At 29.1% G+C, this 58,002-nt stretch overlaps 6 protein-coding genes across 6 annotated transcripts; all 6 read left to right on the forward strand.

The window, feature by feature from the left end:
• Positions 1-14,119: 14,119 nt before the first annotated feature.
• On the forward strand, positions 14,120-15,399 carry LOC149518217 (germin-like protein subfamily 1 member 13). Its single transcript, XM_089764370.1, has 2 exons — positions 14,120-14,488; positions 14,656-15,399. The coding sequence occupies exons 1-2, from the start codon at positions 14,365-14,367 to the stop codon at positions 15,207-15,209; spliced, it is 678 nt and encodes a 225-aa protein (XP_089620496.1). The 5' UTR covers positions 14,120-14,364; the 3' UTR covers positions 15,210-15,399.
• Positions 15,400-18,643: 3,244 nt separating this feature from the next.
• LOC149518218 (germin-like protein subfamily 1 member 14) lies at positions 18,644-20,321 on the forward strand. Its single transcript, XM_089764371.1, has 2 exons — positions 18,644-18,849; positions 19,019-20,321. The coding sequence occupies exons 1-2, from the start codon at positions 18,723-18,725 to the stop codon at positions 19,555-19,557; spliced, it is 666 nt and encodes a 221-aa protein (XP_089620497.1). The 5' UTR covers positions 18,644-18,722; the 3' UTR covers positions 19,558-20,321.
• Positions 20,322-30,009: 9,688 nt separating this feature from the next.
• On the forward strand, positions 30,010-31,099 carry LOC149518219 (germin-like protein subfamily 1 member 13). The gene is made up of 2 exons (XM_089764372.1): positions 30,010-30,181; positions 30,371-31,099. The coding sequence occupies exons 1-2, from the start codon at positions 30,058-30,060 to the stop codon at positions 30,922-30,924; spliced, it is 678 nt and encodes a 225-aa protein (XP_089620498.1). The 5' UTR covers positions 30,010-30,057; the 3' UTR covers positions 30,925-31,099.
• A 2,157-nt stretch (positions 31,100-33,256) lies between these two features.
• LOC111277528 (germin-like protein subfamily 1 member 13) lies at positions 33,257-34,083 on the forward strand. Its single transcript, XM_089764373.1, has 2 exons — positions 33,257-33,402; positions 33,545-34,083. Exons 1-2 carry the CDS (start codon positions 33,276-33,278, stop codon positions 34,081-34,083), a joined length of 666 nt encoding a protein of 221 aa, XP_089620499.1. The 5' UTR covers positions 33,257-33,275.
• A 16,285-nt stretch (positions 34,084-50,368) lies between these two features.
• Positions 50,369-51,584, forward strand: LOC149518220 (germin-like protein subfamily 1 member 13). The gene is made up of 2 exons (XM_089764374.1): positions 50,369-50,673; positions 50,841-51,584. Exons 1-2 carry the CDS (start codon positions 50,550-50,552, stop codon positions 51,392-51,394), a joined length of 678 nt encoding a protein of 225 aa, XP_089620500.1. The 5' UTR covers positions 50,369-50,549; the 3' UTR covers positions 51,395-51,584.
• Positions 51,585-54,842: 3,258 nt separating this feature from the next.
• On the forward strand, positions 54,843-55,969 carry LOC149518221 (germin-like protein subfamily 1 member 14). Its single transcript, XM_089764375.1, has 2 exons — positions 54,843-55,043; positions 55,220-55,969. The coding sequence occupies exons 1-2, from the start codon at positions 54,917-54,919 to the stop codon at positions 55,756-55,758; spliced, it is 666 nt and encodes a 221-aa protein (XP_089620501.1). The 5' UTR covers positions 54,843-54,916; the 3' UTR covers positions 55,759-55,969.
• The last annotated feature ends 2,033 nt before the right edge of the window (positions 55,970-58,002 follow it).

A 58,002-nucleotide genomic window follows, 5' to 3' on the forward strand; every position in this document is an offset into this window, starting at 1 on the left:
ATGTGTGTCATAACGTGTAGATCCAAGGATCTATCGCTATACATTGACTTAAGAAGTCACCACCAATCTTTTTTTATCTAGGTGCGATTGGCCACCTAAAGAATCTATCATTTCAAGGAACACATAAGTTTAAGGGCCCCTAAAAGAATAGGTTCAGGTCTACTAACCAGAACAGGATTCAAGAGTTTGGTTATGTGTGAGAAAGGTTATAGCACCCTCACAATGCCCATCGAAAAATGGTACCAACCTAATTTTGTGTTATCCAATAAGCCTTAAAAATTTACCAAATAATTAATTATTAAAAATTATTCTCAATTGACTTTAATACTTTTAGCAAAAAATTGAGAAAATTCCCTCACCTCAAGAGTATGCAAGAAACTACAGTTTCACTTGCAATTGCTCCATCGTCGGATTATTTAACATTAAAAAAATTCAGGAAAATAAAAAAGAAGAAAAAAATGATTGCTTTTGTACAGGAAAAATTGATACTTTTAACTTTTCCCCAAAAATGTTTTTGTTGAAACTTTAATTTCGAGAAAAATTGATACTTTCAACTTTTCCATAAATAAAAACCTTTTTTTGAAAATTTATTTTTAAGGAAAATTGATACTTTTAACTTTTCCCAAAAAATATTTATTTTAGAAACTTTAATTTCGAGAAAAATTGATACTTTCAACTTTTCCCCAAAAATATTTTTTTTGAAACTTTAATTTCGAGGAAAATTGATACTTTCAACTTTTCTTTAAAAAAAAACTTTTTTTTAAATTTATTTTTAAGGAAAATTGATACTTTCAACTTTTCCCCAAAAATATTTTTTGGAAACTTTAATTTCGAGAAAAATTGATACTTTTAACTTTTCCTCAAAAAAACCTTTTTTGAAAATTTATTTTTAAGAAAAATTGATACTTTCAACTTTTTCCCAAAAATATTTTTTTTTTAGAAAGCTTATCTAAAGAAAATAAAATAATAAAAAATACAATAAAAATGAAAATAAACAATAAATAAAAATAAAAATATTAAACAATTCTAATCTAATAATAATAATAAATAAATAAATAACAAAAAAGAAAAAAAAAACCTGGGAACAGCTCGGCTTGAGGGCTCAGCTCGGAGACGCGGGTCGGTTTTTGGAAATCCTTGCCAAAAATTGGGCAGCTGGTCGAAAAGTTCAAACTTGGCTGGAAAAGTCGTCGAAAAATTCAACCAGAATCTGAAAATTTTTCAGAAATTTCCAGAAAAAAAAAATCACAAAAAATTCTTCAAAACTTCCCCACCGATTCCTAGAGCTATTCTAACCCACAAAAACCCTTTTTTAGCTTCCCTTTCTTCTCTGTGTCTACCTTTTTTCTGTGTGTGTTTTTCTGTTCTTCCAGCACCTACTTATAGGGATTGATCAAAAGAGTTTTTGATCAATCCCAACTCTTTCTAAAATTTGGATTCAATCTTTGAATCCAATCCCAACTTTGTCAATTCTCAAATCATAGCCAAATTCATTCCAATTTTTTTATCCTAATCTTAACTGAAAATTAATCAAAATAAAAAGATAAATATATTAATAGATAACAAAAAAAAATAGATAAATAAAAGAAATAGATAAATAATAATAAAAAATAAAAGCAGATAAATAATAAAAATATTAATAGATAAAAAAATATAATATATATTAAATAATGAAAATAAAAAAAAACCCATTGGGGCCAGCTAATTGGATCCTAAACCGGGTCCAATGGGCTTATACCCAAATCCTATTGGACCAAGCCCAATGGGTTTGGGTCTGGACTAAATAGGGTGTCTACAGCTACCCATCTTTGCACATTTTCTACGAAGCAAGAATTGTGCAAAGACGTAGATACCCATTCAAGACTCAACTTGACATTTTTTTTTTGTTTTTGTTTTTTTTCTTTCTTTTGTTTTGTTTTTTTTTTTTTAATTTTGATCAAAGCTCTTCTAAGCAGAGGCTTAACGACTTTAAGAAACATTAACAAAGCTCTTCTAATCAGAGGCTCAATGACTTTTGAAAAATAAACGACTCCTCTAATCAAAGGCTCAATGACTTTGAAAAAATAAACGGCTCCTCTAATCAGAGGCTTAACAACTTTGAAAAGTAAATGGCTCCTCTAATCAGAGGCTCAACAACTTTGAAAAGTAAATGGCTCCTCTAATCAGAGGCTTAACGACTTTGAAAAAATAAATGGCTCCTTTAATCAGAGGCTCAATATCTTTGAAAAGTAAATGGCTCCTCTAATTAGAGGCTCAACGACTTTGGAAAAATAAATAGCTCCTCTAATCAGAGGCACAACAACTATGAAAAAATAAATGGCTCCTCTAATCAGACGCTCAACAACTTTGAAAAGTAAATGGCTCTCCTAATTAGAAGCTTAACTTTTGAAAAGTAAATTACTTCTCTAAATAGAGGCACCACAACTTTGAAAAGTAAATTGCTCCTCTAAACAGAGGCACCTTAACTTTTGGAAAGTAAATTGCTCCTCTAAATAGAGGCACCACAACTTTGGAAAATAAATTGCTCCTTTAAACAGAGGCACCACAACTTTGAAAAGTAAATTACTCCTTGACAATCATGTCTAAAAGAGTTATAGATCGTGATTAAAGAAATTTTGTAATGGAAAATCAAAGATTCACAATTTGAGTTCAACATTCATAGGTTCAGATTTGTAAGAACCTTCCAACTTCGTAAGAATTTACTGAAATTTGATTCTCAAAATTTTAGTTTTGTTCAAATTTGCAAGATCTCAAGATTTGCATTTGTAACTTGCAAGACTCGCATCAAAGATCCTCATTTGAATTTTAGAGGCTCACATCCAAAAGTTCAAGGCTTTTTAAAGGTTCGCATTTGGTAAGCTTGGGATTCACATCCAAAAATTCAAAGCTTCTCATTTCAGTTCAAAGGCTCAGTAATAAAACTTAGAGTTTCACATCTAAGTTCAAAGGTTCTCATTTAAAAAATTTAGAGATCCATATCCAAAAAGTTGAAGCTTTGTATTTTGGAAATTCACATCCAAAAGTTTAAAACTTTTCGTTCTAGTTCGAAGATTCACATTCGACGAACTTTAGGGTTTCATTCCTCAAAGATTCTCATTTTGAAACTCAAAGATTCTCATTTGAGTTCTCAAAAATTCTCATCAAAATATTCATAATTTTTTTCAGGTGACTCAAAAATTTACGTGAATGAATGTTATGATCAAAGATGCAAATGCCTTCTTAATGATGCAAGTACGGTAATCTATATTCTCATAGTGCCATGCATGTCCAAACAAAGTTTAATTCGTCAAATTATGTGCATGTATTATTCAAGTAATGATGCTTCCATGATGCATGTAATGCAGACGTCTATGTCACAAAATTCTAAATAATTGTGGTAATATGGCTTTCAAAACTCCACCATTTTGCATGTCTTTCTTGTTCAGTTTCTCAATACTTTGGAATAAGTTTCATCAATCGATCATCACTTGATCACCATTCATGGACTTCTTAGCACTAACAAATTTCAAAACAAGTTTCATCCACCATCACTGGTCATTACTCATAGGTGTTTCAGCATTAACCATTCCAAAACAAACTTTATCCATAGATTATTTTCATCATTCAATCATAACTTGTAAGTCATATCGATCAATTTATCCTTGTACTCATCACTTAGTTATACCACTTTTCAAGATTTGCCCCATCCTCATTTTATTATCCAATCCATCATCATATTCTCCATTTCGTCACATCATATATCCTTCTAAATCATCTCTTTTAGGTTTCTATCATTTCTTCATTTTGTTACCACCATCATCTTAGATTTCTCTTTAAAGGAATGCAAGACTTTTTTATGCACATTGTCATTCATTCATCATTATTTCAATTCTTGACAATTATAATGCACTCATACATTTTTTTGATTTATTCTAGGGATGTAACAATAAGAGAACACAAGGTGAATTATGGTAAAAATAATCAATGAAGATCTATTTTGGTACAAAACAAATGGAAAAAGAAATAAATTAGATACATGTCATTGGGATGAATGGTATATCCAAACGATGAAGATTCAGATAATTCTCAACATTAATCTAGGATTCTTTTTTAAAAACTCATTCCATTTACTATTGAAGTCATTTTGAGTTTGGCAAATTTTACCCCATCTTTGAGGGATCTTCAGATATCTTTGATCTTCCATATATGTGAATCATTTGACCTGGATCTTTTTCTACCAAAATCACCCTTTCAAGTTTTCAATTTGAATCTCTTTTTTTCATTGTCTCATTTTTTTCTTCTTTCTTTCTTTTTTTCTCTATTTTTTTTCATCATCTTTTTTTCTTTTTTCTCATTTTTCATCCATTGTTGATATCTTTCACACATCAAACTTTAGAGCAATGTAGCATGATTCCATTATTTCATCATGAACATGCCTTCGCTCAACATATGATCATTCAAGTTGAGCATTCATACTTGATCCAAATGAGCTTTTCAAGGTTGTAATGTAGGTCAAGGTGGGGGTCATAAAAGAAATGGATATAATAGGCTCAAAACATATACTAAAAAGGTTCAAGACCAAAGGATCATTTGATGCAACTTGACATTTTGCCCTCACATTATTTCATTATTTTTCTTTCCTCACACAAAGGATTCTCATTACTTTGCCTCAAATCATATGTGGCATTTTTTTTTCTTTTTCTTTTCTTTCTCTTTCCATCTTTGAGACCTTTTGTGATTTGTTTTTTCAAAAATTACCCTCCAATGTAGAGGGTGATCCTTGGTTGGGGTTCTTTAGAAAAAAAATCATAATAGGCTCAAAGGGGTAGCAATGAATGGTTTCGAGTCGTAAAAGAAAGATGGCCATTTTTCATCTCAATTGTGAATACTTTTCTTGAACATCATTTATTGAACAAAGCTTATGAACCTGTATAAAAGATTACACATCTTCAAGACATATCTATTTCACCTTTGTTAACAGCTTACTTTTTTGCTCAAATCATCTCTTCATATTAATGTGGATAAGTTCTCAAAATTAAATCTCAGAATTATTGTTATTATTGTCTAAATATTTATCATCTGAAATTTAAGAATAGAAATATAAATTTATGAAAGGTAACAGAGCACAGAGTAATGGTCGAGTGAAAGAGAAAATGTAATGAAATGCATTAACTTGCCTTTATTAAAATGATAACAAGTAGAATCATATTGCAAAAAAGAAACCTAACATTACTCTAAAAGAATCCTAAAATGACAAGTAGCATTCAACCAGTTTTAACATCCTTCTTTAAAATCATGCCCTTGTGCGATCAGGTGAAAGATTTTTATCTCGCCCCATTGATTCATTGCGACTCTTCAGGCCTTTTTGAATTAACATATTCTTGATTCTCATTCAGAGCATTGACATTGTGATTAGGCAATGGATTACCATTAAAATTAGGTGTTGTTGCTCTTCTTTGATCAAAACTTACCATTTCATCCTTGATTAATCGTTGTACCTTATGCTTTAAAGCAGTGCAATTTTTAGTAGAATGGCCAGCAATTCCATAGTGGTAATCGCAGTGGGCTATAGGATCATACCACTTAGGGTAAGGTGGCTTAAGTGGCTCCACATGGCTAGGGGCAATCAAATGGCTATTATAGAGTTCTTGATATAACTCCGTATAAGTCATGGGGATTTCATCAAATATAAGTTTTTCTCGAGTAATCCGTTGCTCTCGTGAATCACTTGGTGGGTTAGTAGGATAAATTTGGGCTACTGCAAGAGTTTGAATGTTAAGGCTATATGTAAGATCTTGAGGGCTAAAAATTGATCGGTATGTGGATGAATAAGGTGGTTGTGGAACTAGCTGGTATGGGTAGGATGAGGCATTATTCACAGCAGGATAGTATGGAGAATAACCTTGGGGTGGATAGGGTTGATAACCCCTGAATTGTTGCCTATCAAAGCTCACAACTTGAGCTTCAGTTTCTTTTTTTTTTTGATGCCTTATTGGTTTCTCCTCCTTTCAACTTATCATTCTTAATGACACTTTCAATAATTTCTCCAAGATCACCATGTCAGTGAAATTTTTTGTTGCATTACCAATCATCCTTTCATAATAGAGAGATTTCAAAGTGCTGATAAATAGCACTGTAATTTCTTTCTCAGTCAGAGCAGGCTGTACTTGAGAAGCAATATCCCTCCACCTTTGGGCATACTCTTTAAAAGTCTCATTGACCTTTTTCTCCAAGTTTTGTAAAGACAAACGATCAGGGGGCCAAATCCATGATATGTCGATATTGACTGATAAAATCATGGGCCATGTCACTCCAAGAACGGATGCAAGCTCTGTCTAACTGGATGTACCACCTAACAGCAGAACCAGTAAGACTATCTTGGAAAATATGCATTAGTAGGTTTTCGTCATGAGCATAGGCTGCCATTTTTCGACAATACATGGTAATATGAGTTTTTGGGCACTTTGTGCCATCATATTTTTCACATTCTGGTACTTTGAACTTAGGAGGAAGACCACATCAGAGACTAAGCAAAGCCCAGCAGCATCAACTGAACCATAGAAACCAATTTCTTCCACAGCCCGTAGCCTTTGTTCTAGCATATTAATTTTGGAGTTTTCCTGAGTTTTCACTTTTATCTTTTCCTTATCTTTTCCTTTCAGTTCATCCAGATCAGGGATTTGAAATGGTTCAACTACCTTTTTAATAAAGACAGGATTCACATAGATATGGTAATACCCTGGATTAGAAACTGATGGCATTCCAGGATATGTAGGATATGTGAGGTGTTATGGTGGAACCTCTTGTGTAGACTGGGCTTAAGGTGGACCAAAACCAGGTGGATATAGAGGGTCAATCATTTCTTATGATGCAGGGTCTTATTAGCTTGTGTTCTCTTCTACTCCTTTCCCCTCATTTAATTTGTTGAGAGCATCCAAAATTTTACTTAACTCATTCTCAATCTTTTCTTGAGCTTTTTTCAGTTTTTCAAATCGATGAGAATTTTTTTGCTCCATTTGTCTGGCTCTGGATCTTGTGTTGTATTGATGGACAGGGTTCTCGTTAGATGGAGCTATCCCTGAACCTTTAGCACCACAATTATGATTAAAAATGCTATGCTATGCTTTATGTATGATACGTTGATGCACGAATGAAATGTACATTTTCATGGATGAAATCTAATATGAAATGGATGCAAATGATAATGTTAAAACATGATCATAAAAATAATACAAAAGCATAAAATCAAACAAACAACATATTTAGTTTCACAGATGAACTGAAAGTGATGTTGATGTATAATGTTACATATAATAATGAAAATGATGCATAAAGTCAAACAATTAAAATGATTAGATAAACATTCTTCTTATGTCCTAGTTTCAAGGTATACCTATCATTGGGTAGAAAAGGGCTCTATCTTAGGTTTAGGCACTTTTAAGGTTCACTATATGTGGTTTAAGGTTAAAGTCTAAAGGTTTTCAAATTGCTCCTTACATCATTGTCCATTATAGACTAATAAGGCATCCTAATCCTCACCCATTACAGGCTATAAGTGAAAAAGGTTCAATTTGAATGGGAGTATTTCGCTAGCCACTACGGAGGCATTAAACCTCACGAAAGTAATAGGTACTTTACTCCTTCTTAACGGCACGGAGCTCGGGTATAGAGCTCATTTTATGCATATGCATATGAATGACATAATTAATAAAGTAAATAAACATGAATGAATAAAAAAATCTATACAAAAGGTTCAATTTTATTAGGCTTTTGGATAACACAAAATTATTTATTGGCCTGACTCTTGGAGCTCCCCAGCGGAGTCACCAAGCTATCATAACATCTAGATCCGGGGATCTATCGCTAGACATTGACTTAAGGAGTCGCCACCAATCTTTTTTTATCTAGGTGCGATTGGCCACCTAAAGAATCTATCATTTCAGGGAACATCTAAGTTTAAGGGCCCCTAAAAGAATAGGTTCAGGTTTACTAATCAGAACAAAGTTCGAGAGTTCGGTTACGTGTGAGGAAGGTTATAGGACCCTCACAACGCCCATCGAAAGATGGTACCAGCCTAATTTTGTGTTATCCAATAAGCCTTGAAAATTTATCAAGTAATTAATTATTAGAAATTATTCTCAATTAACTGTAATACTTTTAGTAAAATATTGAAAAAATTTCCTCACCTCAAGAGTATGCAAGAAAACTACTGTTTCACATGCAGAGGCTCCGTCGTCGGATTATTTAACATTAAAGAAAATTTAAGAAAATAAAAAAGAAGAAAAAAATTGATTGCTTTTGTACAAAAAAAATTGATACTTTCAACTTTTCCCCAAAATTATTTTTAGAAACTTTAATTTCGAGGAAAATTGATACTTTCAACTTTTTCTCAAAAAGCCATTTTTGAAAATTTATTTTTAAGGAAAATTGATACTTTCAATTTTTCCTCAGAAAAAACCTTTTTTGAAAATTTATTTTTAAGGAAAATTGATACTTTCAACTTTTCTTCAAAAAAAAAAACCTTTTTTTGAAAATTTATTTTTAAGAAAAATTGATACTTTCAACTTTTCTCCAAAAATATTTTTTGAAAACTTTAATTTCGAGGAAAATTGATATTTTCAACTTTTCCTCAAAAAAACCTTTTTTGAAAATTTATTTTTAAGAAAAATTGATACTTTCAACTTTTTTCCAAAAATATTTTTTTTGAAACTTTAATTTCGAGAAAAATTGATACTTTCAATTTTTCCTAAAAAAAAACCTTTTTTAAAAAATTTATTTTTAAGGAAAATTGATACTTTCAACTTTTCCCCAAAAATATTTTTTTTAGAAAGCTTATCTAAAGAAAATAAAATAATAAAATAAAATACAATAAAAATGAAAATGAAAATGAAAATAAATAATAAATAAATAAATAAATATAAAAATAAAAATATTAAACAATTTTAATCTAATAATAATAATAATAAATAAATAACGAAAAAAAAAAACCTGGGAACGGCTCGGCTTGAGGGTTCAGCTCGGAGACGCGGGTCGGTTTCTAGAAATCCTTGTCGAAAACTGGGCAACTGGTTGGAAAGTTCAAACTTGGCTGAAAAAGTCACCGAAAAATTCAACTTTCGTCGAAAAATTCAACCAGAATCTGAAAATTTTCCAGAAATTTTCAGAAAAAAAATCAGAAAAAATTCTTCAAAAATTCCCCATCGATTTCTAGAGCTATTCTAACCCACAAAAACCTTTTTTTAGCTTCCCTTTCTTCTTTGTGTCTGCTTTTTTTCTGTTAGTCTTCTTCTGTTCTTCCAACACCTATTTATAGGGATTGATCAGAAGAGTTTCTGATTAATCCCAACTCTTTCTGGGATTTGGATTCAATCTTTGAATCTAATCCCAACTCTGCCAATTCCCAAATCACAGCCAAATTCATTCCAATTTTTTTATCATAATCTTAACCGAAAATTAATCAAAATAAAAAGATAAATATATTAATAGATATAAAAAAAATAATTAGATAAATAAAAAAAATAGATAAATAATAATAAAAAATAAAAGCAGATAAATAATAAAAAATATTAATAGATAAAAAATATATAAAAAATATATTAAATAATAAAAATAAAAATAAAAATAAAAAACCCATTGGGGCCAGCTAATTGGATCCTAAATCGAGTCCAATGGGCTTAGAACCAAATCCTATTGGACTAGGCCTAATGGGTTTGGGTCCGGACTAAATAAGGTGTCTACAATGTGCACCTTTTCAACACAAACAAATACATGTCCATATGTACTCATTCATCATACCTATGTGGACCCTCTCAGTTTTCTCTAATCCACTCCCATGCATCATACAAACATACATATCTATAAGACGTAAATCTCCAATACTCCTATTAGATATCTATCTCATAAAACTTTATAACTTTTTTACATCTTTTTCTTATACCTAACCCTACAGAGACTTCACATATTTATAACCATTCAAACTTACCTATTAAGAATCCCTTTCCTCTTAGAATTATTCTTCTGTAAGTCAAATTTACCTTTTAAAAATCTTTTTTCTATTGGAATTCTTTTTCTACAAGTTTTCTTGTCTATCAAGCAATATCTAACCAATCTCAAACAAATCTGTTATGGGATTTGAGTTGCTATTCCTAACATTGGTAGCATCATAATGATATTATTAAGAGAACAAAAGTGAACAAAGACAAAAAAAAGTAAAAGTTTTGGTCATAAAGGTTTCTTGTAATTGGCAGTCAAGGAAAAAGATTAGGAGAAAGAATTTGACAGCCACAAAACCTAACAAATTCAAACAATTAAGGAACTAAACAACAATCCTAGCAAATCTAGATAAAACAAATGGAGTCACAAACACATAATTGTCTAGTCGTAAGTACAAATAGCAATTGCACATAAGCAAATAACACAAGAAGAATCAAAATAAGACAATCACAATAATACAAAAAAAAAATCATACTTAGAAAGCATTCAAAGCAAAAAAAGAAAAAAAAAGAAAAAAACTGCCTAGTGAGTTTTTGTTGAGGGTTTGGAGCTTAAATTGATTTTTTTTAGGGTAAAGAGAAGTTAGAGAATTCTATTTTAGATAGAGAAAAAAAAATAAATGAGGTCTTAAAGAATTCCTTTACCAAATGGTGAGTTTTGAATATTTTTGGATTTGATTGTTCTTAAAACTTTTTAAAAAACATTGATAAATTGTAATTTTTTAATTAAAAAAATAAAGTAAAAATAATATAAAATATCTCTTAGATGTTCAATAAAAAGAAATAGATATAATTTTGTAATGGCTAAAAAAAAGGAACGAAAAAATATCTAAAAAAAAGGATAATAGCATTTTCCTTTAAAGTTATGGAAGGCAAGGAAAATCTTATATTCCCCGTATAAAAGGTTAATGAATCTTGAACTATGGGTTTGAGAAAAAAAAGCAAAGTCATTAAAACAATATTTGCTTTCTTGATTAGTCCCCCTAATGGTTAACCCAAGGTTCTTTTATATATCAAACAAGAAGCATTGTATATATGCAGGTCTCCTTCACACATGCAAAATCATTGTTATGCAACTATTTATAATTGGATAGATTTTTATTCTTTTGTACCATTCTAATAATTAATATATATACCTACATATAATTTGCCATTTTTTATCCAATTCTAAATTCATTTTATTCCATTTCTAAAAGTTTTATTGGAAAATAAGCATATATACATATATATATATATATAAAGGGTTTATTTTTAATGCATTGATAATGAATTAAATAATTCCTATGTATATATATAAATTCACGTGGACATATATCTTCTGTTAGGGGAAGAATTTACTAATCTAACCACTTTGATTTCTTCAATATTTATTGACCTATCTTTGACGTATAAAATATTAAAAATTGCACATTAATAAATTTTCTATAATGACTGGATTTTATGACTTGGTTAAGTCAATTGCGTGTTTTATAAAGACTCAATTTTGGACATTAATGTTGCATAACCCTACTGCAAACACTAATATTTTTACATGAGATGCCTTCCTATTGTTGCAACATGTATTATATCAAATAATTTACTCAAAGCAGTTGGTTTGAGACCTTCAACGTGGTTCCAAACTCATCATTCATTGACTCATGACAATTCTTCAATCAATTTTCTTCATTTTTTAACAAAGAAAACAGTTTTTTGGTTAAAAAATACTTCTTTTCCTCACTTCTTTTGGCATGCAATAATAATTAAACCAGTTTCTTTTCACCATACTTGCCCATAGCTCTTCTTAGAACAAATTATGAAAAAACCTGTGTAAAGTAGAAACTGCAGGCACATTGGAATGGAGATTAATTTCATATTAGAAACCTAATATCAGAACCAAACTTGTCTTAAACAATTTCTGGTGACCATTTAAAACAAAGGGAGGTAATGGTCTTAGAAGTAGCAGTTTTATGTACCTTTACTTGCCACGGGAAAGATTTGTTGTGCTTTATCTGGATTGTTGGTGGCTTAATGTCTATATTGTCACCTACCAATCTTTTAACAACTCTTGTTTATTTTTCTTTGATCCTTACTTGCCACGGGAAAGATTTGTTGTGCTTTATCTGGATTGTTGGTGGCATAATGTCAATATTGTCTCCTACCAATCTTTTAACAACTCTTGTTTATTTTTCTTTGATCAAGTAGTGCAAGAAATCTGGCAATTTTCTTTTACCAATGTGCTTGACTGATTAGTTCAATGAACACAGACAGCACCAAGTTTCCTTTTAAAGTTCTCAGTGTAAGTCTGAGTAATGATATTCAATACTTCTGTTCAATTTAGAAGAGTTAAGTTCCAACAGATTCATCCCCAATTCTCAGACTATATTGCTTCTAGAATCTTTTCTAAACTACTGCGGTCATGCTAACTAAACGGTGGAAATGATCAAAGAAACGTTTCCAGCAACGCAGGATTAAGTAATCTTACAAAAAAGTCAATGCTTTCAATGTAATAAGCACTAATGTCATATCTTAAATATCTATGAACAAGTCTGAATAGACTTTTGAAACGGAGATTTTTCAGAGATAAAACAGAAGCTCCAAGCCCAACATAAATTTATTGTATTTGTGCTCCGTGAAGCATGCTATTTGGACATCAATTGATCATTAAGTTTTACATAAAATTTGTTGGCCTGTTGCACCAAAATAATAACAAATAAATTAACATGTATTACCTTAATTGAATTAGAGAGAAATAGGTCACCAAGAGAAACAACAAGTCTTTCCCTCATTATAAAATTAGTACTATATTATGAAATTAGCATGATAAGATGGAAACGCATATTCAATTTTAAGATCTTGAACTGTTAAATAACTAACAATATTCAACTTGGATGGTGAAAAGTCAGGAATATGATATATGTTTTTAGACTGAATCATGACTACTTCCAAGACCATTTTTCAATAATTTAAGCATATAATAACTGCGTAGAATGAGAAAAATAAAGAAGGATAAACGATTCGAACTGTTTGAAAATAATTCTTCCTGAAAAGTCTTTACCTGCTAGTTAAGGAAAATAGTGACCAGGTCATTGGTTTCCATCTATAAGTAGGTCTGTCTGTCATGCAAAGTTTCTCACTCTTCTCCAAAAGAATATCAAACAACGAGCTAATTTTGGAGTAAACATTGCTATTTTGCTTGTATATCATAATGACACGAGCAACGACTATTGTCAACTTTATTTTTAAGGTTAAATATAAAAATGGCATCTAAACTATGCATTTTTTTGTTACTTTTATATGTAAAAAATAAAATTTTTAATTTGATATTTTAATTTTTATTTCATCATCCATTTTCATACTTAAAATTAATGTCGTTAGTCAACTTGATTACGTAGCATGAGTATTTAATATATAAAATGCTGACACATATTAAAAAGTCCAGTTAACATTACATCATCAATTACCACATCAATGTTTAAAGAAATTTTCTAAAAATTTCACAAGAAACTTTTACATTTTTGTGATTTTTTTTTTAATTTTAAGGAATTTTTAATTTTAGTAAAAGTTTTATTTTTTGAAAAATTTTTAGATTTTTTTTAGATTTTTTTTGGATGTTTCATTAAAATTTTGAGATTTTTTTAATTTCTTAAGTTTTAAAAAATTTTTAATTTTTATAATTTCTAAAACTGTTTGATATTTTTAATTTTTTACAATTTTTTAAAATATTCCAAAATTTTTAAAATGTTTTTTAAATTTTTTTAAATTTTTTATTAGTGTGGATGTAACAATTGATAACTTGACATTATCTAGGTTTTTTGACAAGTATCGGTATTTTATTGGTTGTTTATGTCAAGTTAATAAATTAAATAACGGTTTTAGTTTAAAATAATAAAATGGATAATAGAATTAAAAATTAAATACCAATTAATAATTTTATTTTTTTAAGCACCAACCAACAAAAATATATAATACATAGGTTAATTTTATATTTAACCTTAATTTTTAATTGTATCTTATATGACCAGGAGTTGCGTCGGCAGGTTTAGTTAGCAACTTGGATTTATGCCAAAGTCAACAAGATGGTTTCATGCTGTTTTTTAGTACTACGACAGACATAATATAATGACAGAAATGACTACTTCCACGACAAAACTATGTGTTGATGTAAGCATAGGGACAGGGAATTCGATGGGTAGACATGGGTAGTGGTTGAAGAACAATTCATCAGAAATTTAGAAGAAAAAAAAAAATCGAAGCGGACTAGGTAAATCTTTCTTTGCTTCTTGAAATCAGAAATTATAGACTTGTTCAAAGACTCCAATTAATCTATAAATAGGCATGTTCTCAGGCAAAGTTTCTTATCCCTTCCAAAGCAATCAAACTTACAAGATCTTAAGCTAGAAACAACATTATCACAATGAAAGGTGCTTATTTCCTCCTAGCAATTTCTCTCTTGGCTCTAGCTACCTCATTTGCCTATGCATCTGATCCTAGCCCTCTCCAGGATTTCTGCGTCGCCATCAATGACACCAAGGATGGTGGTATGTTCTATTTTTCTCTGTTATTCTTAAACTTACTTCAAATATGTGCCTAAAACAAAGCAACTTAGCAGGAAGCAAAATTCCTGGGCAAGAAAACTATCTAAAACAATTTAAAAGATTTGCATGGAATAATGAAAATAACATATTTTTTCTCATCATATATGCAGTGTTTGTTAATGGGAAGTTCTGCAAGGATCCAAAGCTTGCCAAAGCAGAAGACTTCTTCTTTTCAGGGCTCAACATCCCAAGAAACACATCAAATCCAGTGGGATCAACTGTGACTCCAGTCAATGTTGCCCAGATACTAGGACTTAACACTCTTGGAGTCTCATTGGCTCGACTTGACTTTGCACCCGATGGTGGCCTAAACCCCCCTCACACTCACCCTCGTGCCACGGAAATTCTAGTCGTTGTGGAGGGCACACTCTACGTTGGCTTTGTTACATCCAACCCAGATAATCGTCTAATCACCAAGGTCCTATACCCTGGAGATGTGTTTGTTTTCCCTGTTGGCCTCATTCACTTCCAGTTCAATGTGGGGAAAACCAGTGCCGTTGCCTTTGCTGGTTTTAGCAGCCAGAATCCTGGTGTCATTACAATAGCCAATGCAGTGTTTGGATCAAACCCACCCATTAATCCTGATGTTCTTGTCAAGGCCTTCCAATTGGACAAGAATGTGGTGAAAAATCTTCAGTCCAAATTCTGGTGGCCTAACAATTAAGGAAAGCATTTATTTAATCATACTTGAATTGATGTTGTAATTTGTTCAGGATAATGTTTGCCTAATTATAGTAACGATTTATATTTTGCAAAAGAAAAAAAAAATGCTTATGTACCCATGCTTATGTAAGCCTCTTTGTCAAGTATTGGATATTAATATTATTAATTATTATTATATTACTTTTACTAAATGATTTGTTTTTCAAATTTTTAATATATTTAAAGTTTTTCGAGTGCAAAATAATTAAAAATTAAAGATTGAAATGACAATAAAAAAAAATTAATTGTAATAAATATTTGAAATTATTGGATGCCGTTGTCTTAAATAGTTGAAAACTTTGACTTTTTTTATTCAAAATATATGGTGGTGTTTTTTTTTTATTTAAGTCAAATAGTCATTTTCAGAAGTAATGTTACTTGTCTCTCTTCTTTTATGACGTCACAAAAATATATTTGTATGAATTTAACGAGATCTACTAATTATTCATACATGGAGTAAAGCTTTTTGGAGCAACTCATATAAGCCAACTATTGAATCCAATGACATTCATGGATTGGTCAATCAATTTATAAATAAAATTTTTTTATTTGAACCAATAAATTATTTGAATATTAGGAGAAAAAAAAAGTAAAATGACAGTGGAGTCTAGTTGGTTTTTGGGTTGAGATAATTGAGGTTCTTCATTTTTTTAGGTTAAAGAGAAGTTAGAGAATTTCATTTTAGAGAGAGAAAAATATAAAAATGAGGTTTTAAAGAATTTTTTTTAGCTTGTATATTTCTTACCAAAGGGTGAGTTTGGAATGTATCATAGTCATTATTTAAATCACGAAATAACACCCGCAACGCATGCCACAAAGCCATTATTTGAATCCTTATTAACAAATAAGTAGAGCATATTATTTCATTACACTTGAATTGAAGTTGTAATTTGGTTGAGACTTGAGATACTGTTTGACGTACACTTTCCCATTTTATAACAACAATTCATATTGGAAAAGAAAAAAAAAATTAAAGTGAAGGGTAATTTGCTTTATGTACCAATACAAGAATATTGCTATGCAAACTTTTCTGTTAAGTACTGACTCTTATATCTTTCTTTTTCTTAAACTTTTTTTTATGTATTCTCTTCATTTGACACATAATCTCTTATGACTAATTTGGATTTGATTGTTCTTAATACTTTTAAAAAACATTGATAAATTATAATTTTTTAATTCAAAAAATAAAGTAAAAATTAATATAAAATATCTCTTAGATGTTCAATAAAGGGAAATAGTTATAATTTTGTAATGGGTCAAAAAAAATGAATGAAAAAATGTCTAAAAGGATAATAGCATTTTCCTTTAATTTTTGGAAGGGCAAGAAAAATCTTATATTCCCCATATAAAAGGTTAATGATCTTGAATTATGGGTTTGAGGAAAAAAAAGCAAAGTCATTAAAGCAATATTTGCTTTCTTATGAGTCACCTTAATGGTTAACACAAAGTTCATTTATATATCATAACAAGAAGCATTGTTTATGCATGTCTCCTTCACACTTGCAAAATCAATGTTCTGCAACTATTTATAATTGGATGGATTTTTTTTTTTTTTGGTACCATTCTAATAATTAATATATATACCTACATATAATTTGCCAATTTTTTTATGCAATTCTAAATTTATTTATTCCGTATCTAAAAGTTTTGTTGGAAAATAAATAAATAAATATATATAAAGTGTTTATTTTTAATACATTGATAAAGAATTAAATAATTTCTTTGTATACATATAAATCCGCATGGACATATATCTTCTGTTGGGGGAAGAATTTACGAACCTAACCACTTTGATTTCTTCAATATTTATTGACCTATCTTTTACATATAAAATTAAAAGTGCACATTAATAAATTTTCTATAATGACCGGATTTTATTATGACTTGGTTCAGTCAATACCGTGTTCTATAAGGACTCAATTTTGGACAATGTTGCATAACCCTGCTTCAAACACTAATCCTTTTACATGAGAGATGCCTTCCTGTTGTTGCAACATGTATTATATCAAATAATTTACTCAAAGCAGTTAGTTTCAGAGCTTCAACGTGGTTCCAAACTCATCATTCATGACTCATGAGAATTCTTGAATCAATTTTCTTCATTTTTTAACAACCAAAATATTTTTTGGGTAAAGAAAAATGCTTCTTTTCCCCACATCTTTTTGCATACAATCGTAATTTAACCAGTTTCCTTTCCCCCGTGCTTGCCCATAGCTCTTCTAGAACAAATTCATGAATAAACCCGTGTAAAGTAGAAACTACAGGCATCTTGGAATGGAGATTAATTTCATATTAGGAACCTAATATCAGTACCAAACTTGTCTTAAACAATTTCTGGTGACCATTTAAAAGAAAGGGAGGAAACGGTCTTAGAAGTAGCAGTCTTATGTACCTTTACTTGCCACGGGAAAGATTTGTCGTGCTTTATCTGGATTGTTGGTGGCTTACTGTCAATATTGTCACCTACCAATCTTTTAACAACTTTTCTTTATTTTTCTTTGATCAAGTAGTGCAAGAAATCTGACGATTTTCTTTTACCAATGTGCTTTGCGGATTAGTTCATTGAACACTTAAAGAACGAAGTTTCCTTTCGAAGTTCTCAAGCCTGTGTTTAATATTCAATATTTATGTTCAATTTAGAAGAGTTCCAACAGATTCATCCACAATTCTCAGACTATATTGCTTCCAGAATCTTTTCTAAACTATTCCGGTCATGCTAACTAAACGGTGGAAATGATCAAAGAAACGTTTCAGTTAAGCAAGATTAAGTAATCTTACAAAAAAATCAATGCTTTCAATGTAATAAGCATTAATATCATATCTTAAGTATCTGTGAACATGTCAGAATAGACTTTTCAAACTGAGAATTTTCAGAGATAAAACAGAAGTTCCAAGCCTAACATAAATTTATCGTATTTGTACTCCGTGAAAAATACTTTTTGGACATCAATTGATCAAGTTCTATGTAAAATTAGTTGGCCTGTTGCACCAAAATAATAAAGAATAAGTGAACATGTAGAGAAAAAATTCGCCACCAAGAGAAACAAGCCTTTCCATGATCATTAATTAGTATTATATTGAGAAATTAGCATGATGAGATGAAAATAATATGCAATTTTAAGATGTTTTACGGTTAAATAATTAACAATATTCAACTTGGATGGTGAAAAGTCAGGAATATGATATATGTTTTTAGACTGAATCATGACTACTTCCAGGACCAATTCAGTGCTTTAAGCATATAATAACTGCGTAGAAAGAGTAAAACAAAGAAGGATAAAAGAGTGGAATTATTTGAAAATAATTCTTCTTGAAAAGTCTTTACCTGCTAGTTAAGAAAAATAGTGACCAGGTCATTGGTTTCCATCTATAAATAGGTCTGTCTGTCATGCAAAGTTTCTCACTCTTCACAGAAGAAATATTAAACAACCAGCTAACTTTGGAGTAAACATTGCTATTTTGCTGGTATATCATAATGAAAGGAAGTAACTCTTTCCTTGTTGCTTTTGCCCTCTTGGGCTTTGCTTGCTCATTAGCCTCAGCCTTTGACCCTGATCCTCTCCAGGACTTTTGTGTGGCTCTCAAGGACACCGAAAATGGTGGTACGTGGGCATTCAGTTTATGTTTTCAGGATTTTTTTTTCATGATCATGATGCTAATAATGCCTGCGCTGAAGAACATTCAGCTTGGGATTTAACATAATAACATTACTAAAAGTTACTCTACTTTTGCACGGGATGATATATATCAACTAACATTTCTTTCGTGCAGTGTTTGTAAATGGGAAGTTCTGTAAGGACCCAAAGCTCGCAGAAGCAGATGATTTCTTCTTTTCAGGCCTCAGCAAGCCAGGAAACACATCAAATCTAGTTGGATCAAATGTCACCACTGTCAATGTTGACCAAATACCAGGACTTAACACTCTTGGCATATCTTTGGCAAGACTTGACTTTGCACCTTATGGTGGCCTTAACCCTCCTCACATTCACCCTCGAGGAACTGAGATCCTAGTTGTTGTGGAGGGCACACTTTATGTTGGCTTTGTTACATCCAACCCAGATAACCGTCTCTTCACTAAAATCCTTAATCCTGGAGATGTTTTTGTTTTCCCAATTGGGTTGATTCACTTCCAGTTCAATATAGGGCAAACTAAGGCAGTTGCCTTTGCTGGTCTCGGCAGCCAAAATGCTGGGGTTATCACTATTGCTAATGCAGTCTTTGGCTCAAACCCACCAATCAATCCGGATGTTCTCACAAAGGCCTTCCAGTTGGACAAGAATGTGGTTACCTATCTTCAGTCCCGGTTCTAGTCAGATTAACAAGTTACTTAAGAGCCAAAATAAAACCCCATAAGTTTGTTGTTTGTTTTAAATAATGTTTCCATACATTTTCCTCATTAAAGTCATACTATTATTCTTAGTATCATGCAATAAACAGGTTGGTTGATAATGTACCTCCCCAGAGTCCAGTCTCCTCTCTCCTTGTGATCATTCTGTGTGTGGAAATTGGAATATATAGTGCAATTTTCACTCTCTCTCCTGCTCTTGTGCGAACATGTATGCTTATATGTGTATGCGAGGTCCAAAGCAGGACATAATTCTCACTCAAATGTGCAGAAATTGTACACAACTGCTTCATTTATGTTGCTTTTAGAAAACAGATCAAGTAACTTTCAAGCATTAAACCTTTTGTTCATTTGCAAGTCTCAACACATATAACAAAAATAAGAGGTTAATTATCAAATGGTGTCTAAGGTAAGCAATGAATAGTGACAAACAATGTCCAAGAGGTGGAGATTTGGACAACTTGATTGTTTATGATTGTAATCTCACAAATCAGTTTATTACAGCATAAAAAGACTTGAGATGAATTTACTGATTTTTGGAGTTAGGTCAATTTCATATTCAATACTCCAGACACTGCCTTCCCCTGCAAGATACACACAAAAGCTACAATGATAATTCTGAAGGTGGAATTCTGTTTAATAAGTTTGCATGGCTTTGATTGAATTTAATCATGTCCAATATAAATAGCCCTCACATTATAATGTAAGTTGGAAGACATGTAAAAAAGGGTTGTTGAGGAGCAGAACTTTCTCTCAGTTGCTTATAGATGGAATTAGATATCGAAAAGCGTTGTATAAGACTACACCAAATCTGTCACTGTCTTGATATATTAAGTGCAAATGTATTCTCTTTGCTGCTACATCATATAATATCTATCTACTTCATCTGTTACTTCGTGAGGTCCTTCCAGGTGATCAAGATGGTGGTTACTTGATCCTTTAACGCTTTTTTTATTTTAGTAATTATGTTGCTTTTACAATAAAATGATTTTACAATAACTCATGAGTAACGACAAGCCTAGAATGAACTTTCAGGTATGAGACAAGTCCCGATAAACGTCAAGAGAAATGTTTCTGTTCTTTCTCATGGCATCTAACTGTACATGTTCTGAAGATTTGCAACCATAAAGTATTGTCTGTCTTGATTCAAATGTCTCATAGTTTTATCTTATGAAAAGGATTTATAAGTTTGGATTTAAATATCAATTTATATACCATAATAGATCATTAAAATTTCTTGATGTGAGAGTGAAATGTCATAAACCCCTTCCATTAAATTTTAACATTCTTCTCTTGTTACCTCCCATTAAAATTTAACGTTCTTTTTGTGTTAAAATTTAATGCTCTCGTCAAGCTCAACACAAAACACGCTTAGAAACTCGGCATCATAGAACCAAGATTATACCAAATGTTAGAGATTCTAGAGATGGCTCACACCGTACAACACTCTCACAAGTATCTAGACTCAAAAACTCAATAGCACTTCTCCTGTTAAAACTTAATGCCCTCATCTAATTGATACCATGTAGCATTCCCATAGGATTCCAAAGTGAGCTCTTACAGTGAAACACTTAATTCTCATCTAACTGATACCATTTGTGATTTGTGAATACCCACACCCAACTTGCGAGATATTATCTGCTTTAATCCAAAAGTTTTTAAATTTTATCCTATAAAAAATACCTCTGATTTCGGATCCTCAACTTGATTCTTCATACTCTCTAACACAAAGGAAGATGAGAAAGAAAAACTCTCAATTTTTTTTGTTTCACAATTGCTAAGTTTTCTCTCATAAAATACATCAACCACTTTTTTTTAGTAATTAATTTCTCAATTGATATGACATATATGCAAAGTTATCTCATAAAATACCTCAACCACATCTTTTTTAGCAATTAATTTCTTAATTAATATGATATCATCTATATATAAAAATGTGAACTCTAAAATTATTAAAAATGAACGACATAAATACTCTTACAAATTTTAAGAAATAACAAATTTACCTTTAAATTTCTAGCATTTTTTATTTATGTATTAAAGATTATATTTCATTAAATATAGCATTTATTATTTAATTATTTAAATTAATCCAAAAGTGTTAAAAATTAATAGCATAAATACTCTTATGAATTTTAAAAAATAAAAAATTTACCTTTTAAATTTCTAGCATTTATTTATTTATTTAATAAAGATTATTTGCCATTAAATATATAGCTTTTTATTTGTTAGTTGTTTAAATTTAAATCAATTAAAAATTTATTAATAGAATTTATATCAAATTAAACTATATTAAAAATTTATTTGTGGGATATGGTGGATGTATTGTTGAAAATTAACCCAAATTTACTCCTTTTTTTGTAGGATTTTTTTTTGTTCAATATCATAAGCAATAATTCAATTAAATTCATAAAAAAACACATTTCTCATCCTATGAGTTATAGCATACTATGAATCCATAATATTAAACAAAGCATAGACAAAATCTTTCCTCTGTTGCTCAATTGTTATTATTTTAGTCTCAATTATTATATCATAAAATTTATGCCCCAAAAACATTTAATTTTATCTTAAATAAAACATATAATTTTTCATTTTCAAAATACAACCTAATTTACTCTTTATCTTCTTTAATAATACATATCCTAAGTCCTTAAATATAATTATAATTTTTATTTATTTAATTTAGATCAATTAAAATTAAAGTTCATACAAAATTATTAATTAAATTATCAAAAAATTATTGAAAAAGAGTAATACATGTCTTGTGGTAAGTTCGTATGTTTGATATTTTTTAATTTTTTATGATAAATATACATTTATATGTTTAATGATTGTAATGGTTGATTTATTTTACTATAATATTTCTAATCACTTTATACAATCACGTTTCAACGTTACGATGCCTAAATAAATCTTTGCTTTATGAACATAATCTCCCGTATATGTGAATTGTTACTAAACTTAGATTTTATTTTGTCTTCTATAGATTGATTCTATATTACATCCAATTTAATTTCAGTCAATCCTTATTTTTTTTATTTTTAATTAAAAATATTTTGTATTTAAGATATTTTTATAAAACCATAGTCAATATTGTTAAGAAACATTAATCTTGAAGAAGAGAAATTATTTGATATAATATTAGTTGAGGTTTTTTTTTAATTCCATAAGTGAGTTAAAAAATTAACACATCACTCACTCACATTTTCAATTAGGGTTTTTTTTTTTAATATCACTCACTTATTTTTTCAATTAGCATTTTTTAATATACTCTGAAGTTTAAAACGTATGTGTGTTACACTACTAATTTCAATTGTGAAATTTAAAAACTCTACTATAAATATATTTTATAATTTTTCCTTGAATAATATAAATTTATTTTTTCAATTAAGAATGCTCTAGAATATTTTTGTATTTTGATAGTGAAAAATATTTTAATCATGTGATTAATTGTGCGCGTTTTGTTGATTGATCAAAGCTTTGTTAGTTTTATAACCAATTATTATATTCTTTGAATCAATAATGTTATAGTTTATTTTCTGTTATTTATTTATATTCTTTAAGTATATGATTATTAATTTGTACTCTTATCATGAAAGCATCTATTTAATAATTATTTGTACTTTATGAGTGTATTTATTATAGATAAATACATGTATCATCTATGATATATACATATAAAAGTGTAAACTGTAAATATTATTAAAAGTGATTTTTTAATTTGGTATATTCCTATTAATACATTACATGCCAATCATGCATATCCAACGAGCTCTTCATTTCATAAAGAAAGAGAGACATACAATTAAACTCATTAGTTACATAATAAAAAATTTGAAGTATGAGGATGTGAAATAAAATATGTTTATTTATATACTCATACAATTAAGATCAGAAATTAATTCAATTGATAATGTTAAATTATATATATAAATTAAACAAATGAATTAATTAATATTTCATATAGATTGTAAAATTATTAAATTAATCTTTTTATTACTCAATGAGTCAATGTATCATAATATATATGAAAATGATTTAAAAAAATAAAGGTGTTGGATGACAAATGATAACATGACCTTTAATTTTTTTTTTCTCTTAATGTGTAAAAAGTGCTCCATTTGGAATTTTGCCAACTTTACTATAAAAAAAAATTATTTAAATTTTAGCTAAATATTTAGAATACTCACAAACATATATACTTTAGATTTTATAGCCTACCTTGAATAAGACATTCTATAATTAAGAAAATGTTTAATATATATCTATAATATATATAAAATGTGGTAATTTATTAAATTCTCTCTATTCATTTTTATTTAATATTTTTTAGTAAATTAAAATATTATCTACTTTTTATTTATTTTCTTATTAAAATAGTTTTTCTTTGGTTAAGTTATTCATGCCCCCAATGAACGCAAGAAATATGGCTAGAAGGTTTAAAATAATTTTTCTACAAATGAATAATTTAGTGTTTATAATATATTACACCTATTAATATGATTTACACAATTAAATTAATTATAGAAGATTTAATGATAAATTAATTATAACTTAATAGTAAATGTATAATAATATAGTAGCAAATTATTGATAATTTCGTTATAAATTAATGATAATTTAGACAAAATCAATAATAACTTTATACTAAATTAATGATAACTGTATAGTAAATTATGAATAACTTAATAGTAAAATAATAATAACTTAATAGTGTAGGATAACATAATAATAAATACATAATAACATAGTAAGAAATAACAAATAACTTAACAATAAATCATTTATACATAATTGTAAATGTATAACATATATTAGTAAATTAAGGATAACTTAATAAAAAATAAGTGATAACTTAGTAGTTAATTATTGATAACTTAGTAACAAATCAATGATAAGTTAATAGCAAATAAGATTCAGTTTAATACTCCTTCCATCTCAATAAAATTGTCACATTTTTATTTTTGTTAGTCAATTTTTTTTAATTTTAATTACCTATTATTTTTATTTATTATTGATAAAAATATGAAAAAATATATTTTAAAAACTTTAAAGGAAGGGGTTTCTAAATTTATATTTTGTAAAATTTAATTTATTAAAATATTTAAAATAATAGATGTCAAAGTTAGAAAAATTTAACAAAAACAAAAAAATTGTGACAATTTAATTGGGACAAATAAAGGGAGTAGTAATTAATTGACAAATTTAGTAATAAATCATAAATAGTTTAGTAATAAATCAATGATAATTTAATAGTAAATAATTTATAACTAAGTAGTAATTAATAATTGGAAATTAAAAGTAAGTCAATATAACTTAATAGTAATTATTAGTAAATTAATAGTTAATTAATAATAATTTAGTATAATAAATAAGAGATATAACTTAATAGTATATCAATTATAATTTAATAGTAAATTAGTAATAATATAATAGTCAAAGCATAATAATTTAATAATAAATCAATTATAACGTAACTGTAAATACATAATAACATAGTTGTAAATTAATAATAACTTCATAAAAAAAGATAACTTAATAGTTAATCATTGATAATTTAGTTGTAAATCAATGAAAATTAGTAGTAAATTAGTGATAGCATAATAGTAAATTTATTTTAGTTTAATTGTAATTAAATTATAATTTTAATAGTAAATCATAAATAACTTAACGATAAATCAATGATAATTTAATAGCAAATCACTAGAACTCAGTAATAAATCAATGATAACAAAGTGACAAATGCATAACAGCAAAGTAATAAATCACTAATAATTTAGTAGTAAATTATCGATAACTTAGTAGTAAATCACTAATAATGTAATAGTAAAACATTGATAATTTAGTTATAATTCATTGATAATTTATTTATAAATTAATGATAATTTAGTTATAAATTACTTAATTATTAATAACTTTATAGTAAATCATCAATAACTTATAGTAAATCAATAATAACATTATAATAAATTATTAATACCTTAATAGTAAATTATCAATAACTTAGTAATAAATCATTTATAACTTAGTAATAAATCATTTATAACTTAGTGATAAATCATAATAATTTAATAGTAAATCAGTAATAAGGTAGTAGTAAGTGAGTAGTAACTTATTTGTTAATTGGTGATAACATTTTTTTTATAATTAAAGTTATTAATGATTGAACCTTGGTTACTAGAAAGAGAAAAGGATTAGGATAAACTTACCATGAACTTTTTCATTAAAAAAATTTAGTGAAAAATTATAAATTTGAACAAAACAATAATGTTATATTATATAAAAAGAAAATTATCTCATATATTGTAATTAATTGATAAAATTAATAGTATATCATAAATAACTTAGTAGTAATTCAATGATAATTTAGTAGTAAATAATTGATAACTTAATAGCTAACTGTTGAAAACTTAGTAATAAATCAATGGTAATTAGTAAATGCATAATAATATAATAGTAAATCACTAAATTAGCAATAAATCACTAATAATGTAATAATAAGTCACTTATAACTTAGTTATATATTAATAATAATTTTATAGTAAATCATCGATAACTTTATAGTAAATTAGTTACAATTTTATAATAAATTATTAACAACTTAATATTAATCATTTATAACGTAGTAGTAAATCATTATAACTTAATAATAAATCATTAATAATTTAATAATAAATCACTGATAACATAGTAATAAATTAGTAATAACTTAATTATCATCGAAGATAAGTTTTTTATATTTAAAGTTTTAGGGATTGAACTCCAGTTACTAGCAAGAGTGAAGTAAAACTTAGTAATAAATCAATTATAATAATAAATCAGAGTTAACTTAGTCGTAATTTATTGATAATTAAATGCTAAATCACTTATAATTTAGTTATAAATTAGTGATAATAAAAAATTAATGATAACCTATTAGTAAATCAATTTTAGCTTAATAGTAAAGTGTGGATAACTTAATAGTAAATTATTCATATTTTGATAATAAATTAGTGACATAACTTAGCAACAAATCATCAATAACATATAATAGTAAAGCATTACTAACTTAGTATTTTTTTTTTGGTTAAATATTGATATAGAGCTGTATTTTTTAATATGTCTAACATATTTAATTCATTTAAAAATTTTATTAATTGCCATTTAATACTAAGGTATTGAGTTACAATATTTATGGATATTGTACACATATATAAGTAATTAAAACAATATTCATGTACCAATTACTATAACAACATATTTTTATTTAAAAAAATTAAATTTTGAAGTGAAAATTTGCAATAACTTTATCTATATTTGCATGTCATTGATTGTCTATTTGATAATATGTTAATAGTAACTAGATTAATGCTATATCTTTACTAAAATAAATTGTTGTGTTTTATGGTATCATTTATAACATTGATAGCAATCATACAAAAAAATTTTGTCATCAAAAATATTTTAAAATGAAAGAGAAAATAATGAGTCTAAATTTATTGAAAAACACCATAGAAAAATTACCTATTAGTTATTTTTTCAGGTTAATAATATTTTAAATTAAAGCATATGATCTAATAATATTAACAATAGTATGAATTCTATAAATTATAATTTTATAACAATATCGTTTAAATAATAAATTTTTTGTATGACTTATACTTGATATCTAATTAAGTGTTCATCGAAATTATTCCATTTTAATTAAAAAAGAGTTCAACTATTAAAAATATATTCACTATCAATTTTAAAGTCTAAGATTTAAAACGTAGTTTACCTTCAAAATATATCTTTTGATATTTGTCTAAAATAGATCATATCTTATTATTTTTCAAATTATGATATTTTATTATTTAACAAACAATAATAATATTAAACCAAAGTTAATTGAAAAAAGTATTTGAACATTTAAGAACAACATAAAAAGCTATTTGATTAGGATAAGGTATACCTTTAAGTAAAATTTTATTTAAACTCTTAGTATAACATATTTTAGTAAGTTATGTATATTTAATTGCTTTTTAAGAAAGCAGTATTTGATACTAAAAGTAGTTTTAGTCAATATCTCATATAAATACATAAATAAACATCATTGATTATTATATCGAGATACTAATAGTTTTTTTATTACTTCATATCCCTTTTTTAGAATATGTTTACAAATTAATATTTTTAATTAGTAAAATTCATGTAAGTATGCATTTTTTACTATAAAATGAAATTACAAAATTATTTATATTCATAAATAAGTACATGTTAAAAATTGAAGTTAATAACAAAAAAAAATTATATATTTATTTTATTTCAAGTAACAAAAACTTTATAACAATTTGGTTTCAAATCAAAATAACAAATTTAAATTTTCAATAGCAAATAGATGAAACGTAATAGTTTGAATGAGTTCAGCAATAATCAATTGCCTAAAAAATTTATAAAATTGAAGATAAAAATCTACCACTAAAAAAGCTTAAAAAAGCTCTAGAAAAAACATAAAATAGAGAAGAAGGAAAGTACAAAATCTTATTTGATTGTGATAGAAGACAATATTTTATAATCGAAAAAATTTAAAAAAAGAAGAAAAATATAAAAAAAAAATGAAGATGATGACTTAACACTAAAATACTTAAAAGAAAACTTCTAAAAAGATTCAAAACAAAGAAACATTAAATATTTATTTTTTATTGGAATTTTAATTTTAATTTTTTTGTTATATTTATTTTTTTAACTTAAATTTACATTTTTAATTTAATTTAATATGATGATAATTATTTCAATTTTATTACTATAAAATATCAAAATTATTATATTATATTATATTATATTATAATTATAATTTGGTTAACAATGAATAAAACTAGTATATGTAAAAGTCTAAACTCAAACTTATAAGATACTTTTTATGAGAGAAAATCGTGTGGTTTTTATGATATAGCACTTAGCTTCCGTCCGACTGGTGACCTCTTTAATATTATTTGTAGAAATCCATACCTAATCTTTGAGATATTATCCACTTTGATCTATATGTCTCATAATTTTATCTCACAAAAAATATCTTATAAGTTTTGATTTAAATTTCAACTTATATATCATAACAGATTTTTAAAATTTCTCAATGAGAGATTGGGTTGTCACGTATGTACCTTTGCTTTTTATTAATCTAATGAATAAGTAGAAATTAACTGTCATGAAAAATATGAAACTCTTCTTAGACCAGATCATCATAACATAAATTTATGAACGGTATCTATAAGTCTGCCATTTTGAAACAAAGATTGATTACAAAGGATACATAATGTCAAGAAAGGCTTTTTTCCATTTGGCATTGATAATTTGCTTCAATGGATAGTTAAGTTGATTAAATAAAGAAATCACCAACTGAACTCAATGCTCAAAGAGTACACATGTCCGTAAGAGTTACTTTGAGTCTTCCACAATTCTTAAACAGTTCTCGCGCATTTGATCAATTCAAAGCAGCCCCATTCATTTTTGGATAACTGAAGTGTTCAAAAGAACTGGAATGTTCAGTCTAGCATGGTTTATTAATTGAACTTGCAAGAAATTAATAATGTTTTGAATGTGATAAGTATAGATGTCATATGATTGAGTATCAAGGAACATGTTAAAATAGACCTGGTCAACTAAGAACAAAAACTATTCATAGAATCTGCCTTGCTGGTTATTAAAATTTCCTTTTAGTACTTTCATTTCTTTTCATTACTACTAATTCAGTCTTACAATCTATTTGAATTAATTGAGGCCAGTTGAAGTTTGCTACCCCTCGCAAATGGTGACAATGGTGAAGTGGGAAAAGAAGAAGAAACAAAATAAAAAAAAAAACCCATAATATTGGTTTTAGTACATTTTTCTTTTTCTGAATAAAGAATCAAACATATTAGTTTTATCAGAGCTGCTCAACAGAAGTGATTGATTGAATCGTCAAAAATTTGTAGCGTAAATAGCAGCTAAGTGCAATGGACTAGTTACATGTATCATCTGCCTCATCTGCAATGCCAGCATGTTTAATTTAAATACTATGAAAATTAAGAAAGAAGTTTCTGTAAGGGAAACTGTCAACTTCAATTGAATTGCAAGTTAAATTGGATGAAGTGCTGGCAGCCTGCAGTAACTATCAATTTATGCTAAAGTCAATGGAGTACCCCAGTTAATTCAATACCCAAGTTCAGAAACAAGGAAAACATTTGGAATGTACAAGAAGACCACTTCCACGTCAAAATGTAGTGATGTAAGCATTGGAAATGGGGATTCAAAATTGATATACTTGCATGGTGGCTGAAGAATAATTCATCCTCAAATTTTATTGAGAAACAAAAACCAAGTCGCTGCTGACTTGGTAAGTCCATGAGAAACAGGTAAATACTTGTTCAAAGACACAAACCTATAAATAGGCATGCTTTCAAGAGCGATTACTCATCCTACCCAAGCAAGAAACTAAGAAATCAAGCCTGAAACCAGCCTAGCTACAATGAAAGGTGTTCATTTCCTTGTAGCTTTTCTCTTCTTGGCTCTGGCTTCCTCATTTGCCTCTGCCTCTGACCCCAGCCCTCTTCAGGACTTTTGTGTAGCTCTCAATGACACAAAGAATGCTGGTATGTTTTCCCTTAATTTCTCTATTTTGATTTGTATTTATAAGTTGGGTGCATAGATATAGATGCCTGAACTAAGACATTCAGCAAGGATGCAGTGTTTCTATATTCCCCAGAAACATACTTAACTACAAGAGAATCTTTTCTTTCTGCATGGCATGGTATCAACTAGCATTTTTTTCTTTCATGCAGTATTTGTAAATGGGAAGTTCTGCAAGGACCCAAAGCTTGCCAAAGCAGAAGACTTCTTCTTTTCAGGGCTGAACATGCCGGGAAACACATCAAATCAACTGGGATCAAAAGTCACTCCTGTTAATGTGGAACAAGTTGCAGGACTCAACACTCTTGGCATATCTTTGGCAAGAATTGACTTTGCACCTTATGGTGGGCTAAACCCCCCTCACACTCATCCCCGTGCCACGGAGATCCTAGTTGTCCTAGAAGGCACACTCTATGTCGGCTTTGTTACATCCAACCCAGATAACCGTCTCATCACCAAAGTCTTATACCCAGGAGATGTTTTTGTCTTTCCAGTTGGTCTCATTCATTTCCAATTCAATATAGGGAACACTAATGCCATTGCCTTTGCTGGTCTCAGCAGCCAAAATCCAGGAGTTATCACCATTGCAAATGCAGTCTTTGGTTCAAACCCACCAATCAATCCTGATGTTCTTGCCAAAGCCTTCCAGCTGGACAAGAATGTGGTGAAATATCTTCAGTCAAAATTCTGGTGGGATAACAATTAGACCAATTTTCAACGTCCATGGAACAGTTACTTATTTGAACAATTTTTGACATGTTTCCATTTTATTTAGTAATTATTGTTGAAGTAAAATAAAATAAAAAATAAAAATGTTACTTATGTATCTCTGCTGATGTAATCCTCCAATTGTATGTTGATTTTGGATATATTAAGTTATTACAGTTTGCTCCAAATTAGGAGCTAATGTCAACCTTTATCTAGATCTCATTGAAAGCACCCTTTCTGAGAATACTTTAATTTAGATCTTGGAAAGTTCCAAACTTAATTGCCAGAATCCAGAACACACTGAATTTGTTAATAAGAAGCCAAAGATCCAGTGCCGCTGAGAAGATTTAGAGAGACATCTGATCATAGTTTCAGAAAGTTGAAAACTGAAAAACCCCCAACCAAAAGATTACAAATAATGCATGGAATATTGTTAAAGAGTCAATCAACTGATCTTCATAAGGGACCTGAAAACATTCTGGACCTTGACCTTTCTGTGAGTCTCATGGCATTGCTGCAGCAAGTATTTTGTCATTAACCATCTACCCAGCTTCAAGTTCAGGGCCTTTCTTGAGGGCAGTTACTACTGATATTGTCACCAAATAACTATTGCAAAATGATAAGCAACCATTTCAATAACAAACAGCAATCGTTAACAAATGACTCTTTTTTTTATTTGACAGTTGACACAACCTTTCCTGTATACATGGTTTCAGTAGATTTATACTTGGCAACCGACAGAACCTTCCGTAAACTTTTATGATACATTCTGCACTGAACAGTCAAGAAGTCTGATCGAAACGTTCTATCCATCATGATAATGACTGAAAAAAAAAATTACTGTCATGAACAAGTGAGCATTATGTCTTTGAATTTAAGAATAATGCCCTTTTTTTTACTCAAATATATATATATATATAGGAAATCCATTCTGAATTATATTTTACTAGTAAAATAGTAATATAAATTTGACCAATAAGAACCTGTGTAAAATAGAAACTGCCATAACTGACTGAAAATTTATTTCATAGGATATCTAATACATAAAAAAATAAAAATCAAATTTGTATAAAACAATGACTAGTGATCATTCCTTAAAACAAAAGCTATGGAAGACTACACAGCATGATTTGGGTTATAAAAATAGAAATTTTGGAATATTATCGGCTATGGACATTAGTGTTGGATGTTGCAATTTGTTCAACATTATGATTTTTTATTCAAGGTTCAATGTCATCATCACCTACCAATATTTTAACCACTCTTCATCTTTATTTTCTCTTGATTATACAATACAAGTTAGCCGGCTAGCTCTATTGCCACATCTTTGAACAATTTTCTTTCCTACTTAGTTCATTAACTATAGGATGTCCCAACTGACCCTAATGATTAAGGGACTAATATTGTGTATGATTATTGAATGTTCATCTAGTTATGTGGGAAGAACCATTACTGAGCCAACTGCTATTTTCTACTACTGTATGCCATCCAGGAGGGGAAAAAACTGTAGCTTTGATTTTTCTGAACAGTGCATATACTTTTGCTTCTAGCACAAGTTCTACATGGATCAAGTGACCAATTTTTCAAATAAACCATTCCTTTTAGTTTCAAAGCAAGACGGGCTAACGTTCTAAATGCTTCTACTATTCAGTAAACATTTTTTACTTAAAACTTGAATGGCAGGAATATTTCCTCTGCTGACTTGCTTATCAAATTTTGAACAAAATAAATCCAACGAACGATAGAAGTATCAAGATGAAGCTTTGTTGTCCTGATGTAGAGAATTTTATTTACTAATTGAAAGTTGCTGATAAGCCTCTAGTACGAGTTATTTATCAGAATTGGGGCCTAAATTCTTGGGTCTTCTGTCATTGGTTCTTGCTTTCCTGTTGTAGTCTTCATTTGACTATTTTGATGGTCTTTCTCTTGTTGGTTTCATTTTTGTTTTTTGGGATCAACTTGTTCCTGTTTGTCTTCTTCACCTACTGCTTTCCATTGGAGCGGGCCTTTCATGTTAGTTTTGGACAAAAGAAATCCCAATTACCCCAATCAGAATCCATAATGGAAGAATTTCATGAAAAATAAATGTCTGGATAAAATAAGTCACATATACCTCTAGCTGAAATATTCTTGGTGAACATAGCATAAAGAAACAAAACAGGCATTAAAAGAAAATCTCGATAGCTATCGAGGCATACCAAGTCTGCACCATCTTCAAGTAGAGAAAATAAGGATAACTGTACTGCATATTCATCTATAAATAGTCCTTGTATGCCAAATAAAATTCCTCATCCCCTCCTCGAGCAAATAGCAAATAAGTACTAGAAGTATAGAGCAAAGCGATCCGAAATGAAAGGAGTGAACCATTTCCTCGTAGTTTTTGCTTTCCTGGCTTTGGCTTCCACATTAGCCTCAGCCTCTGACCCTAGCTCTCTCATGGATTTCTGCGTAGCCCTCAATGGCCCCAAGAATGCCGGTATGCATTCAGTTCATGTTGTTGTTTATTATGCCAAAGCCTGGAGTAAAGGCATTCAGCTAAGAAGAAATGTTTTTCATCATACTAACCACACAATGAAAACTGTATTTATAGTAACTAACGTCATTTTCTTTTAATCCAGTATTTGTAAATGGGAAGTTCTGCAAGGACCCAAAGCTTGCCACAGCAGATGACTTCTTCTTTTCAGGGCTTGATAAAGCAGGAAACACATCAAATGCAGTGGGATCAAAAGTCACTCCTGTCAATGCTGACCAAATACCCGGACTTAACACACTTGGCATATCCCTGGTTCGAATTGATTATGCACCTTATGGTGGACTAAACCCTCCTCACTCTCACCCTCGTGGCACGGAGATCCTAGTTGTGATAAAGGGTGAACTTTATGTTGGCTTTGTGACATCCAACCCAGATAATCGTTTCTTCACCAAAGTCCTGAAGACAGGGGATGTGTTTGTTTTCCCAGTTGGTCTCATTCACTTCCAGTTAAATATAGGGAAAACTGATGCCATCGCTTTTGCTGGTCTCAGCAGCCAAAATCCTGGTGTTATCACTATTGTAAATGCAGTCTTTGGCTCTAACCCACCTATCAATCCTGATGTTCTTACCAAAGCCTTCAAACTGGAAAAGAAAGTGGTGGAATATCTTCAGACACAGTTCTGATTGAATCACATGAAGTTACCCATTAGTTGCTTCGTTTGAAATGATTTTTCCATGTCCCTGTTACAGTTCATAATGCAGTGTGCAATTCTGTCTATTTTCATCATATTATTAAAGAGGATATACGGTAAAGTACTAAAGTTAAATCATGAAAAGAATGGGACCATAAACAAACCAGGGTCTTGATTTGTCTGACTTTGTGTTGAAGTTAATTTGAACAAATTGAGATTCAACTGCTTATTGCAATCTATATTATCAAAAAATCTTTTACAAAGAGGAGCAATCAATTAGTATTTTTGTTAGGCTGTCAACAATCTTGTCAATGGTTCAAACAATTACTTTGTATTTTGTTATGAAAAATTGGATATAATAGTTATGTTTATTAGTCAAATAATGACGGGAATGTAACTAAAGAATCATACTCGTTGGCCTTGTACTGTTGTTGATGGTGATATTAAAACTTCCTATGATTAAGTCTAGTGAGAATATTCTTATCGAAAAATATGTTTTATGATTAAATTTTTCCGATGAAAGCATTCTCATTGAATACTCTTGCAAGCTGCAATTTAGGGTTTATAAAATTTGAAGTCGTTTTCACTCAACAATTCTTTAATTAACTACTTTTTTTTTTGCTTGCACAATTTGATTCCCCTTGTGTCCTTTTTTTCCTTTTGGGTTCTTCTTCTTGTTTATTGCATTTTGTTTGACATTTTGTTAATGTCACTATGTGATAAGAAACTTCATTTATGCCCTGTGATGGTCATGTTAGTCGAAAATTGTCTTTCCTAAGTTAACTCGGTTACATACATGATTCTTCTCTTGTCACACATAGAAAAAAAAATTCTTAGTATACAAATTTGATCCTATAATATTAAAATTCATTTTAATTACCTTACTACCATATAATTTTGTTTCTAGAATACTCCTGTCCAAACTTGTCTGCTTTAGGACATAAAAAAAAAAAAAATTGCATTTTATTGAGGGAAATTTTGAATTTTCATTGTTAATATCGTCATTAGATTTGTTACCATTTCATTATCTCCAAAAACGCAAAAAAAAATAATAATAATTACATATAAACAAATATAGGACTTTATATATGTTAAATTTCCATGATTTTAACAGGGTGTTTGTTTTGTTTAGGATTAAAAATAAAAGAAATTATCAAATAAACTAATAGTAAAGTTTTTTAATTTTATAAGCAAAATTAAAATAATAACACGTCTTTTAGCATATATTTAAAATATAAAAAAATTAATTTAAAAAAATGAGATGTATATTATCATTTTAATTTTATTTGTGAAGTTAAAAGGTGTGTTCTTTTTTTTCATTTGTTTTCATTCTCTCCATGCCTTTTCCTTCTTTACTATTTTATCTTCCAATCTGCAAGCTTGCAACATTAATGAGTTATTCAAAGTTCTTGCCTTTAAGCTCCTGTTCCATTTTCTATTAGATTTTCAATCCCTTCTTTGATATTGAAAGTTATATATATGGGTTAAAACTTAAAAGTGATGAATTCAATAATGGGTATTAGCTTTTAATGGATAAAGTTAAGTGCTTTAGGTGGAAAGTGTCATTTCAAGTATTGAACTTTGCTTCCCAAACTGGGTTCTGTTGTTTTTAACTTTATCCAATTCTTAAACTATGTTTGCAATGTTATGACACCCTTTTGTTTTATGTTATTTGGTATCTTTTCTTCTTTTTATTACTCTTTTTCAATGGGTTGCATGCTGTGCCTGGTTGCAAAAGCTTGGAAATATGATCAATTTCACTGAACGAGAGAGTGGAATAAGAAATATACACATTGGACTCTTAAAATGATGGGGATAGAAGAAGTTGGTTATGTAAAATGCTTTTCTCATAGAGGGCTGAGTGTACCTTTTTATGTTTTACAGTTTAGTGTGGGGGAATTATCTGATGGGGCTATGGTTCCTTAACTGGTCTTATTCATGTTATTCATGTTAAGAATAGAATACTGATTCTACAATAGTCCACAGCTATCAGCACCTGTAGCATGAATTCTTTCTTGGACTTCTCTTCTCGTAGCGGGCTGGGTCTAAAGCAGAAAAACTTACAAAACCAAGGATTCATACAAGTGAACTTAAAATGGTGATATTTTATTTTACTCTTATATGTTACGGTATTGTGACAGTGATATTTACCGTTGATTTGAATCATCTTGGCTTGCTTCCTTTTCATTCCTGTAGACATGTTAGGTACTTTCTGTTTCTCCTTTCTTATAGTATACAAATTCTTTGAAATTGCTGCATATTTTTCCTTTGTTGCTTCAGTCAATTGATGAGCATCGAGGAGGAAATGGAGGTTGCTAGACTGTAATTTCTATCCCAAATGTTCCGGGCTGCAGAGTTCCTTGTCAGATATGGAAATAGATCCCAGAACATTATCTGTTCCCTCAGGATCCTAACCTCCAAAACTTCCCTCCAAAGTGCTTCTGTGTCGACAACTGCTGTTTCAAAAGATGACTATTTTGCAGACACTGCCTTCCCCTGCAAGGTACACACAAAATCTACAATGATAATTCTGAAGGTGGAATTCCGTTAAATAAGTTTGCACGAAAGCCATGATTTTCAACTTAATTATAAAGCCATGCCAGTATGGCAATGTAAGCTATTCCAGAAATTTATATTTGAACGAGGAGCGGCATAAGAAACCTGCCCAGGGCAGTTTAATGTTTAAACAGAGTCAAATGGCAAAGATTTTCAGCAAGTACTTTTATCAACTTTATTTTTAGGGTTAAATATAAAAATATTCTCTAAACTATATACCTTCTTTCAATTCTATATGTAAAAATATAAAATTTTCAATTTGGAGCTCTAGCTTTCATTTCGTCATCCACTTTCGTACCTAAGATTAACACTGTTAGAAAACTTGATTACGTAGCATGAATATCAAATAAGATGTTAATACGTGTCAAAAATATAGTTAGCATCATATCATCAATTGTCACATTAACATTGAAAAAAATTATAAAAATTTTTCAAAAATTTCTAAAAAATAAATTTAAAAAATATGAATTATTTTAAGAATTATAAAAAATTTTAAAACTGAACATTTTTAAAAAATATGAAAACATAAAAATTAAAAAAATCTAAAAATTTTAAGAAAAAAATGAAAAAATTAAAAAAGTTTGAAATTTTCAAAAAAAAAAGAAAACTTTAATAAGAATAAAAATTTCTTAAAATTAACAAAAATCACAAAAACTTAAAAAATTGAAAATAATAAAAATCTAAAATTTTTTAAAAAAATCTTAAAATTTTTACAAAATTGTAAATTGTTTTTTCTTTTTCTGAATGTTACAATTTTAATTTCCATATATTTTAGAATTATTTTAAAATGTTTATTTAAATTTTTAGGATTTTTATTTTTGATTTTTCCAAAATTTTTAAAATTTTTAAGAATTTTTTTATAAATTTTTTGATTTAAAAAAAATAGATTTCTTTTATTTTCAATTTTTTATGCTTTTGTGAATTTTTTAATTTTACTGAATTTTTAAAATTTTTATCTTTTAAAAAATTTTCTATTTTCTTGGATTTTTTATTAAAAATTTGAGATTATTTTGAATTTGTTAAACTTAATAAATTTTTAATTTTTATAATTTCTAAAACTATTTCATATTTTTAATTTTTATATCTTTTAAATTTTTAGAACTTTTATAAATTTTTTAAAATTTTTGAATTTTCTATTAATGTTGATGTGATAATTAATAATGCAATATTGTTTAAAATTTTTTTGACACGTATCAATATTTTATTAATTATTTATGTCAAGTTAACAAATCGATTATTTTTATATTTAATCCTAATTTTTAATTGTATCTTGCATGACCAACAGTAACGCCTGCAGCCTTAGTTAGCAATCTTGGATTTAATTAAAGTTTGAAATGACAGTAAAAGAAAATTAATTGTAATATTGGAGGCTGTTGTCTTAATTAGTTGAAAGTTTTGACTTATTTTATACAAAATATATGGTGGTGTTTTTTTTTTTTTTTTTCATTTATGTCAAATAGTTATTTTCAATGTTACTTGTCTCTCTACTTTTATGACATCATAATAATATATTTGTATGAATTTAATGAGATATACTAGTCATTTATGGAGTAATGCTTTTTGGAGCAACTCATGTAAGCCAACTATTGAATCTAATGACATTCATGGATTGGTCAATCAATTTATAAACAAAATTTTTGAACCAATAAATTATTTCAATGTTAGGAGAAATAAAAAAATATAAAATAACTTTTTTAAAATTTTTAAGATTTTTTTAAAGGACAAGAAAATTGTTCATCCTCGAGTAAAAAAGATAGTGAATCTTGAATTATTGATTCGAGGCAAAAAAAAAAAAAAAAAGCAAAGTCATTAAAAGAAAATTTCTTTTAATGTTCTCGTCACATAGTTAAACAATTTCATACTTTAAATGGAGGAAAAACAAAAGTTTTTGTTTTTTCTTTGAGGAAGGGGAAAAAGCATTTACTGTTTTTTCTTGATGAGTCACTTTAATCATTAACCCAAGATTCTAGTATTTTATATATCACAACAAGAAGTATTGTATATGCATCTCTCCTTCACAATTGCAAAATCATTGTTATGCAACTTTGAAAGTTAATTCTTTTCTTCAACCGTAGAAAAGGAATAGACTTATAGGATTTTTGTTATTCTTTTCCAATGTGGGAAGGGAAAGTTAATTTTGTGCCTGTTTATTTTTAGCTATATTCTTTTCCTCTTCATGGTTCAAGAACTTGAGAGGCTAATTGTTTTGCCTTCATATTTTCATAAGACCCTCTCTATCCCCTTACAGTTCCCACTTAACGTCTCTTTTCAATCTCCATATAAGTGTATTTTTTAATTTCTTTGTTTGTTTGGAATGGATATCAAACATTTCCTTCATTAACACTAATTGTTCTATGATGAATACCAAAATCATGAGACATGTTGTGATAGATGCAATCGGCGAATTGATGGTTAGGCCTCTACTTTTGAACATTGCAAGCTTAGATTACATCCATCTTATGCTAAGCAATAATTGTCTCAAAACATTTCACATCTTTTTCACTCCAAAAACCAACTTTCTCTGTACTATCCTAAGTTTGATAGTAAGAGTTTCATTTGTGATAAATGTTTTACTCTTTCATTGTAGTTTCAACCGTGATCTCATATATGTTTCTTCAACTAATGGTGAAAACCTCAATAGACCAAAAGCTTTAAAGGCTTAGGCGAAACAATTAAGCTTTTCTACCACATGCATTCCTAGACCTTCTTCAACGATAGCATGGTAATGGGGGAGTATTAGTATTGCTACAAAAAGCCTCTATTAAGACTGTCCTATGGTTGTCGTTAATGTCTTGTTAAGTCCTTTGTACATCAATCATGCTTGATTAAGATACCAAACAAAATCTTATAACATCCTTTACATCCCTCACACTTTCTTTGGATATATCATAGCTACAATTTCAATAGCAATTGCAATGCCTTTAACTTAGAATTTGGCTATAGTGAAAACATTTATATTTGTCATGAGTGCAATTTTCATCTTCATGTTCTTTACGCTAAACTCAAACCTTCTTTAAAATATACGTGACACAAGCACGATCTTACTTATTTACAAAGCACATCGAAAACAATTAAATTCAAATGCAACAAATGTTCATTTTTTTTGCCAAGCATGTTGAAGGGAACATTTTTAACTGTTGTGTGGAATGATATTTCAACATTCATTTTGACTGTTTAATACCTTTTACTTTTACAAATAAATATCACAAACATTCACTCACAGCTATGAAATCATTTTGAGAAAATGATTGCGAAAAATATTATTGTGATATTTGTGAGGAAAAACAAAATCCAAATCATCATGTTTATTGTTGTAATGAATGTTCATTTATTGGTCATATTGAATGCATACTTGATAAAGTAAGCATACTAATTTACACTCTTTCAAGGTAATTTAACTAAATGATATATAAATGTTTGCGTATGGAGGAAAAAAATTGAACTAAAAAATGTAACCTTTGATTTCTCAGTCAGTGGATGTAAAATTTGAATACGGACCACACTTTGGCTTAGAGCATGAAAGAACACAATAGGGAAATGCAACATCTTAAACCCATGCTCAGGTAAGTGAATCAACGTAAGAAGCAATCAATAGGAGTAATATCATATAATTTTTGGGTGAATTACATTAGTTGTGTTTGTTTTGCTTTGTCTAAAGATTGAATATTTTAATCATCAACACCCCTTAACCTTCAAACGATGATTAGAAAATATGAAAATCTTCTCTATTACAAGGCATGCTAGTGGGAAATTTTAGTTGAAGCTACTTATGTTTATGAAATATGCAAATATTACTTGCACAAAACATGCACTGAGTTGCCTTTTGAGTTGCTACACCCTCTCCACACCTAACATGTTTTCACCTAGGTAAAATAATTCAGCATTTAAGTGACAAGCATCCCTTGATCTTATTCAACTATAGGAAGGAGAGGAAATATGAGTATTGTTAAATTGGTGTGAGAAGCCTCGGTCAGGAATGCATTATGGTTGTTATAAATGCAGTGTCAAAGTCCTTATTCCATGAGTCATGCCTAAGTAAAATACTAAACAAAATTTTTCAACCTTCTTTCCATCTGTTACACCCTCTTTAAATACATAATGGTCTCATGTTTGTCATAACGATTTTTCGTTCGGGGGGACTCGATCACTATCACTGGGTGAAAATTTTTCGAAGTTGCCACCAATCTTATTATAAGGTGTGATTGACCACCCAAAATATCATCTTTTAATAAAAATTTTTAAAATTAATTAAAAATTACTAAAAGAAGTAGGTCTGTGAAATCAAGACTAGGTTCAGGAGTTCGGTTATGAGTGAGGAAGGTATTAGCATCATCACGTCGTCCGTTCGAAGAACAGTACCATTTAAACATGCGTAATCCTATAATTTTGATAACGGGGTCTTTTTTTTATTTAAGTTTAATTTCCTAAAATTTATTTTAAAACATTTTTCTCTATTAGGAAATTAACATTATTATTATTATTATTATTTCATATTCTATAAATTTTCCAACGCTTTGGTGGAATTTATAGGAAATCATTAGTTAGAAAATATTTCAGAAAATTGACCATTCATAAAATTCCTGAAACTTCATCATAAGATATTTTAATTATTTGTTTTAAAAAAAATTTAGGAACATCCCGACTCTTCGGTGAATTCTCAAAATTTATTAAACAAGTTTTAAGATTATCCTGACTCTTCGGTCAAATCCTAAAAATTTTAAACAAGTTTTAAGATTATCTCAATTTTGGCAAGATCCTAAATAAAATTATTTTTTTATAGTTAAAGAAATTAATTAATTAATCTTTATTATGATTATTTTTAAAAATTTTATTATTTATTGTTTAGTTATATTTTTTTGTAAAAAAAATTTTAGATTATCCCGACTTATTGGCAAAATCTAAATATTAATATATTGTTTAAAGAAAATCAAACTCTTTCGATTTTCTATATATTTTTTTTAAATTCAAGATATCAATTACTATTAATTTCATTCTTTATTATTTTTTATTATTTTTTTACATTGTTTAAATCAATCTTTGTTTTAGTAAAAATAATTTTGGATTATCTCAACTTTATGGTGAAATCCGAAAAATTTTTTTTACTTACAATAATTAAAGAGAACTAAACTCTTTTAGCTTTCTCTAACAATTACATTTAAAAGATTCATTTAAACAATTTATTCTTTTATTTATCATTTTTTATAATTTTTAATATTTTAGCAAAAAATATTTTTTTAAAATTATCCCAACACTTTGGTGAAATTTAAATAATATTTTTGCTTGTAATAAAATTTTATTTTTCTTAAATAGTTATTATTATTATTATTATTATTATTATTTGCATATTATATTTTTTAGGTCTTTATTTTATTTCAGTTTTATTTTTTTCTGTTTATTTATTTGTTTCCAAAAAATTATTACTAGTAATAATATAAAATGACAATAATAATAATAATAATAACATCATAAAAAAATAATATAAAAATCAACAAAAAAAATCAAAATCAAAATCAAAACAGAAAATAAAAAAAAAAAAGAAAAAAAAAAACCTGCGAAACGAATCGAGTTGGCCTGCAAGTTAACGCGTGGATCTTGCGCGGGTCGGGTTCAGTCCAGATGCCCAAAACGACATCGTTTTAGGGAGCCTATAAAATGCCTGTTTTAGCTTTTTTTTATTTTTTCTTTCCTCTCTCTCTCTCTACCCTAGAGCCTCTTGTTCTAAAATCCCAACACCCATCGTCGACTACCGTAAAACCTAGTTTCTGGTTGTTCGCCACCATGCACCAATGGCCAAAAACTTCAACCGGTGTCGAAAAATTCAAAAATTTCTAGATTCCAACAATGAACCTAGATTTCGGTTGCCAAAAAATTCAAATTTTCTCAGATTTCGGTGACCCAAAAAAATCCAAAAAATTTTAAAAACTTCCCCAATGATCCTTTTCACTTTTTAAACACTTTTCTAAGCTTAGATTTTTCAAAAAAACATCTACAACTTCCTAGATCGAGAATTTCATTCTTGGAGAAAATTTTTTTTTTGTGTGTTTGCTGTTTTCTTTTTACTATGTATGTTCCCTATTTTTTTTTCTGTTCAGTCTTCTTGCAGAACTTAGCTCTATTTATACCCAGATCTCCTTGGATATTTTTTTGTGAAAATTTTGGAAGTTTGTTCGGTGACTTTTGGTCATCGAATTTTATGCTGCCAAGTTAAGCAATGTTAGGGAGAAATTTGGATCACTCTGGCAGCTTGATTTCGGCTACCAAAGTTGAAATCAAAGATTTTTTTTTTACTTTTTTTCCTTTTATTTTAAAGATTAATAATAATAATAATAATAATAATAATAATAATAATAATAATAATAATAATAATAATAATAATATAAAAGAAGAACAAAATTGTTGCCTACAATGCTTAATGGCGATTGCAATGCCTTTACCCTTAAATTATGCTATAATGAAACATCTATTGTTGTCATATCATAAATGCAAGTTTCAACTTCACGTTTTTTGCGTTGTACTCAAACTAACCATAAAACATGAGTGCTATAAGCATAATCTTACTTATTTTCACAGCACATCTAAAGAAAATTGGTTAAAATATAATAAGTGTTCATATTTTTTTGCTAGAAATATGGAAGGGAACGTGTTCTACCATTGTGTGCAACACTCATTTTGATGGTGTAATACCATATACTTTTATACATAAATATCAAAGACATTCTCTAACAATTATGAATTGATTTCAAGAAGATGATAGTGAAGTATATTATATGATATTTGCGAGGAATAAAAAAATCCAAAACATCAAATTTATTGTTGTAAAGAATGCACATATGTTGCTCATGTTGAATGCATACTTCATAAGGTAAGCACACTACTACTCAAATTTTAAACACCTTTTATTGAAAAACTTTTATTTTATTAATTTCTAAAATGAGTTATCAATCACATTGGAAAAAATTAAATCATTTAAATTTTTTTAATAGGTTGAAAATTTCAATTTCAATTTAATTTTTAAGGATTTATAAAACATGTACCTTGGCATAAAAAGTTTTACCCTCAATTCTCTAGTGCATTGATATAAAATTGGACTACGAATTACACTGCGAGCATGAAGAAACACAATCGAGTGGTGTAGCATTTCAAGCTTCTAGGCTTAGTGAGACTAAGAGACAGAGTTACTTTATTTCATCCATCCTATGAATAAGCTAGTCTTTGGGAATTTTATGCCCACTTACAAAAATATAAGGTGGGTGTATGTATGCCACTCAAAAACCTCAGGTCCAACCTATTGTTGCTTTCAATGCCAATTTTATCTTCATGAATCTTATCTTGGAAAAATATCATAAGAGATTAATCTCATGTTCCACGCACTCCACGCCCTAACTCTACACCCCTATATCTTAAGGGAATTATTATTGATAGTGAATGTCTCGTCTGTAAATCCCCAATCTTTGAAAAGTGTTGCTATAGTTGTTTGCAATGCAATATCTACCTTCATTTCTCATGTGCTAATTTCTTAAGGCGTCCTCAAGATCAAAGTCCCACTCTCACAATCTTTACCTTTTTTAAATGGATAAACTTGTATTCTTCTATGTAAGTAAAATTTTATTTCTTTGTCTTTTCTATAACAAAAGCTATAAGTTTTTAGGAGAAAAGTCTATGTACTATTGCACTCAGTGTGATATGAATTTTCATTTATAATTTGTCAATACTTCATATAAAATTAATTTAAGGTGTCACAGTTATCCTATCATTCTTAAAGATCATTTTGTGGATGATGATTTGGGAAAGTATTATTACAACGAATGTGAAGAAAAAAGAGATGCAAGAGAAGATATCTATTATTGTAAAAAATTATCATGGACTATTTGTTACTCACATATAATATACGATTAAATATGGTATATTAACTTGTCGCTTGAAAATTTATCATGCATTTAATTGGTACATGCAGATATTGATAATGCACTATTTTGGTGCATGCAAATCAATGTTCTAGCAACTTTCAATGCAGAGTTTGATTCACATGCACCAAAGTAGTCACTTATTTGTTATGTATTTTTGTTAAACATAAATTTATTGAATAATTTACAGCCTATTTAAGCTTATTATTAAAAGATTTTAGAAAGTGCATGTGTTTTTAGACTAATTGTATAGTACTTTAGATATGAATGTTATTAGGAAGAAGAAAATGTAACAGCGAAAAACTCTAAGAATGATAGTTAGGGATCTATTCAATTATGTAGCTACTTTTTAAAGCAATTAATAGCATAATATCAAGAGCAAAAAAGCTGGATATCTTTTTGCCAATGAGAAGAAGGTGACAAAAACAAAGGCAAAATGCTCAGGAAGACAAAAACAAAGGTTAAATGTTCAATTTATCATTTAAGTGTTTTCTTAATTAAGGTTATCATTTTTAATTTGATTTAATTTAAAATTAAATATTTTCGAATATGTTCAAATAAAGACTTCGTAACGAGAGTGTTGTACATGCACCATTAAGTCTAACATTAACCATTAAGTTTTTTATCAATGAAATACTAATTTTTTCACAATTTTTAGCAAAAAAAGCAAAAAAACATACCTAAATATTAAAAAAAAAAACCCAAAATGAAAACAAATTAGCTCTTCAAGCTTTTTTTTAAGAGTAGTTTACTTTGGTAGTTGTTTTTCTTCTAAACTCACAGTTTTGCTTGTTAAGCTAAAAAGGCCCAATCCAATCAAGCCAATAGAAACATAATCAAACAATCAATCAATCACATAAGATACAATAATTTAACATAGTTCGGTCCAATCGACTTACGTCCACGGATGAGAAATAAGATCTACTAGTTTTAGAGAATTACAAATATACAAATCATATCAATGTCATTCAACAATCAATACTCATAGGTTCTCAATCTCTTATAGTCCTTTGAACTATTCTCAACCTAAATAAACACAAATTCATGTGCACCCTTTCAACACAAACAAACACATATCTATATGTACTCATTCATCATACCTATGTAGACCCTCTCAGTTTCTTCTAGTCCACTCACATGCACCATACAAATATACACACCTATAAGACGTAAATCTCCAGTACTCTTATTAGATATCTATCCCACAAAACTTTATAATTTTTTTTACATCTTTTTCTTATACCTAACCCTACAGAGACTTCACATGTTTATAACCCTTCAAACTTACCTATTAAGAATCATTTTCCTCTTAGAATTCTTCTTCTGCAAGTCAAATTTGCCTTTTAAAAATCTTTTTTCTCTTGGAATTCTTTTTCTACAAGTTTTTTTGTTCATCAAGCAATATCTAACCAATTTCAAACAAATTTATTATGGGATTTGAGTTGCTATTCCTAACATTGGTAGCATCCTAATGATATTATTAAGAGAACAAAAGTGAACAAAGACAAAAAAAAGTAAAAGTTTTGGTCATAAAGGTTTCTTGTAATTGGCAGTCAAGGAAAAAGATTAGGAGAAAGAATTTGACAGCCACAAAACCTAACAAATTCAAACAATTAAGGAACTAAACAACAATCCTAGCAAATCTAGATAAAACAAATGGAGTCACAAACACATAATTGTCTAGTCGTAAGTACAAATAGCAATTGCCCATAAGCAAATAACACAAGAAGAATCAAAATAAGACAATCACAATAATACAAAAAAACAATCATACTTAAAAGGCATTCAAAGCAAAAAAAAAGAAAAAACTGCCAAGTGAGTTTTTGTTGAGGGTTTGGAGCTTAGTTGTTTTGGGAGAGGTATTTACTTCTAGGTTTATATCAAGGAGGTGAAAAAGGAAATTTTCTATTATTTTTTGTTTGTTTCGACAGTGGAAAGAGGTGGAGATAGAGATAGCATTATTTGATTTTTGGTTTAGATCTAGGTGATCCTGGAGAGTTTTTGTAGAAATTAATCCAACTAAAAGATAGAGGAGACTAAAGAGAAAAAGAAATTATATATATGTTTTCGGTTTTTGGCATCAATCATTGGCGATAGCAGGTGGTGCATGGCAGCTGACACAGTGGAGCCTACTCGGTTTCTGGGTTAAAGCAACTGAAGTTGTTGATTTTTTTTAGGTTAAAGAGAAGTTAGAGAATTCTATTTTAGATAGGGAAAAAAAATAAAAATGAGGTCTTGAAGAATTCCTTACCAATGATGAGTTTTGAATATTTTTGGAATTGATTGTTATTAAAACTTTTTAAAAAACATTGATGAATTGTAATTTTTTAATTAAAAAAATAAAGTAAAAATAATATAAAATATCTCTTAGATGTTCAATAAAAAGAAATAGATATAATTTTGTAATGGCTAAAAAAAAGGAATGAAAAAATATCTAAAAAAAAAGGATAATAGCATTTTCCTTTAAAGTTATGAAAGGCAAGGAAAATCTTATATTCCCCGTATAAAAGGTTAATGAATCTTGAACTATGGGTTTGAGAAAAAAAAGCAAAGTCATTAAAGCAATATTTGCTTTCTTGATGAGTCCCCCTAATGGTTAACCCAAGGTTCTTTTATATATCAAACAAGAAGCATTGTATATATGCAGGTCTCCTTCACACATGCAAAATCATTGTTATGCAACTATTTATAATTGGATAGATTTTTATTCTTTTGTACCATTCTAATAATTAATATATATACCTACATATAATTTGCCATTTTTTATCCAATTCTAAATTCATTTTATTCCATTTCTAAAAGTTTTATTGGAAAATAAGCATATATACATATATATATATATATATAAAGGGTTTATTTTTAATGCATTGATAATGAATTAAATAATTCCTATGTATATATATAAATTCACGTGGACATATATCTTCTGTTAGGGGAAGAATTTACTAATCTAACCACTTTGATTTCTTCAATATTTATTGACCTATCTTTGACGTATAAAATATTAAAAATTGCACATTAATAAATTTTCTATAATGACTGGATTTTATGACTTGGTTAAGTCAATTGCGTGTTTTATAAAGACTCAATTTTGGACATTAATGTTGCATAACCCTACCGCAAACACTAATCTTTTTACATGAGATGCCTTCCTATTGTTGCAACATGTATTATATCAAATAATTTACTCAAAGCAGTTGGTTTGAGACCTTCAACGTGGTTCCAAAGTCATCATTCATTGACTCATGACAATTCTTCAATCAATTTTCTTCATTTTTTAACAGAGAAAACAGTTTTTTGGTCAAAAAATACTTCTTTTCCTCACTTCTTTTGGCATGCAATAATAATTAAACCAGTTACTTTTCCCCATACTTGCCCATAGCTCTTCTTAGAACAAATTATGAATAAACCTGTGTAAAGTAGAAACTGCAGGCACATTGGAATGGAGATTAATTTCATATTAGAAACCTAATATCAGTACCAAACTTGTCTTAAACAATTTCTGGTGACCATTTAAAACAAAGGGAGGTAATGGTCTTAGAAGTAGCAGTTTTATGTACCTTTACTTGCCACGGGAAAGATTTGTTGTCCTTTATCTGGATTGTTGGTGGCTTAATGTCTATATTGTCACCTACCAATCTTTTAACAACTCTTGTTTATTTTTCTTTGATCCTTTACTTGCCACGGGAAAGATTTGTTGTGCTTTATCTGGATTGTTGGTGGCATAATGTCAATATTGTCACCTACCAATCTTTTAACAACTCTTGTTTATTTTTCTTTGATCAAGTAGTGCAAGAAATCTGGCAATTTTCTTTTACCAATGTGCTTGACTGATTAGTTAAATGAACACAGACAGCACCAAGTTTCCTTTTAAAGTTCTCAGTGTAAGTCTGAGTAATGATATTCAATACTTCTGTTCAATTTAGAAGAGTTAAGTTCCAACAGATTCATCCCCAATTCTCAGACTATATTGCTTCTAGAATCTTTTCTAAACTACTCCGGTCATGCTAACTAAACGGTGGAAATGATCAAAGAAACGTTTCCACCAAAGCAGGATTAAGTAATCTTACAAAAAAGTCAATGCTTTCAATGTAATAAGCACTAATGTCATATCTTAAATATCTATGAACAAGTCCGAATAGACTTTTGAAACGGAGATTTTTCAGAGATAAAACAGAAGCTCCAAGCCCAACATAAATTTATTGTATTTGTGCTCCGTGAAGCATGCTATTTGGACATCAATTGATCATTAAGTTTTACATAAAATTTGTTGGCCCGTTGCACCAAAATAATAACGAATAAATTAACATGTATTACCTTAATTGAATTAGAGAGAAATAGGTCACCAAGAGAAACAACAAGTCTTTCCCTCATTATAAAATTAGTACTATATTATGAAATTAGCATGATAAGATGGAAACGCATATTCAATTTTAAGATCTTGAACTGTTAAATAACTAACAATATTCAACTTGGATGGTGAAAAGTCAGGAAAATGATATGTGTTTTTAGACTGAATCATGACTACTTCCAAGACCATTTTTCAGTAATTTAAGCATATAATAACTGCGTAGAATGAGAAAAATAAAGAAGGATAAACGAGTCGAATATTTTAAAATAATTCTTCTTGAAAAGTCTTTACCTGCTTGTTAAGGAAAATAGTGACCAGGTCATTGGTTTCCATCTATAAGTAGGTCTGTCTGTCATGCAAAGTTTCTCACTCTTCTCCAAAAGAATATTAAACAACGAGCTAATTTTGGAGTAAACATTGCTATTTTCCTTTTATATCATAATGACACGAGCAACGACTATTGTCAACTTTATTTTTAAGGTTAAATATAAAAATGGCATCTAAACTATACATTTATTGTTACTTTTATATGTAAAAAATAAAATTTTTAATTTGATATTTAAATTTTTATTTCATCATCCATTTTCATACTTAAGATTAACGTTGTTAGCTAACTTGATTACGTAGCATGAATATTTAATATATAAAATGCTGACATATATTAAAAAGTTCAATTAGCACCACATTATTAATTGTCACATCAGTGTTTAAAGAAATTTTCTAAAAATTTCACAAGAAACTTTTACATTGTTGTGATTTTTTTTTTTAATTTTAAGGAATTTTTAATTTTAGTAAAAGTTTTATCTTTTAAAAAAATTTTAGATTTTTTTTTATGTTTTATTAAAATTTTGACATTTTTTGAATTTCTTAGGTTTTAAAAAAATTTTAATTTTTATAATTTCTAAAACTGTTTGATATTTTTATTTTTTTACAATTTTTTAAAATATTCCAAAATTTTTAAAACTTTTTTATAATTTTTAAAAATATTTTAAATTTTCTATTAGTGTTAATGTAACAATTAATAACATGACATTATCTAGATTTTTTTAACAAGTATAGGTATTTTATTGGTTGTTTTTGCCAAGTTAATAAGTTAAGTACCGATGTTAGTTCAAAATAATAAAATGGATAATGAAATTAAAAATTAAATTCCAATTAATAATTTTATTTTTTTAAGTAACAACCTACAAAAAATATATAATACATAGGTTAATTTTATATATAACCTTAATTTTTAATTGTATCTTATATGACCAGGAGTTGCGTCGGCAGGTTTAGTTAGCAACTCGGATTTATGCCAAAGTCAACAAGAAGGTTTCATGTCGTATTTTAGTACTACAACAGACATAATATAATGACAGCAATGACTACTTCCACGACAAAACTGTTTTGATGTAAGCATAGGGAGAGGGAATTCGATGGGTAGACATGGGTAGTGGTTGAAGAACAATTCATCAGAAATTTAGAAGGAAAAAAAAAATCGAAGCGGACTTGGTAAATCTTTCTTTGCTTCTTGAAAGCAGAAATTATAGACTTGTTCAAAGACTCCAATTAATCTATAAATAGGCATGTTCTCAGGCAAAGTTTCTTATCCCTTCCAAAGCAATCAAACTTACAAGATTTTAAGCTAGAAACAACATTATCACAATGAAAGGTTCTCATTTCCTCCTAGCAATTTCTCTCTTGGCTCTAGCTTCCTCATTTGCCTATGCATCTGATCCTAGCCCGCTCCAGGATTTCTGCGTCGCCATCAATGACACCAAGGATGGTGGTATGTTCTATTTTTCTCTGTTATTCTTAAACTTACTTCAAATATGTGCCTAAAACAAAGCAACTCAGCAGGAAGCAAAATTCCTGGGCAAGAAAACTATATAAAACAATTTAAAAGCTTTGCTTGGAATAATGAAAATAACATATTTTTTCTCTTCATATATGCAGTGTTTGTTAATGGGAAGTTCTGCAAGGATCCAAAGCTTGCCAAAGCAGAAGACTTCTTCTTTTCAGGGCTCAACATCCCAAGAAACACATCAAATCCAGTGGGATCAACTGTGACTCCAGTCAATGTTGCCCAGATACTAGGACTTAACACTCTTGGAGTCTCATTGGCTCGACTTGACTTTGCACCCGATGGTGGCCTAAACCCCCCTCACACTCACCCTCGTGCCACGGAAATTCTAGTCGTTGTGGAGGGTACACTCTACGTTGGCTTTGTTACATCCAACCCAGATAATCGTCTAATCACCAAGGTCCTATACCCTGGAGATGTGTTTGTTTTCCCTGTTGGCCTCATTCACTTCCAGTTCAATGTGGGGAAAACCAGCGCCGTTGCCTTTGCTGGTTTTAGCAGCCAGAATCCTGGTGTCATTACAATAGCCAATGCAGTGTTTGGATCAAACCCACCCATTAATCCTGATGTTCTTGTCAAGGCCTTCCAATTGGACAAGAATGTGGTGAAAAATCTTCAGTCCAAATTCTGGTGGCCTAACAATTAAGGAAAGCATATATTTAATTATACTTGAATTGATGTTGTAATTTGTTCAGGATAATGTTTGCCTAATTATAGTAACGATTTATATTTTGCAAAAGAAAAAAAAAATGCTTATGTACCCATGCTTATGTGAGCCTCTTTGTCAAGTGTTGGACATTAATATTATTACTTATTATTATATTACTTTTACTAAATGATTTGTTTTTCAAATTTTTAGTATATTTAAAGTTTTTCGAGTGCAAAATAATTAAAAATTAAAGATTGAAATGACAATAAAAAGAAAATTAATTGTAATAAATATTTGAAATTATTGGATGCCGTTGTCTTAAATAGTTGAAAACTTTGACTTTTTTTATACAAAATATATGGTGGTGTTTTTTTTTTATTTAAGTCAAATAGTCATTTTCAGAAGTAATGTTACTTGTCTCTCTTCTTTTATGACGTCACAAAAATATATTTGCATGAATTTAACGAGATCTACTAATTATTCATACATGGAGTAAAGCTTTTTGGAGCAACTCATATAAGCCAACTATTGAATCCAATTACATTCATGGGTTGGTTAATCAATTTATAAATAAATTTTTTTTTATTTGAACCAATAAATTATTTGAATATTTGGAGAAAAAAAAAGTAAAATAACAGTGGAGTCTAGTTGGTTTTTGGGTTGAGATAATTGAGGTTCTTCATTTTTTTAGGTTAAAGAGAAGTTAGAGAATTTCATTTTAGAGAGAGAAAAAAATAAAAATGAGGTTTTAAAGAATTTTTTTTAGCTTGTATATTTCTTACCAAAGGGTGAGTTTGGCATGTATCATAGTCATTATTTAAATCGCGAAATAACACCCGCAACGCCCGCCACAGAGCCATTATTTGAATCCTTATTAACAAATAAGTAGAGCATATTATTTCATTACACTTGAATTGAAGTTGTAATTTGGTCGAGACTTGAGATACTGTTTGACGTACACTTTCCCATTTTATAACAACAATTCATATTGGAAAAGAAAAAAAAAATTAAAGTGAAGGGTAATTTGCTTTATGTACCAATACAAGAATATTGCTATGCAAACTTTTCTGTTAAGTACTGACTCTTATATCTTTCTTTTTCTTAAACTTTTTTTATGTATTCTCTTCATTTGGCACATAATCTCTTATGACTAATTTGGATTTGATTGTTCTTAATACTTTTAAAAAACATTGATAAATTATAATTTTTTAATTCAAAAAATAAAGTAACAATTAATATAAAATATCTCTTAGATGTTCAATAAAGGGAAATAGTTATAATTTTGTAATGGGTCAAAAAAAAAATGAATGAAAAAATGTCTAAAAGGATAATAGCATTTTCCTTTAATTTTTGCAAAGGCAAGAAAAATCCTATATTCCCCATATAAAAGGTTAATGATCTTGAATTATGGGTTTGAGGAAAAAAAAGCAAAGTCATTAAAGCAATATTTGCTTTCTTATGAGTCACCTTAATGGTTAACACAAAGTTCATAATATATCATAACAAGATGCATTGTTTATGCATGTCTCCTTCACACATGCAAAATCATTGTTCTGCAACTATTTATAATTGGATGGATTTTTTTTTTTTTGGTACCATTCTAATAATTACTATGTATACCTACATATAATTTGCCAATTTTTTTATGCAATTCTAAATTTATTTTATTCCTTATCTAAAAGTTTTGTTGGAAAATAAATAAATAAATATTTATAAAGTGTTTATTTTTAATAAATTGATAATGAATTAAATAATTTCTTTGTATATATACAAATCCGCATGGACATATATCTTCTGTTGGGGGAAGAATTTACTAACCTAACCACTTTGATTTCTTCAATATTTATTGACCTATCTTTTACATATAAAATATTAAAAAGTGCACATTAATAAATTTTCTATAATGACTGGATTTTATTATGACTTGGTTCAGTCAATACCGTGTTCTATAAGGACTCAATTTTGGACAATGTTGCATAACCCTGCTTCAAACACTAATCCTTTTACATGAGAGATGCCTTCCTGTTGTTGCAACATGTATTATATCAAATAATTTACTCAAAGCAGTTAGTTTCAGACCTTCAACGTGGTTCCAAACTCATCATTCATGACTCATGAGAATTCTTGAATCAATTTTCTTCATTTTTTAACAAACAAAATAATTTTTTGGGTAAAGAAAACTGCTTCTTTTCCCCACATCTTTTTGCATACAATAGTAATTTAACCAGTTTCCTTTCCCCCATGCTTGCCCATAGCTCTTCTTAGAACAAATTCATGAATAAACCCGTCTAAAGTAGAAACTACAGGCATCTTGGAATGGAGATTAATTTCATATTAGGAACCTAATATCAGTACCAAACTTGTCTTAAACAATTTCTGGTGACCATTTAAAACAAAGGGAGGAAATGGTCTTAGAAGTAGCAGTCTTATGTACCTTTACTTGCCACGGGAAAGATTTGTCGTGCTTTATCTGGATTGTTGGTGGTTTACTGTCAATATTGTCACCTACCAATCTTTTAACAAATTTTCTTTATTTTTCTTTGATCAAGTAGTGCAAGAAATCTGACAATTTTCTTTTACCAATGTGCTTTGCGGATTAGTTCATTGAACACTTAAAGAACGAAGTTTCCTTTCCAAGTTCTCAAGCCTGTGTTTAATATTCAATATTTATGTTCAATTTAGAAGAGTTCCAACAGATTCATCCACAATTCTCAGACTATATTGCTTCCAGAATCTTTTCTAAACTATTCCGGTCATGCTAACTAAACGGTGGAAATGATCAAAGAAACGTTTCAGTTAAGCAAGATTAAGTAATCTTACAAAAAAATCAATGCTTTCAATGTAATAAGCATTAATGTCATATCTTAAGTATCTGTGAACATGTCAGAATAGACTTTTCAAACTGAGATTTTTCAGAGATAAAACAGAAGTTCCAAGCCTAACATAAATTTATTGTATTTGTGCTCCGTGAAAAATACTTTTTGGACATCAATTGATCAAGTTCTATGTAAAATTAGTTGGCCTGTTGCACCAAAATAATAAAGAATAAGTGAACATGTAGAGAAAAAATTCGCCACCAAGAGAAACAAGCCTTTCCATGATCATTAATTAGTATTATATTGAGAAATTAGCATGATGAGATGAAAATAATATGCAATTTTAAGATGTTTTACGGTTAAATAATTAACAATATTCAACTTGGATGGTGAAAAGTCAGGAATATGATATATGTTTTTAGACTGAATCATGACTACTTCCAAGGCCAATTTTCAGTTCTTTAAGCATATAATAACTGCGTAGAATGAGTAAAACAAAGAAGGATAAAAGAGTGGAATTATTTGAAAATAATTCTTCTTGAAAAGTCTTTACCTGCTAGTTAAGAAAAATAGTGACCAGGTCATTGGTTTCCATCTATAAATAGGTCTGTCTGTCATGCAAAGTTTCTCACTCTTCACAGAAGAAATATTAAACAACCAGCTAATTTTGGAGTAAACATTGCTATTTTGCTGGTATATCATAATGAAAGGAAGTAACTCTTTCCTTGTTGCTTTTGCCCTCTTGGGCTTTGCTTGCTCATTAGCCTCAGCCTTTGACCCTGATCCTCTCCAGGACTTTTGTGTGGCTCTCAAGGACACCGAAAATGGTGGTACGTGGGCATTCAGTTTATGTTTTCAGGATTTTTTTTTCATGATCATGATGCTAATAATGCCTGCGCTGAAGAACATTCAGCTTGGGAGCAATATTTTAACATAATAACATTACTAAAAGTTACTCTACTTTTGCATGGGATGATATATATCAACTAACATTTCTTTCGTGCAGTGTTTGTAAATGGGAAGTTCTGTAAGGACCCAAAGCTCGCAGAAGCAGATGATTTCTTCTTTTCAGGCCTCAACAAGCCAGGAAACACATCAAATCTAGTTGGATCAAATGTCACCACTGTCAATGTTGACCAAATACCAGGACTTAACACCCTTGGCATATCTTTGGCAAGACTTGACTTTGCACCTTATGGTGGCCTTAACCCTCCTCACATTCACCCTCGAGGAACTGAGATCCTAGTTGTTGTCGAGGGCACACTTTATGTTGGCTTTGTTACATCCAACCCAGATAACCGTCTCTTCACTAAAATCCTTAATCCTGGAGATGTTTTTGTTTTCCCAATTGGGTTGATTCACTTCCAGTTCAATATAGGGCAAACTAAGGCTGTTGCCTTTGCTGGTCTCGGCAGCCAAAATGCTGGGGTTATCACTATTGCTAATGCAGTCTTTGGCTCAAACCCACCAATCAATCCGGATGTTCTCACAAAGGCCTTCCAGTTGGACAAGAATGTGGTTACCTATCTTCAGTCCCGGTTCTAGTCAGATTAACAAGTTACTTAAGAGCCAAAATAAAACCCCATAAGTTTGTTGTTTGTTTTAAATAATGTTTCCATACATTTTCCTCATTAAAGTCATACTATTATTCTTAGTATCATGCAATAAACAGGTTGGTTGATAATGTACCTCCCCAGAGTCCAGTCTCCTCTCTCCTTGTGATCATTCTGTGTGTGCAAATTGGAATATATAGTGCAATTTTCACTCTCTCTCCTGCTCTTGTGCGAACATGTATGCTTATATGTGTATGCCAGGTCCAAAGCAGGACATAATTCTCACTCAAATGTGAAGAAATTGTACACAACTGCTTCATTTATGTTGCTTTTAGAAAACAGATCAAGTAACTTTCAAGCATTAAACCTTTTGTTCATTTGCAAGTCTCAAAACATATAACAAAAATAAGAGGTTAATTATCAAATGGTATCTAAGGTAAGCAATGAATAGTGACAAACAATGTCCAAGAGGTGGAGATTTGGACAACTTGATTGTTTATGATTGTAATCTCACAAATCAGTTTATTACAGCATAAAAAGACTTGAGATGAATTTGCTGATTTTTGGGGTTAGGTCAATTTCATATTCAATACTCCAGACACTGCCTTCGCCTGCAAGATACACACAAAAGCTACAATGATAATTCTGAAGGTGGAATTCTGTTAAATAAGTCTGCATGGCTTTGATTGAATTTAATCATGTCCAATATAAATAGCCTTCACATTATAATGTAAGTTGGAAGACATGTAAAAAAGGGTTGTTGAGGAGCAGAACTTTCTCTCAGTTGCTTATAGATGGAATTAGATATTGAACAGCGTTGTATAAGACTACACCAAATCTGTCACTGTCTTGATATATTAAGTGCAAATGTATTCTCTTTGCTGCTACATCATATAATATCTATCTACTTCATCTGTTACTTCGTGAGGTCCTTCCAGGTGATCAAGATGGTGGTTACTTGATCCTTTAATGCTTTTTTTATTTTAGTAATTATGTTGCTTTTACAATAAAATGATTTTACAATAACTCATGAGTAACGACAAGCCTAGAATGAACTTTCAGGTATGAGACAAGTCCCGATAAACGTCAAGAGAAATATTTCTGTTCTTTCTCATGGCATCTAACTGTACATGTTCTGAAGATTTGCAACTATAAAGTATTGTCTGTCTTGACTCAAATGTCTCATAGTTTTATCTTACAAAAAAGATTTATAAGTTTGGATTTAAATATCAATTTATATACCATAATAGATCATTAAAATCTCTCGATGTGAGAGTGGAATGTCATAAACCCCTTCCATTAAATTTTAACATTCTTCTCTTGTTACCTCCCATTAAAATTTAACGTTCTTTTTGTATTAAAATTTAACGCTCTCGTCAAGCTCAGCACAAAACACGCTTAGAAACTCGGCATCATAGAACTAAGATTACGCCAAATGTTAGAGATTCTAGAGATGGCTCACACCGTACAACACTCTCACAAGTATCTACACTCAGAAACTCAATAGCACTTCTCCTGTTAAAACTTAATGCCCTCATCTAATTGATACCATGTAGCACTCCCACAGGATTCCAAAGTGAGCTCTTATAGTGAAACACTTAATTCTCATCCAACTGATACCATTTGTAATTTGTGAATATCCGCACTCAACTTGCGAGATATTATCCGCTTTGACCCAAAAGTCTTTAAATTTTATCCTATAAAAAATGCCTCTGATTCCGGATCCTCAACTTGATTCTTCATACTCTCTAACACAAAGGAAGATGAGAAAGAAAAACTCTCAATTTTTTTTGTTTCACAATTGCTAAGTTTTCTCTCATAAAATACATCAACCACTTTTTTTTAGTAATTAATTTCTCAATTGATATGACATATATGCAAAGTTATCTCATAAAATACCTCAACCACATTTTTTTTAGCAATTAATTTCTTAATTAATATGATATCATCTATATATAAAAATGTGAACTCTAAAACTATTAAAAATGAACGACATAAATACTCTTACAAATTTTAAGAAATAACAAATTTACCTTTAAATTTCTAGCATTTTTTATTTATATATTAAAGATTATTTTTCATTAAATATAGCATTTATTATTTAATTATTTAAATTAATCCAAAAGTGTTAAAAATTAATAGCATAAATACTCTTATGAATTTTAAAAAATAAAAAATTTACCTTTTAAATTTGTAGCATTTATTTATTTATTTTTGTTCAATATCATAAGCAATA

This window comes from Durio zibethinus, chromosome 7 (assembly GCF_047325235.1).
Source record: "Durio zibethinus cultivar Kanyao isolate XHJ-2024 chromosome 7, ASM4732523v1, whole genome shotgun sequence".
NCBI classification, from domain to species: Eukaryota; Viridiplantae; Streptophyta; class Magnoliopsida; order Malvales; family Malvaceae; genus Durio; species Durio zibethinus.

What these genes read in the sequence shown, in the direction of transcription:
- LOC149518221 (XM_089764375.1), top strand. Translation starts at nt 54,917, where the DNA reads ATGAAAGGAAGTAACTCTTTCCTTGTTGCTTTTGCCCTCTTGGGCTTT. An exon ending in CAAGGACACCGAAAATGGTG is followed by an intron (nt 55,044 to 55,219) that starts GTACGTGGGCAT and finishes TCTTTCGTGCAG; the next exon opens with TGTTTGTAAATGGGAAGTTC.
- LOC149518217 (XM_089764370.1), top strand. Translation starts at nt 14,365, where the DNA reads ATGAAAGGTGCTTATTTCCTCCTAGCAATTTCTCTCTTGGCTCTAGCT. An exon ending in CAATGACACCAAGGATGGTG is followed by an intron (nt 14,489 to 14,655) that starts GTATGTTCTATT and finishes TCATATATGCAG; the next exon opens with TGTTTGTTAATGGGAAGTTC.
- LOC149518220 (XM_089764374.1), top strand. Translation starts at nt 50,550, where the DNA reads ATGAAAGGTTCTCATTTCCTCCTAGCAATTTCTCTCTTGGCTCTAGCT. An exon ending in CAATGACACCAAGGATGGTG is followed by an intron (nt 50,674 to 50,840) that starts GTATGTTCTATT and finishes TCATATATGCAG; the next exon opens with TGTTTGTTAATGGGAAGTTC.
- LOC149518218 (XM_089764371.1), top strand. Translation starts at nt 18,723, where the DNA reads ATGAAAGGAAGTAACTCTTTCCTTGTTGCTTTTGCCCTCTTGGGCTTT. An exon ending in CAAGGACACCGAAAATGGTG is followed by an intron (nt 18,850 to 19,018) that starts GTACGTGGGCAT and finishes TCTTTCGTGCAG; the next exon opens with TGTTTGTAAATGGGAAGTTC.
- LOC111277528 (XM_089764373.1), top strand. Translation starts at nt 33,276, where the DNA reads ATGAAAGGAGTGAACCATTTCCTCGTAGTTTTTGCTTTCCTGGCTTTG. An exon ending in CAATGGCCCCAAGAATGCCG is followed by an intron (nt 33,403 to 33,544) that starts GTATGCATTCAG and finishes CTTTTAATCCAG; the next exon opens with TATTTGTAAATGGGAAGTTC.
- LOC149518219 (XM_089764372.1), top strand. Translation starts at nt 30,058, where the DNA reads ATGAAAGGTGTTCATTTCCTTGTAGCTTTTCTCTTCTTGGCTCTGGCT. An exon ending in CAATGACACAAAGAATGCTG is followed by an intron (nt 30,182 to 30,370) that starts GTATGTTTTCCC and finishes TCTTTCATGCAG; the next exon opens with TATTTGTAAATGGGAAGTTC.